The sequence below is a fragment of the Phoxinus phoxinus genome (genome assembly GCF_949152265.1).
Source record: "Phoxinus phoxinus genome assembly, chromosome: 4".
Taxonomy (NCBI): Eukaryota; Metazoa; Chordata; class Actinopteri; order Cypriniformes; family Leuciscidae; genus Phoxinus; species Phoxinus phoxinus.
The window spans coordinates 15,152,703-15,222,061 of NC_136879.1; the positions used below are offsets into that span (position 1 = coordinate 15,152,703).

At 40.5% G+C, this 69,359-nt stretch overlaps 9 protein-coding genes across 15 annotated transcripts; 8 read left to right on the forward strand and 1 right to left on the reverse strand.

The window, feature by feature from the left end:
* Positions 1–3,338: 3,338 nt before the first annotated feature.
* On the forward strand, positions 3,339–5,847 carry LOC306996562 (olfactory receptor 4S2-like; the record flags this gene model as incomplete). The annotated part of the gene is made up of 2 exons (XM_079609175.1): positions 3,339–3,524; positions 4,475–5,847. 2 exons carry the CDS (start codon positions 3,339–3,341, stop codon positions 5,231–5,233), a joined length of 945 nt encoding a protein of 314 aa, XP_079465301.1. The 3' UTR covers positions 5,234–5,847.
* Positions 5,848–11,306: 5,459 nt separating this feature from the next.
* LOC306997469 (uncharacterized protein) lies at positions 11,307–21,611 on the reverse strand (the record flags this gene model as incomplete). Its single annotated transcript, XM_079610773.1, has 4 exons — positions 11,307–11,372; positions 14,205–14,840; positions 14,937–15,082; positions 21,122–21,611. The coding sequence occupies 3 exons, from the start codon at positions 21,609–21,611 to the stop codon at positions 14,208–14,210; spliced, it is 1,269 nt and encodes a 422-aa protein (XP_079466899.1). The 3' UTR covers positions 11,307–11,372; positions 14,205–14,207.
* A 1,480-nt stretch (positions 21,612–23,091) lies between these two features.
* On the forward strand, positions 23,092–24,027 carry LOC306996561 (olfactory receptor 8B3-like; the record flags this gene model as incomplete). The annotated part of the gene is made up of 1 exon (XM_079609174.1): positions 23,092–24,027. One exon carries the CDS (start codon positions 23,092–23,094, stop codon positions 24,025–24,027), a length of 936 nt encoding a protein of 311 aa, XP_079465300.1.
* Positions 24,028–30,550: 6,523 nt separating this feature from the next.
* Positions 30,551–33,218, forward strand: LOC306996558 (zona pellucida sperm-binding protein 4-like). 4 transcript variants are annotated; one of them, XM_079609170.1, is made up of 9 exons: positions 30,559–30,926; positions 31,000–31,159; positions 31,235–31,422; positions 31,496–31,593; positions 31,662–31,819; positions 31,896–32,088; positions 32,153–32,300; positions 32,385–32,457; positions 32,542–33,028. In XM_079609170.1, the coding sequence occupies exons 3-9, from the start codon at positions 31,417–31,419 to the stop codon at positions 32,616–32,618; spliced, it is 753 nt and encodes a 250-aa protein (XP_079465296.1). In that variant the 5' UTR covers positions 30,559–30,926; positions 31,000–31,159; positions 31,235–31,416; the 3' UTR covers positions 32,619–33,028. The 4 variants fall into 4 exon arrangements, with proteins under 4 accessions (XP_079465294.1, XP_079465296.1, XP_079465297.1 ...); XM_079609171.1 differs by having other exon boundaries at positions 31,000–31,132; positions 32,542–32,649; XM_079609168.1 differs by having other exon boundaries at positions 30,551–31,159; positions 32,542–33,218.
* An 8,476-nt stretch (positions 33,219–41,694) lies between these two features.
* LOC306997470 (zona pellucida sperm-binding protein 4-like) lies at positions 41,695–43,798 on the forward strand (the record flags this gene model as incomplete). The annotated part of the gene is made up of 8 exons (XM_079610774.1): positions 41,695–42,280; positions 42,356–42,543; positions 42,623–42,720; positions 42,789–42,946; positions 43,027–43,219; positions 43,284–43,431; positions 43,516–43,588; positions 43,672–43,798. 8 exons carry the CDS (start codon positions 41,695–41,697, stop codon positions 43,746–43,748), a joined length of 1,521 nt encoding a protein of 506 aa, XP_079466900.1. The 3' UTR covers positions 43,749–43,798.
* On the forward strand, positions 41,970–50,372 carry LOC306996555 (zona pellucida sperm-binding protein 4-like). 4 transcript variants are annotated; one of them, XM_079609164.1, is made up of 10 exons: positions 41,970–42,100; positions 47,986–48,148; positions 48,209–48,476; positions 48,552–48,739; positions 48,819–48,916; positions 48,985–49,142; positions 49,223–49,415; positions 49,480–49,627; positions 49,712–49,784; positions 49,869–50,372. In XM_079609164.1, the coding sequence occupies exons 4-10, from the start codon at positions 48,734–48,736 to the stop codon at positions 49,943–49,945; spliced, it is 753 nt and encodes a 250-aa protein (XP_079465290.1). In that variant the 5' UTR covers positions 41,970–42,100; positions 47,986–48,148; positions 48,209–48,476; positions 48,552–48,733; the 3' UTR covers positions 49,946–50,372. The 4 variants fall into 4 exon arrangements, with proteins under 4 accessions (XP_079465290.1, XP_079465287.1, XP_079465289.1 ...); XM_079609163.1 differs by lacking the exons at positions 41,970–42,100; positions 47,986–48,148 and adding an exon at positions 47,777–47,948 and having other exon boundaries at positions 48,186–48,476; XM_079609162.1 differs by lacking the exon at positions 41,970–42,100 and having other exon boundaries at positions 47,778–48,148.
* A 3,534-nt stretch (positions 50,373–53,906) lies between these two features.
* Positions 53,907–56,599, forward strand: LOC306996552 (zona pellucida sperm-binding protein 4-like). Its single transcript, XM_079609158.1, has 8 exons — positions 53,907–54,678; positions 54,754–54,941; positions 55,021–55,118; positions 55,187–55,344; positions 55,425–55,617; positions 55,682–55,829; positions 55,914–55,986; positions 56,071–56,599. Exons 1-8 carry the CDS (start codon positions 54,000–54,002, stop codon positions 56,145–56,147), a joined length of 1,614 nt encoding a protein of 537 aa, XP_079465284.1. The 5' UTR covers positions 53,907–53,999; the 3' UTR covers positions 56,148–56,599.
* Positions 56,600–60,154: 3,555 nt separating this feature from the next.
* LOC306996554 (zona pellucida sperm-binding protein 4-like) lies at positions 60,155–62,764 on the forward strand. Its single transcript, XM_079609160.1, has 8 exons — positions 60,155–60,880; positions 60,956–61,143; positions 61,223–61,320; positions 61,389–61,546; positions 61,627–61,819; positions 61,884–62,031; positions 62,116–62,188; positions 62,273–62,764. The coding sequence occupies exons 1-8, from the start codon at positions 60,202–60,204 to the stop codon at positions 62,347–62,349; spliced, it is 1,614 nt and encodes a 537-aa protein (XP_079465286.1). The 5' UTR covers positions 60,155–60,201; the 3' UTR covers positions 62,350–62,764.
* A 3,544-nt stretch (positions 62,765–66,308) lies between these two features.
* On the forward strand, positions 66,309–68,968 carry LOC306996550 (zona pellucida sperm-binding protein 4-like). The gene is made up of 8 exons (XM_079609156.1): positions 66,309–67,080; positions 67,156–67,343; positions 67,423–67,520; positions 67,589–67,746; positions 67,827–68,019; positions 68,084–68,231; positions 68,316–68,388; positions 68,473–68,968. Exons 1-8 carry the CDS (start codon positions 66,402–66,404, stop codon positions 68,547–68,549), a joined length of 1,614 nt encoding a protein of 537 aa, XP_079465282.1. The 5' UTR covers positions 66,309–66,401; the 3' UTR covers positions 68,550–68,968.
* Positions 68,969–69,359: the final 391 nt, after the last annotated feature.

Here is a 69,359-nt window from a genome sequence, read left to right on the forward strand (position 1 = left end):
TGTAGTTTTGCATTTATTAAAACCATTATATCCATTAACTAACCAAGCTGCATAATCATGAACTAACCATCCTGAAGTGAGGTCTACATGTTGACATTTCTTGGGTCTCTCCATCTTTGACTAATTAGCTAATTCTATTTTGATATCTATAAATCATATTCCGGGGGCTGGATTTATGTAATTTTAGGGTTTGTGATGCCACTAACCCGGGAGGAATGCCGCTCAGTCCCTCTCAGCGTTTGCCGTAGTCCTTAAAGCAATCTCGTTAAATGAAAATCTTCCATGGTTGATCTTTGAGTGTTGTAACTTTGCAGAATGTACTCTAGAATGATTCAAGTTCTGTTATCACATTAACAATTTCCAAAATTAGCAATAAATTCTGTTCCTCCTCATCTATGATTAAATTCCTAAAAATCTGCCAAGATTCTCAGATCACTCCCCCCTATTATCCAACCTAACAAAGCACCTCTATCTAAAGCCTGGTTCAGGGCTCATTTAGTTGCTGTCCTCAAAAGCTGCCGTCTATCCCCTTCTCTCTATACTGGTCATTCCTTCAGAATTGGGACAGCTACTACAGCAGCTGAAAGAGGAATCTCCACGTCGGCCATCAAGATCTTGGGCATATGGTCTTCCTCGGCCTTCGAATCATACATAAGACCAGATTCTAAAACCATTATTCAAGCCCAGCAAGCTCTACAGTAACCATAAGGTAAATACCTCTGCAACTACTGGTGGTGGTGTATAATCTTATTTCCTTCATCCCGTTATTATTCTAGCCAGCACTCCTCAAATGACTATCTAGTCATCTATCATTTATTACCAATGTGGCCTTGTCTCTATGTGGCCGTAGCAGCCGTTGTGCCTTCGTTACATGTTAGTCATTTAATAAAAAAAATTAAAAAGCGACGGCTTATTTCATGCGATATTAATGTTCTATGTGGTCTACTGTGACCGTGTAGCCTTGTGTGGCTGTCCCTTGGTCTTGTGGCCATTAAGTATGGCAGGTTCCGTGTGGCCTAGTGGCTCTGTCTCGTTGGCCTCGTTCAGTGTGGCTTAGCAGCCTTGTGGCCCGGCGGGCCTCGTCTCTGTGTCGGCCTCATGGCCTCGTGGTACAATGTTGCCTTGTCCCATGTTCGGCCTTCAAGGCTGCGGCCCTTATGGCCTTGTTCCGTGTGGCTTAGTGGCCGTTGTCTGTAAGTCTCCTCTAAGTGTGGGATTATGGTTTAGGAACACTTTATGTTCTGTGTGGTCTACGGTGACTGTGTAGCCTAATGTGGCCTCGTCTCGTGGTCTTGTGGCCTTCATGGCATTGTTAGATGTGGCCTAGTGGCCTTGTATTCAAGTATGTCTGTCTATGTGTGGCATTAGTGGCCTTGTGGCCACGTGGGCCTTGTGTACGTGTGGGGCTTGGTGCCTTGTGGCATATGTTTGCCTTGTCCTTTGGTTCAATGTGGCTTAGACGCCGTAGTCTTGCGTGGTTTGTCTATGTGTGGCACTAGTGGCCTGGTCTTGTCCTTAAAAGATGCCAATGGTGGCCAGTCGCCCCCCGGGGCATAGATTTTGTGTGGTCTTTAAGGCCCGTAGCATCTCGATATAGAAAAAAAAAGGGCCCGTTTTCATCTAGCCAAGTGACTTTGTTTCATGTGCAGTCCAGTCTTACCTCGTCTCTTTGTGGCATTAGCGGCCGTTGTGGCTCATAGAGGCCTTGTCTCTGTGGTCTATCTTGGCCGTGTGGCTCTTTAAGGCCTTGTCTCTGTGGTCTATAAAGGCCGTGTGGTCCAATGAGGCCAGAGTCTGTGTCGTTTACGTACGGCCCTAGGCGGCCTGCTATATGTGGTCCAATGTGGCCGTTCTATTATAGCCCAATATCTGTCTGTGTGGTCTAATAAGGCCTGTTTTATTATTTTTGCCAAGGCGGCTGTCTGTGTGGTCCAATGAGGCCTCGTCTATGCAGGCCAAAATCGGCACTGCTGGTCCAATGAGGCCTTGTCTCTGTGTTTTCCTAGGAGTGAAAAAAAAAAAAAACGTAAAAAAAACAACAACATCATACTAGGATTTCATTGTCCTTCTTTTCTAATAAGCTATAGGCACGCTGTATTTTTACATCTTAATCTACCATTTAGTATCTTCCTTCTCTATTTTCAGGAACCCCAGGACTCTAGACCGGTGGGTATACTCGTTACCATCTTTTGGGGGTTGGCGGGCCCCGTCCCAGTGTACTCCACTTGCTTTGGGGGTCGGCTGCGCCCCTGCCTTCATCTTCAGGCAGGAATTGCAGATCCGATACCCTCAGATTATGCACTACGGACGGGGCCTACGCCAAATGACTTTGTATATTATCAGCTTGCTGAGCTGTCAATAAATCTACGATTGTTGAAATAATTCTTTCTGGTAGAAATGAAAGCTTTAGCATAAGTTCTCATGGGAAGACTCAATTACTACGTCAACTTTTGCTTCACTTCTATACAATCATATTCTTATGCTCACTGAATAAAAGCTCGGTACTTACACATGTTTGAGTTCGCAGATACTGAAGCGACGACTACCCCCATCCTCCCCACCACCACCAGGATGGTCCTGTCCATACCTCCCGGGGGGATCGGCTGCGCCCCTGCCTTCATCTTCAGGCAGGAATTGCAGATCTGATACCTTCGGATTATGCACTACGGATGGGGCCTACGCCAAATGACTTTGTATATTATCAGCTTGCTGAGCTGTCAATAAATGTACGATTGTTGAAATAATTCTCCCGAGTCTTTCTGGTAGAACTATAAATTGTTGTTATATAAAAAAAAAAATGAGTGTCATAGATACTTTTGTGTGTGTGTGTGCCCCGTATCACCATCAGAAATATGGTGTGGTAACCCTATATCAACATTCATGTAGTTTGGGACCTAATATTTTGTCAGGAATATGATTGGCAATAGATATGATAGACAATATGATAAAGAGATAATACATGCTATTTTATCTGTGGGCACTGGGCATAGAAGGGCATGGACGGGCAGTTATTTCAACTTAAAAGACGGTAGTCTTCAGAGATCTTGTTCAAACTGTTTTCAGTGTTTGTTACCAAGGCAATTACCAGTATCCACTGTCCATATATAGCAAACCAAATCGAACCTTTGCAAAACACTGCAGGAAGCATGTGAACGGAGAACATGGTAAGATTTCAACTGTTTTGTAACTGAAAAAATTATGCTACTGTTATAGGATTTGATGTTTGCTTGTCGGTGTTTTTCATCTACAGGCTTCCTATCGACAGTGACAATTCAACTTGATACATCCAATTATTTTTCAAATAACAAAATCCACATAATAATTACATATCATTGAAGATGCAGTCACTATTAAAGAATGAGTGCAGTGTTTTGGTATTCACACTCTCTGGTCTGAATGAAACGATGGAAAATAGATATGTCTTGTTTTCTCTTACCGCACTGTACTATCCCCTGATTGTCTTTTGTAATGTAACTATAATTACTACTATTCTCTTGCATAAGAAGCTTCATGAGCCGATGTATGTGTATTCTGTCTCTCTATGTTCAAAAGTATTTGTATTAGTTCGCTGGTGCATTTCTTTATTTTCCCACTAGGGGTCAGTATCTCCGTTAGTGTTTTGGTTACACGCGTGTGAGGAAATGTCCGTAGCTGCTGACATTCTACACTCCTCTCAGACCCCTTATATCTTTGGGAAGCTTTGACATGCCATAATCTGTAAGTAATTCGTGGTCAGTTTTGTTTTTTATATGTGTTGTTACTTTTCTGTAACTTAAGAGGTTATTTTAACTCTTACAAGCAAAACTTTGTTTGCGATCTAAGCCAAGCTAATGTTGCTAGCTTCTGTTTAGTATGGGGTTGCAAGTCGATGATAACGCTGTTTTTCACGCAATCCAGGTTGTAGATACAGGTTGTCTAAAGTAAAAATAAGTAGTTTTTGTTTTCCCTGTGTAGCTTTAAAGAAGGCTTTCTGAATTTATGTTCGGCTAAATCTAACTAAAGAGGAAAGACCTGTTATACTTTTACAGAATAGTGAAGAAACAAATTTACAACTTTCTTATACAGTAGCAGTAAATAAATGTTGGGATTACAGATATGTTGAACAGTGTTTTGAACTGCCTGTAAATATGTGCACTGAAAGCTGCAATTAACTGCAATTAACACCATCCACATGGTGGCAGACTGACACAAACCGTAATGTAAAAAATGTAAACTTGTGATTTCTTATATCTTGAATTCTATCACTTCCAGCATTTAAATTCACAGCAATGTGTCTTGGTTTGTTAAATAATGTATTTTTAATATAGTTTGTTTGTATGTTCACAGTTTTACAAAATCAAAAAGAGAGAGGTCTTCAGTAAAGGCACTAAGAAGAAATATGTGTTCTGTCATTCCTGGAACCACCTTCTCTTACTGAATGTTTAGCTCGCTGCATAGGCTGAGTAGCCGCACACTCAACCGAGGGCAGAAGAATGTGTTTATATGTAATCTGTGTGTAAATGGACTTTTTGGCACTTCTGGATTCTACCCTAAATTTTTGTATGATTTATTATCCCATGATCATGTGATTTCTTATATTGGATGCTTGATTCAGATATTTGTCATTTATTCGTCTATTCTGTGTGACTTTTCAACATTAACAGTGATGGCATTTGACAGGTACGTTGCAATATGTAGACCACTGGAGTATCATTCAATAATGACCAATCAGACAATTCTTAAATGTATCCTTTACTGCTGGCTGGCTCCATTTTTTTCCATGTGTCTTGTAATTAGTTTATTATCTAGACTCACCTTATGTGGCTCTACTATTGAAAAGTTATATTGTGAGATTTGGGCAGTTGCAAAACTTTCTTGTTTTTCTACAATTGTAAATAATGTGTTTGGGTATATTGTTACTCTTACATTTTTTGGACATGCAGTATTGATATTTTGCTCATACATTTACTTGATTAGAAAATGCAGGAAGTCAATAGAGAGCAGACAAAAATTCATGCAAACATGTGTGCCACATCTGTTTTCATTGATCAATGTGACAGCTGCGTTTATGTTTGATATTTTGTATAGTCGCTATGGCTCAAAGAATATGCTTCAAGGTGTGCGTAATTTCATGGCTCTTGAATTCTTACTTGTACCACCTATTTTAAATCCTCTAATTTATGGACTAAATCTGACAATAGTGCGCCAGCAAGTTATGAGACTTCTTTTTTCAAGAAACAAATGTGATGAGTGAATTTATGTGTTACAGAAAGAACCTACAAGTCTAAAGGAAGAATATTTTTTTAGATATTGTAGCAACTCAAAATGTTCTAACAAAGCATAATGTAATAACTGCACATTATGTTATAGGTATCAAGCACCGGCCCGCGGGCGGGCCGAAGGGGCGTGGCTAAACTTTTATTACTTTTTATCGGCTTTGTTTTATAACAAATATTCAATCAACTATCATAAACTATGCATCATTTGAAAGCTAAAACACTCAAGAATCATGTTCTGAGCTTGCTTTTGCAATCAATACACCAGAGAGGAAAGGGTTAAATTAAATGCTGACTGACTGACCTTGTAAACATGAACACAATGAACGGCAATACTTATCTTTGATCGCGTATGGTTCAGATCAGTTCGGACGAATCCAAGAAACACCAGCATACATTTCAATGTAAGGGTCTACTCTTCAAAATGCATCCCACTGTTTAATCCAAAACAACAACAAAATAGGGAAAAAAACTAAATATCCTCCTTTGTTTACATGAGCGTTTTGAGTTAGAGTAATCCATCATGTTCATTTTCAATGAAATATCGATTCCAACGTTCAAAAGCCATATCTCCCCCGTAGTTTGGAATCTTCCGGGTAAATTGAGCCCTCCCTCGTGTCTATCCTTCAATCACAGGCTTTGTTATTGACTAAAACAAAAAGGGAGCATTTTACCGGATGCGCGAACTGTCAATCGCGCTCCTCGGTTTTCAACTGGATAAAAGCCTGGATAAAGCCAGCCAATGTCTAGTCAGCAAAGTTTTGATTGATGGGAGTATTGACCAACCAACATCGATGCAGTGATTGACGAATCTGCTTGCATGAAACGTGTAATACAAGAACAAAGCGCAAACTTTTCATTCACACGTGCGCTTTCGCCATTCCACACGCAAGAGCGCACACACATAGTGCGCCGACACATACACACACATAGCGTTGTTTTACAATGTTTTGCCCACGGAGTTCGAATAAACCATAGACAGTATATAAACACACGGATTTAATCCAAAGCTTATATCTGAACATCTCTACCATTGATCGTCGACTACAGAATACTTTGGTGGTGTTTTGAAGAAGGTGGAGAGGAGAAGCGACGAAGAGCAGCAGAAAGTAATAGGATATCCATTATAATAATCCGTTTACTGTAATTTATTTGAGTAAAAAACACTGTTCTAATTACAAATGTTCTAAAACTATTTTTTATATATATATATATTATACATTAGTTGGAAAACGGTCACTTCTGGAATGTCTAGGCTATACATTTAATGATAGACGTTTTATTTCACTGTTTTTGCTATTAGAATTGATCAAAATAAAGGGTATTTTGTTAAAATGTTAAAATGTTTTGCTGAAATAGTTTTTTATTGTGTGGTTTGATGGGCAAAACAGTCTTGAATTGATATACATGCATGTAGTATGTACTGTTTACTCTTATGTCATTTGGTTATCAGGTGTCTATTGGAGTCTCCAAATAGGTTTTTGGAAAGGACGCCTATACTTTTCATCAATAAAAGCTTACAGAAACTACATTTTTGGGAGTATCAATCTCAAATTTGACTCAAAACATGTCCAGACATTCAATTTTATCTTTATGGTGTTTTCAGGCCTTTGACATAAAAGTCTGATCAATTTTTCCCTAAGTTAAGTTCATTCAAAGAAATCGTAAGTCACTTTCATGTCAATTTACCTTGTTTTACTCTTTTCCTATTCAACTTTGAGTTAAAATTGACTCTTGGGTAACAAAGTTTCAATTGTCTAGTTTAAAAAAAGACAAGAATTATGAATGTGGACCATAGGGTTTAAGAGCTACAGACATTTGTATTTGGGTATGCCGTTTTCAGAAAATTCTCAAAAATAGGGGCGCTTGATAAGGGGTTAAGCCCTGTCTGTGAAACACAACAGTTTAATTAAAAAATGTGTGATGATGATGACATGCTCCATTATTTTGAGTCACTTTAACCCAGAAATACATTAAGATTTATGCACTAAATTAAAAAAGTAAAGTTTCTGCTTTCTATCATCGTAATTCTAAGTGTTTACATTTTTTTTTTATATATAGGCATTTAAATGGTTGTCATAAAAACATGTTTAAATTCCACAAAAATGATAAATGTATTCATAATTTTAGCTATCGTCACATATTGTCACGTACTGCTTTGTCAGTAAACACGACGAAGGAGATTAATTTAAGAAGAATTCAAAAACACACCAAGATATCAGAATAAAAGCTTACAAGAACAGCTGAGATTTATTTAGAGTCAATTTGGAGTCACTTTGGGTGAATAAAGGGCATTACAGACAATACCATTACAGATGAGCTTGCTGATTAGTTCATTCTGAAGTATTTTTTTTCAGTGGCATTGCATAGGTAGCAATTTCACATTAAAGGTGCAAAGGTCTGATTTTATTTTTCTTTCTTTCTTTCATCACAAAACTAAACTGTTTTAATGGGTGTGCAGACTTTTTATAACCACTGTACATGATGGAAAGTTGTACTGTAGTTTTCAACATGCCCTCTAATGAACCTTCAGGCTTTGTTTTGCTCAGCTTGTATTAAAGTCACTGTAACAATGAAAACATAGATGTTATTCATATCTAATTAATAAAAATGAGGCAACAGATTACAAGCAATATTATTAATTAAATTTAACAAATTAGAATTGAGTAATAATTAATCAAATTCATTCCTTAAATGTTAAACATTTAAAATGAGTAAAAATTACAAAATATATGTTATTGCCAACATTGAAGACACCTGATGTTAACAAGCAGAATCACTGAAGGAGAAAACCATAAAGTCACCATTATGGCGATCAGTGTGTGTTTTAGTTGGGCTCTTGACCCTTAAATTATTAACTTTAAGTGTTGTTTGATTGCTGTACATGAGTTATAACAGCCAGATGAATAAATAGAAAAGGTGATATAATGGTGTTGGTTGTGTTTTAACGTAATCATTATTTCAAAATAATTTGACCTGAATCACTGAACTCATATAGAGTTAGGTTTATTTTATTAATTCTAGCTGCATAATATTTGTAGCCTTTTCAATGAAATTCAAATGATCAAATCAATAAAACATTTATTTTTTTTATTTTTTTGTAGGACATACAGACATCAAGATTTAGCGTATGAATCTCAGCAATGGTGACAAACAGATCACATCTGATCATAAGCTCATTATTTATTCATGCAGCAATACATGATGGGAGCCATGAATGAGTTTTGATTGGTGCAACCCAGAATGCACTGCAACATGCTTTATAAATGTCACCATTGTTGAGATTCACAGGCTGATTCTTGATGTCTGTGGGGTTTTTTTTTTTTTGTACAAGAGAAACTTTTTAGAAATTATTTGGATTACATTGTAAAAGTTACAAATATAATGGTGTACAAGGCCAGTACTGCTATAGTTAATAAAGTTAACTCAACTCATAAATTGGACTCTATATGAGTTCAGTGATTCAGGTCAAATGATTGTGATATAATGATTATGTTAAAACACAACCAACACCATCAGATCACCTTTTCTATTTGTTCATCTGGCTGTTATAACTCATGTACAGCAGTCAAACAAAACCTTAAAGTTAACAATTTAAGGGTCAAGAGCCCAACTAAAACACACTTAATTATGGTTTTCTCCTTCAGTGATTCTGCTTGTTAACATCAGGTGTCTTCAATGTTGGCAATAACATATATTTTGTAAATTTTACTCATTTTAAATGGTTAACATTTAAGGAAATAATTTGATTAATTATTACTCAATTCTAATTTGTTCAATTTAATTAATAATATTGCTTGTAGTCTGTTGCCTCATTTTTATTGATTATATAAATAAAATCTATGTTTTAATTTTTACAGTGTAAATAAATGTTTGCTTGTGATCTGTGCTATCTTGACTGAAGCAGATAACGGGATCTCTCTCACCCTCTCTCTGGTGCATGCTGGGAGTGTGTGAGGAGCTTGAGTGTTTGGGAGCGAGTGCGTTATCTATTTTCTTTGTGTTTATTTATGTTTTTCCCCTTGGTAGTTCTTTTCTAGTTTTAGGCAGACGACAGAGCAGGAAAAGGCGCGGTTTTCAAAGCGGTATGGAGTCTGTTCCCGGGTCAGCTCTGTCACTGCATGGTTGCAGGTGTGTGCCAGAGCCTGGAGTGACAGAAGATCTGCTCGTAGTTATCGGGGAGCAGATCGGTTTTGATAACATAGTGTCGGCATCACCTATGAATATAGCAATTGTGGTATTTTTTTAATCTGAACCGCTGGTAAATCAGTTGACTGTGAGCGTGTTATGGGTTAAAGAAACGTTTGTTGTTGCTGTTAGCTCATTATCCGCTCCAGCAACTAAAATCAGTATATCAAATGCGCCTCCGTTTGTGTCGAATTACGCGATTACGAAAGAGTTGCAGGTTCGTTAAGATTAAAATGGTTTTAATCCCCGTAAAAATGATTCCCCTCGGGTGTAAAAATGCTGCACTCAAACATGTACTCTTTTTTAGACGTTAGATCTATATGTTTCTTACTTCACCAACGCGTACTCTTGAAGTTTCCTTCCGTGTGAATCACGGAGAAAACTCGTTTATGGTTTAAGTGAGCACTGAGCGTTTGAAGTGCTTCGAGTGCGGTGATTTGACTTAAAGTTGGTTTTATATTTCAATTCAATTCAATTTAATTCAAATTTAATTGTATAGCGCTTTTCACAATACATATTGTTTCAAAGCAGCTTTACAGAAAATGCATTTCAGAAATGTACATACAAAAATACAGTTAGTTAATCATAAATTTAGGGCATAACATATCGCCGGCGTTGGGTCGTCTCTTCACAGGCGTCGAGTCGTCTCTTCATGTCACGAACCACACACGGGAAGCAGGGGTTAGATCCATTTGCAGTATTTATTGGGTTATCCGTACTCGTAAACAGTCCAGGCAGGGGTCAAAACCAGAGAAGCAATCCAAAAACATAAAACAATACAAAACGGGCAACAAAGCAGAACTCAGAAGTGGTGTGATATATAACAAGGACTCCGTGACACATACTAAAACAGACAGGGTTATATACACAGGGAAATGACAATGCTAATGGGGAATAGGCTGAGTGCAATGATCAGTGATTAGGAAACAGCCGAGTGCAATGAGAAGACAAGGATCGTGGGAAATGTAGTTCACTAGTGTGATGGACACCGTGAGGAAGGAGGACATCTAGTGGTGACCCAAGGAACATAAACCAGACACTGTGACATAACCCCCCCTCTTTGGAGCGGCTACCAGACGCTCCAAGACCCACAAAAAACAAACAAAACAAGAGTCCAGGCGGGAGGTGGAATGGTGGAGGATCAGGGGGAGGGATGGAGGGCCAGGACCATGAAGGGGAACAGGAACAGGGGATGACAATTTAACCGGCGGCCGTGGCGAAGCAGACAGTCCATCGGGCGGCCAGGGCGGAGACGACAGTCCATCGGGCGGCCAGGGCGGAGACGACAGTCCATCGGGCGGCCAGGGCGGAGACGACAGTCCATCGGGCGGCCAGGGCGGAGACGACAGTCCATCGGGCGGGCCAGGGCGGAGACGACAGTCCATCGGGCGGCCAGGGCGGAGACGACAGTCCATCGGGCGGCCAGGGCGGAGACGACAGTCCATCTGGCGGCCAGGGCGGAGAAGACCCCTCGGGCGGCCACGGCGGTGAAGACCCCTCGGGCGGCCACGGCGGTGAAGACCCCTCGGGCGGCCACGGCGGTGAAGACCCCTCGGGCGGCCACGGCGGTGAAGACCCCTCGGGCGGCCACGGCGGTGAAGACCCCTCGGGCGGCCACGGCGGTGAAGACCCCTCGGGCGGCCACGGCGGTGAAGACCCCTCGGGCGGCCACGGCGGTGAAGACCCCTCGGGCGGCCACGGCGGTGAAGACCCCTCGGGCGGCCACGGCGGTGAAGACCCCTCGGGCGGCCACGGAGGTGAAGACCCCTCGGGCGGCCACGGCGGTGAAGTGAAAATGCCTAGACACCGTGAAAACTGAGACCTCTAATGTTAAACCCAGGGAACCACCAGACACTGTGACACTTCACAGGCGTTGGGGCATCTGAAGTCTCCATGAGAGGCTGGATACATAACTGGAGCTGACGAACTCTATTTGAATTATAGAGACAGGCGTCCCGAGATAACAACAAAAAAGGCAGATGGGAAATAATTAGCGTAGCTGCTGTTCATAACATGAATGCATTTGATCTGATTTAACTGTAGTATAAAAGGTATGAGATGCATCATGCGAATGCTTGGCTAAAGAGATGCGTCTTTAATCTAGTTTTTAAACTGGGAGAGCGAGTCTGAGCCTCGGACAATATCAGGAAGGCTATTCCAGAGTTTAGGAGCTAGATGTGAAAACGCCCTCCCTCCTTTAGTGGACTTAGTTATCCTAGGTACGACCAGAAGCCTCGAATTTAGCGATCTTAAAGAGCGCGATGGATTGTAGGGCGATAGAAGATCCCTTAAATACACAGGAGCTAAACCATTTAGGGCTTTATAGGTCAGTAGCAATACTTTGTAATTGATACGGAACTTAATAGGTAACCAGTGTAGAGATGATAAAATTGGTGTTATATGATCATATTTTCTTGACCTAGTAAGAACTCTAGCAGCTGCATTTTGGACTAACTGTAGCTTGTTTACTGAGGATGCAGGACAACCAGCTAATAAAGCATTACAGTAATCTAGTCTCGAGGTCATGAATGCATGAACTAACTTTTCTGCATCAGAAACTGATAGCATGTTACGTAGCTTAGCAATGTTTCTAAGGTGGAAAAAGGCTGTTCTTGTGACATTTGAAATATGATTTTCAAAAGACAAGTTGAGGTCTAGTATAACACCCAGGTCTTTTACTGTAGAGGATAAAGTAACAGGACGTCCTTCTAGATTAAGGTTGTATTGTAAGAGGTTTTGTGGGCAGTTTTTTGGACCAATCAGTAATACCTCCGTTTTATCTGAATTTAATAGAAGAAAATTACACGTCATCCAATATTTTATATCTTTAACACACTCTGTCATTTTAGATAATTTAGTGTTATCATCTGGTCGTGATGAAATATATAATTGAGTGTCATCAGCATAACAGTGGAAACTTATTCCATGTTTCTTATAATATTACCAAGTGGCAGCATATAAATTGAGAATAGCAGAGGGCCTAATACAGATCCTTGCGGAACTCCATAATTTACTGATGTTATCTTTAATTTTCCCCTATTTAAATGGACAAATTGGTAACGGTCTGATAGGTACGATCTAAACCAGCTTAATGCCTGTCCCTGAACACCAGTGTAATTTTGTAGTCGATCTAAGAGTATTTTATGATCTATAGTGTCGAACGCAGCACTAAGATCGAGTAAAACTAGTATTGAGATACAGCCTTGGTCAGAAGCTAAAAGTAAATCATTTGTAATTTTAACGAGTGCAGTTTCTGTGCTATGGTGCGGCCTGAATCCTGACTGAAATTTTTCATAGATATTGTTTTCTTGCAAGAAGGAGCACAATTGAGCGGATACAACTTTTTCTAGTATTTTAGACATAAATGGAAGATTTGAAATGGGTCTGTAATTTGCTAGGTTATTTGGATCTAATTGTGGTTTCTTAATAAGAGGTTTTATAACTGCCAGCTTGAACGTTTTTGGAACGTGACCTAAAGATAGAGACGATTTAATAATATTGAGAAGAGGCTCTTCCACTACAGGTAACACTTCTTTCAGTAGTTTAGTGGGTATTGGATCTAATAAACATGTTGTTGGTTTAGATGCAGTGATAAGTTTATTTAGCTCTTCCTGTCCTATAGTTGTAAAGTGCTGAAGTTGTTGTTGAGGGGCGATAATTAAAGCTGAATCATAAGACGCTGTCAAAGATTGTACATTTACAATTGTGTTTCTGATGCTTTCTATTTTCTCAGTGAAGAAATTCATGAAATCATTACTACTAAGATGTAACGGAATATTTTGGTCAGATGACGTCTGTTTATTTGTTAGTCTAGCCACAGTGTTAAATAAAAACCTTGGATTATTTTGGTTATTTTCTATTAGTTTGCGGAGATGCTCAGCCCTGGCTGCTTTTAGAGCCTTTTTATAACGTGACATACTGTCTTTCCACGCAATTCTAAAGACCTCTAAGTTAGTTTGTTTCCATTTGCGCTCTAAGTTACGAGTTTCTCTCTTGATAACATGCGTAGCACTGTTGTACCATGGTGCTTTAGTTTTCTCTCTAACCTTTTTTAATCTAATTGGTGCAACAATTTCTAATGTACTAGAGAAAATGGTGCTCATACTGCTAGTCATTTCCTCTATTTCACCTGTTAGTTTGGGTTCACTGAGGAGCTGAGATAGATCAGGTAAGCTATTCAAGAATCTATCTATAGTGGTTGGAAGGATTGTTCTGCCTGGTCGATAACGTGGCGCAACATGACACATTTCAGCCGTACGTAGTATGCAAGTTACCATGTAATGATCAGTGACATCATCACTTTGCGGTATAATATCTATATAATATCGGTTGGATCGGTTCCATATGATATAATTAAATCTAGAGTATGATTAAGACGATGAGTGGGACCACTAACGTTTTGCTTGACCCCAAAGGAGTATAGTAAATCTGTGAACGCAGCCCCTAATGCATCATTAGTGTTATCAACGTGTATGTTAAAATCTCCAACAATTATTGCCTTATCAACATTGACTAATAGATCTGAGAGAAAATCTGCAAAATCTTTTAGGAAATCCACATAGGGCCCTGGAGGTCTATATACGGTAGCCAAGGCTAGAGATAATAGGGATTTATTTCTTGCATCTAAAAGCATCACATTTAGCACAAGTACTTCAAACGAATTAAACTTGTGACCTGTTTTCTGAGTAACATTAAGAATATCTCTATAGATTGTTGCAACACCGCCGCCACGACCAATAAGACGGGGCTCATTTGACTTACTAGTCATATGGTGTGTAATGTCTTGGAGATGTTGTCCGACAGAACAGCCGCTCCGATTCTGCTGGGGTGCAGGCCATCAGCACGGTAGAGCCTAGGTCGCTCCCAAAACAGATTCCAATTATTTACAAAGAGCAGTCTCTGTTCATTACACCATGACATTAACCATTCATTTAGTGCAAACAATCTACTGAACCTTTCTTGTCCTTGTCGGTACGTGGGAAGTGGTCCAGACACGACGATCTTTGCTTCAGGCGATGTTCTGCGTACCGTCTCGATCAGGCTCCTGTAGTCCCTCTTCAGAACCTCCGTCTGCCGCAGCCTGATGTCGTTCACCCCCGCGTGCAGCACGACAGCTCCGACGTGCTCGTCACCGTTCAGGATCTCGGGGACCTGCGCAGCGACATCGAGAACACGGACACAAGGAAAGCAGTGAGTGCGCACCATACCTTTACCTGAGGTAGCGCGGACATGCCGGACGATGGAACTGCCGATGATCACAGCGTCGTTGCGTTCCGTCTCGCGAAGGGGGGAGAAGCGCTTCCAGGTGGAGATCTCGAAGACCGGGAGGGGCGGAGAGGTCCTTGCTCTGGTCCTGGCTCGTGTTTTCCGCTGTGGAATCATCCAGGGTCCATGGTGCTTTGTCTGTGCCGGAGTGAATGAAACCAGGGATGTTCGGGTCCTGTGCAGAGAAACATACGGCGTAGAGGAAGACGGAGTTGAAAAGTTACTAACCACTGACTTGTGAGGATCGGCGCGTGATGCTTCAAGCGCTGATCGTCGGTCTCGCAGCTCGGCCTGCCTCCCCAGCAGATCACGGATCTGCTTCTCCACGGACTCCAGCTCCAGCCGCACCGAATGCAGCTCAAACGTGTCCTCACCTGCACTCAGAGGTAGACACACATCCGATATATTCGCCATTATAACAGATGCACAATAAATTAGCAGTGATACTACCAATATCACTACTAATTTATGACTGAAATTGTGGATAGAACCCGTATCCTTTCAGTGATTCGAGTGTAAATAAGACGATCGATAGGCGAGACCACGCGGGCAATGCTAGTGGGTTAACGTTTAAAGATAGTAACGGAAGTTCGGAAAGTTGGATATAACTAGTGATATCAAAGCAATCCGAATGTTTTTTTGTTTTTTTTGTTTTTTTTATAAATAGTATCGGAGATATGTTCAAGCGAGTTCGCGCGGGCTAACGTTAACGTTTAAAGATAGTAACGGAAGTTCGGAAAGTTGGATATAACTAGTAGTATAAAAGCAATCCGATTGTTTTTTATAAATAGTATCGGAGATATGTTCAAGCGAGACCGCGCGGGCAAAGCTAGCGGGCTAAAGTTAACGTTTAAAGATAGTAACGGAAGTTCGGAAAGTTGGATATAACTAGTGATATCAAAGCAATCCGATTGTTTTTTATAAAGAGTAGTATCGGAGATATGTTCAAGCGAGACCGCGCGGGCAAAGCTAGCGGGCTAACGTTAACGTTTAAAGATAGAGGCTATTGACCCTTATATTATTTACTTAAAAAGTGATCTGTTGGTTTTGTTATGACAATCATAATTTGAACTTGATCACTGAACCCTTATTTCTGACTTAGTTTTAAATTGTTTATTACAGCAGAACTGTGATTCTACATAAATATCCAGAATTTTTGATAAATAAACACGAAATAATTTATTTTAAAATTATTTAAAAAAAATAATCTTCATTTTAGGCACACACAGACATCAATATTCAGTCTATGCATCTCAACAATGGTGATGAGCAAAATATTCAATTAGTAAAAGGAAATTACTTAAAAGACAATTCAGATCATAATTTATTAATTCCGCAATGCATGATGGGAGCCATTAATGAGTTGATTGTCGGCAGCCACTGCAACATGCTTTATTATTGTCACCATTGTTGAGATTCACAGGCTGATTATTGATGTCTGTGTTTCTAAATAAAGTGATTTAAAAGTCTCTTGATTCGAACAATGTTTATTAAATATTTTGGATTATATTAAAATTACTGAAAACCATATGCTTTAGAATCAGAGAGCTGCTGTATTAACAAGTTATATGTTATATAGATAACATATCTAAATATGTTTTGTTTATTTCAGATCACAATATGATTATGGCAAAACATAATCGACACCATCAGATCACATTTTCCCTTTGTCCATCTGACTGTTATTAATCAGTAACAGCAGACAAGCAAAATTTAAAGTTAATAATAAAAGGGTCAAGAGCCCAACTAAAGCAAACACTGATCTCCATAATGGTGGCTTACAATTTGAGATTTTCTCCTTCAGTGATTCTGCTTGTTAACATCAGGTGTTCATCACTAATGCTCAATCATAACTCAATTATTAACTTAATTATCTCATTAACTTTAACACTATTGAGTGTTCATTTAACACTCATATTTTAACACTTTACACTCTTGAGTGTGGACTCATATAAACTCCCAGTAGTGTTGATTTAACACTGGAGTGTTTGCTGTGTTTTTGCTGTGCACATACGTGGACAGCACCACAAACATAGTTAAGTTTTCCAAAATAAAGTTGCCAACCAGGGTAAAAATAATTTCAGGTTTGATATTTGCTGCATATTCACCTAGACTGCTTTATTGTAGCTAATTTTGTGTACTGTACATACAGTACGCAAATATTTCAATGTAAAACTTACAGTAATTCACCAAATGGATTTTTTCATGTTCCAAATGTTGTAGTATTCCTAGTGACCAGACTGACTTACTACAGGTGAAATTTTTACAATACTTGCATTACTGTGCATGCAGTATACACATAGCCTAAATTGTGAAAAAAAATACTGTAATTCAGAAAAGGCATTTTTGCACAATACTTGGTTAGACTAGTGGCATTATTTTTTTTTGCTAAAAAGTTTTTTTTTTTTTTTTTAACAGCAAAACATAATATTTCTGTACATTTTCATAACAATAACATTAAACTTAAACGTCATTATTTGTAATATTTTTTCAGGCACATTTATTACACTTCAGAAATCATTTTTCAAAATAGTCCAAGCCTTCCAGGTTCAATGTGAATTATGCCACATGTGGTTTCATATCCAGTGCCTCAAAATGAATCTGCCACCAGAAGAAGAACCATGGATTTGTGGTTTGTGTTTGTAAGCTATTCAGTTAGAGGAGCTCATGCTAAAAGTGTGTTTAAATTGTTAGAAATCTGTATGTATTTTATGAAGCATTTATTTTTTATTTTTTTATATATAATTTAATCATCTAGATCTTAAATATTATTTAACCAAATCCAATCAATCATATTTTAAGAAACATTACTATCAGGTTGATGTGTTTCTCATTACTTTCATTTTGTATTTTTATTTATTTTTATTACTGTAATTTTTTCATAAACATACTTGAACATTTTACCTACAGTATGCAAGTTATTGTCTAAATTTCACCTGTAGTAAGTCTGTCAGGTCGCTAGGAAAGCACTACACCATTTGGGACATGAAAAGATACTTTCGGGGAATTACTGTATTTTTTTAATAAACATATTTGATAATTGTACGTACAGTAAGGGAGGTATTGTCACAATTTCACCTGCAGTAAGTCAGTCCTTTCACTAGAAAAGTACTACAACCTTTGGAATATAATTATTATGATTTTTTTTGCAATTTCATGAACATATGCAATAAAAATATGTAATCATATATGTAATAATATGTTTATTATTTATTACATAAACATATTTGATAATTGTAAAGTAAGGGAGGTATTGTCAAAATTTCACCTGTAGTAAGTCAGTCTGGTCTGTAGGAAAGCACTACAGCCTTTTGAACACGAAAAAATACTTGTGAATTACTGTAATTAAAAAAAAAAACATTGGTCAACTGTACGTACAGTAAGGGAGTTTTTGTAAAACATCTCATCTGTAGTAAGTCAGACTGGTCACTGGGAACATGCTACAACCTTCGGATAGTAAAAAAATCCCTTTGGTGAATTAATGTAATTTTATTCTAAAAGTACTTATGTACATTATGTATAGTGAGGCAGGTTTCCTAAATACAATCATTGTAATGCACTTTTTATTGTTGCTAAAGTACAATCAATAGCATTAGAACACATAATGTAAGAGATATTTGACAAGGGTGTGTGTCATCACCTGCACTTTTTGCTTTGTATACAAATGATTGCAGGATCACACATAATAATAATAGTATTATAAAATATGCTGATGATACTGTCATTTTGAGTCTCTTACACAAAGATATGGACCTATCATCCTAAAACAGCCATGAAAATCATAGGAATAAAACAATATGAACCCATACATACTCTATACAAAGAGGCAATGATGAGAAAAGCAACGAGTATTAGTATTGACTTTGAACATCCTCTTTTTAGCGAATACCAGCCGTTGCCATCGGGAAAGAGACTGAGAATGCCAATTTGTAAAAATAGACTGAAGCTTTCATTTGTTTCGGCCTCGCTAAAATTGTGGAATATGACCCGGAACATTGCATCTAGACTAGAGCACACTAGCAGTAGCACGTTAAGCACTTTACATATCTTGTATTTTATTTTTATAGATTGTTGTGCTGTGTATATATTGTTGTGTTGTGTAGTATTCACTTTGCCCAAGACAAATGTGCCCCACAAATAAAGTTGATCCTTATCCTTATATTTACTGGTACATCTGTAGCTTGCAAAAATGTATTTTTCAGTTTGCACACAATTAAAAAAATGACAACTTTTTAGACGGCCCCTATCTTGTCTACCACACTACATTGGACATTCGGTGAACATTCGCAAGTTTGTATGCCATTAAAACAATACTTGCCCATTTAGATCGATTGTGGAAAATTTTGTAGTTCACTATCCTTGTCCTAAAGATCATGTAGCTGCTTTTATTTTGCAAAAATGTGCTTTATTGCACATGTTATTGAGACAGGTAAAGTTGGTTTTATATTCACACATTCACACTTTTTTGCTTAAAAACTGTCTCAATAACAGTTTGATAAATATGATTGACTAATTTGTCACTCCTTCATCTTGTTCCACACTCCTCTCCTCTGCTCTGCTACAGCATTATGATGTTCAACAGTAACTCCAGTATCAACTCTAGATGTGGATGGCCCAAATCACCACTTACATTGAAAAAGTTTGTTAATTCTGTGATGAAGGCAATAAAAACAAGTAGTTACTGTATGAAGAAATCTCACAACAAAAGAGGTTCCGTCTTAAAAAAGCCATTTCGTCGTGACGTCAAGATGAAACATTAGCTCGTCCACTTATTGCGCATGCAGACACCAGTAGTCCATGAGCCAGGGCCCCAAATTTGGTCCATCTGTATCATCTGGGGGGACAAAGTCTCATAGTGATTTACAGGGAAACTTAAACCTCAAACCAGCAGCTGATTCTTGTGTGGACACTGGACAGCATCATGTCGAGGAGACGCTGTGCTCTACAATGTGACGGTAAAGACTTTTTTTTTTTCACTGCCCAAGGACGAGCATGTGAAGAATCTGTGGTTAAAATTAATCTTTACCATGATACTACAGCAGTATAATCCTAAACTATTCATGTCACCTTTATTTTACTGAAGACTGCTTCTCAAATCTCGGAGTTCAATGCAGGATTTGCAAACCGCTTGCCCTTGAAAGACGGTGTTCAAAATACTAGTTTTGAGTTTTACATTGTGTAGGTCTCCTGCTAACTGGCTAACTCATGTTATCACTGTCTTACTGAAATACTTCTGCTAATCAGTTGTGGGCCACTATTAGATAAAACTCTGTCTATTAATTCAGATCGTCGTTCTCACTAAGTAACTTTGAGGAAAGATTAAGCATGGAGCAAGATTTGTAGCATCAGTCATGCTAGAGCTCGGCTAATGTATACATTGCATACATGCACTGTTATTGATACAGTTTCCAAGTGTTCACTGCACCGCAATATATTAGAAACATACTCTGTAAATAAATTAGTACAAGTAAAATAATCGGTTGATGGACATGCAGATGTTAATGCTGATGGTGAGGAATCGCAACATCTCATAATGTACCTCAAACTGAGTAGTGTATCACTGAAACGTCCTGCTCGAGTCGTCCTTGCGATGGAGGTTCGGGTTGAATAACTAGTTCTTCTAGTGTTTCATCATCGGACTCGCGCTCGGATTAATATGGTCAAATCGTTATTGTTTGTTACGGTGTTTAGTTTACGATGTAGGACGCCTCATGCACGCAGAGCTGTCGTTGTTATGGCAATGGGAGTTTTTGTTTTAGACGCGTGCTGTACGCGGTAAACCTGTCACGACACGCACACAAAGTGGTAAGATCCAAGAGCAGTATTTATTGGGTAATCCGTACTCACAACTAGTCCAGGCAAGGGTCAAATATCCAATAGGGCAATCCAAAGACACAAGAAATGAACAAGAAACGGGCAGCAACAGGAACAGAAGTGTGGGGACATTAAACAACAAGGACTCCGTAACAAACACTAAACAGGCAGGGTATATATATATAACACAAAACTAACAATGATAATGGGGAACAGCTGAGTGCAATGATGATGTGGAACAGCTGAGTGCAATGATACAGTGATGGGTACAGACAAGGATTGTGGGGAATGCAGTTTATAATGTTGATGACACCGTGGTGAAGAGGACCTCTAGTGGTTACCCAGGGACACACAACCAGACACTGTGACATACCTCCCCCTCTACGGAGCGGCAGGCGTGACGTGAAGCTCAGGCTCGGCAGCGGCAGGCGTGACGTGAAGCTCAGGCTCGGCAGCGGCAGGCGTGACGTGAAGTTCAGGCTCGGCAGTGGCAGGCGTGACGTGAATCTCAGGCTCTAGCTCAGCAGTCTCAGCGTAGTGAGATTCTGGCCTGGCGGTCTGGGGAATAGATAGCACTGAGACTTGTGAAAATCTCAGACTATAGGCTGCTCGGACTGATCTCAGTGGCTGATTGGCCAGCTTGGACACCAGTCCATTCCACCCTTGGATGGTTCCAATGGGAGTGATTGTGCTGGCTGATGGTGCGATCTGCAATGGGCCACACTCCGCGGCCGATGGAGACACTGGCTCGGCGGTGGCCATCCTGTCCGGGGACACAGGTGCAGGGTCAGTCCTCCCGTCAGGAGACACAGGCATATTCCACTGGCTACGATGACGAAGATAATCTGTGAACCCCCAAAAGTCCAGAATTTCCAGCCCATTCAATTCCCACTGAGGCAAAGGGTCATCCAGACAGACATTGAATAATTCCTTCAATGCTGCCTCATTGTAGTCCATACCTCTAGAGAGTGTCCAAAAAGTCTGAGCCAGACAATCCACCGTCTGGCCCTGCTGGCGTAGGGCCATCAAATTTTGGACTCGTCCCCTCCTCTCCTTCTCCGTCTTGGGGGAAGAGAAACGAAACCCCATAATGCTGGATCTTTAATGTGACGGAGTCCTTCTGTCACGACACGCACACAAAGTGGTAAGATCCAAGAGCAGTATTTATTGGGTAATCCGTACTGACAACTAGTCCAGGCAAGGGTCAAATATCCAATAGGGCAATCCAAAGACACAAGACATGAACAAGAAACGGGCAGCAACAGGAACAGACGTGTGGGGACATTAAACAACAAGGACTCCGTAACAAACACTAAACAGGCAGGGAATATATATAACACAAAACTAACAATGATAATGGGGAACAGCTGAGTGCAATGATGATGTGGAACAGCTGAGTGCAATGATACAGTGATGGGTACAGACAAGGATTGTGGGGAATGCAGTTTATAATGTGGATGACACCGTGGTGAAGAGGACCTCTAGTGGTTACCCAGGGACACACAACCAGACACTGTGAAAAAAACAATCACAACAGACTGAGCTGTCTGGCCAATCAGAGCAGAGTAGTTCGCGGAAAGGAGGGATTTAGAGAGATTGATTCTTTTAGCGAGTTGTTTGAGAATCATTGAAAATGTGGTGATGTGCAAATGTACAGGTGCTGGTTATAAAATTAGAATATCATCAAAAAGTTGATTTATTTCAAGAATTCAACTTAACAGGTTAAACTAATATATTATATAGACTCATTACGCAAAGTGAGATATTTCAAGCCTTTATTTGTTAGAATGTTGATGATTATGGCTTACAGCTTATGAAACCCACAAAATCAAAATACCAGAAAATTAGAATATTACATGAAATTACACAGTAATTACCATGGTCATTGAACCAGGTTTTGGTTATTTTGGCAGTGTGGGCAGGTGCAAATCCTGCTGGAAAATGAAGGAAGCATGAAGTGCTCTGCAAATGTCATAAAGGCTTGAAATATCTCACTTTGCATGTCATGAATATAATATATTTGTTTGCCCTGTTAAGTTGAATCATTGAAATAAATCAACTTTTTGATGATATTCAAATTTTATTACCTGCACCTGTATATTCCACATTCATGTAGTTTGGAACCTAATATTTTGTCAGGAATATGATTGGCAATAGATATGATAGACAATATGATAAAGAGATAATACATGCTATTTTATCTGTGGGCACTGGGCATAGAAGGGCATGGACGGGCAGTTATTTCAACTTAAAAGACGGTAGTCTTCAGAGATCTTGTTCAAACTGTTTTCAGTGTTTGTTACCAAGGCAATTACCAGTGTCCACTGTCCATATATAGCAAACCAAATCGAACCTTTGCAAAACACTGCAGGAAGCATGTGAACGGAGAACATGGTAAGATTTCAACTGTTTTGTAACTGAAAAAAATTATGCTACTGTTATAGGATTTGATGTTTGCTTGTCGGTGTTTTTCATCTACAGGCTTCCTATCGACAGTGACAATTCAACTTGATACATCCAATTATTTTTTAAATAACAAAATCCACATAATAATTACATATCATTGAAGATGCAGTCACTATTAAAGAATGAGTCCAGTGTTTTGGTATTCACACTCTCTGGTCTGAATGAAACGATGGAAAATAGATATGTCTTGTTTTCTCTTACCGCACTGTACTATCCCCTGATTGTCTTTTGTAATGTAACTATAATTACTACTATTCTCTTGCATAAGAAGCTTCATGAGCCGATGTATGTGTTTATATGTAATCTGTGTGTAAATGGACTTTTTGGCACTTCTGGATTCTACCCTAAATTCTTGTATGATTTATTATCCCATGATCATGTGATTTCTTATATTGGATGCTTGATTCAGATATTTGTCATTTATTCGTCTATTCTGTGTGACTTTTCAACATTAACAGTGATGGCATATGACAGGTACGTAGCAATATGTAGACCACTGGAGTATCATTCAATAATGACCAATCAGACAATTCTTAAATGTATCCTTTACTGCTGGCTGGCTCCATTTTTTTCCATGTGTCTTGTAATTAGTTTATTATCTAGACTCACCTTATGTGGCTTTACTATTGAAAAGTTATATTGTGAGATTTGGGCAGTTGCAAAACTTTCTTGTTTTTCTACAATTGTAAATAATGTGTTTGGGTATATTGTTATTCTTACATTTTTTGGACATGCAGTATTGATATTTTGCTCATACATTTACTTGATTAGAAAATGCAGGAAGTCAATAGAGGGCAGACACAAATTCATGCAAACATGTGTGCCACATCTGTTTTCATTGATCAATGTGACAGCTGCATTTATGTTTGATGTGCTGTATAGTCGCTATGGCTCAAAGAATATGCTTCAAGGTGTGCGTAATTTCATGGCTCTTGAATTCTTACTTGTACCACCTATTTTAAATCCTCTAATTTATGGACTAAATCTGACAATAGTGCGCCAGCAAGTTATGAGACTGTTTTTCAAGAAACAAATGTGATGAGTGAATATTTATGTTACAGAAAGAACTAAAAAGTCTAAAGGAAGAATATTTTTTTAGATGTTGTAGCAACTCAACATGTACTAACAAAGCATAATGTAATAACTGCACATTATATTTATTAAGCCTTGTCTGTGAAACACAACAGTTTCTTTAACGCGCAAAGTTTCACACTAAGCGTTTCCCAATGATATACTGACTGTAAAGTTGGCTTGATGTTGGACATTCGCGCATTTAGGGACCTTCTCTAAAGTTACATACAACATTAGTATACACATTTCTAACTTCAATAGCATTGGAAGAGAATGACTTGCAGTCATAAAAACAACTGTAAGTGTTCATGTAGTCAAGCCAGCTTTATAGCCAGTATATAACTGGGAAACGCTTAGCTTGAAATTTTGCTTGCGCGTTAAGTTCACATCTGAGTCTGCTGTAGCCATATAGTACAGCCTTCTCAATAAGGTGCGAATTTGGTCTTTTATATCACTGTATTAGTCCATTAAGATACTTTAAGCGTTTTATATGTCCAGCAATCCTGAATTATTGAGGGAAACCCAGAGGCCTGCAACAGATCGCCGCGATATAAAGTTAAGAAAACTAAACAACCAAGATAAATATATGTCTACCTCAAATGTAACATTTGTTCTGTACATCAGCATCGGGGGAATAACATTATAATCTCGTTCACGGTAGAAAAAGATGCATGTAGGCTACACAGGGACCGTGAAGACACTAAATTAAACATAAAAGCAGCCCTCACAATAATCACAAATAAACTTGCATTTCTATAAATCAGTTTTTATGAATGAATGGTTTGCTCTAACTGTTGCTCTGATCTTCGTCAACAACACGCGCTTGCACCCCCTGCTGGTGAAGTCAACTAACAGCAGATGGAGATTATGCTCGGTAATCTACTGCTTTTCCTGGATGTCAATGTTGAATTTACTGTCGAATTTGAACCACTGAATTTGTGGAAACAAATTTGTAAAACGAAATAAAGTGGACCGAAAATTGCCTGTTGAATATTATAGGTTGTATTTTTAAACAGTTTGAAATGTTTTGAATTTAAATATTCACAGTTTAAATATACAATTTGCCCCCCCACCACAAATTGCTTTCTAATCGGAGGGAAACACTGAAAGTAAATGGTGCCATTGAAGAAAATAAGTCCGTCTGTGCAGTTTCCCTCCAGCCTAATAATAGCATGTCAAGTACCTTGACACAACTCCAACATCACCATCTTTGACCCTCATCATGTGATGCAATACAAAGTAATTGTCATCAATGTAACTGTTAATGTGTTTTCTTCTTTCATTTCAGGGCTCCAACCTAGATTCTAGATCTCCAAGGTCAGGGCATGCAAGAGGTCATAGACCTTTGTCAAGTGGCAGGGGAATAACATTTCTAAGAAGTTTATTTTCATTTCTGTTTTAAATGTTCATGCAAATGTTTTATATTTCATTTTTTATTGTTCAGTGTTTTATGTTATTTCAATATTGCCATACTGTTTTTATTGCTCTTTAGAACGTGGTAATAAGTGTCAGTTATTTGCACGGCTTCAAAGTAGTTCAATTTTTTTACCGTATTGTATCAATTTGCATTATTGTTCCATCATAGAAACCAGTCATGCGGAACTAGTGAATGAACTAGTAACAGTTTGCTCTGTAACTTTACAAAACTCGTGGCCACATTACAATCTAGAACGTGCGTTAACTTTGGATAGTCTAATGGCGTATTGTCCAATGTCCATTATCCCTTACTTATGTTGTACCTGTTATGTCATTTCTGTTCACCAAATGTTTTAAATAAATAACTTTTAACAATTTTTTTATTGTCTGCAGTTGATTGCAATATTTTAGAATATGGGTGATTCTTTTGATGGATAATATTTAATCACAGTGATACAGTATTTAAATTGTACAGTAAGAAACTGAATTTACAGTGATTAACTTTTACCTACTGTTAATAGTACTGTATTGCATGCAATACATAAGTGCTTAACTGTTTTTTTGTACAGTAAATAAACAGCACTGTAAATGCAATTGAAATCACAGTATTAAATTATTTTTTTCTTCTACAGTAAAACAATCAATACTGTAAATACAACTCAAATCACAGTGTTTAACTGTTTTTTATTTTACAGTGAATAAACAAAACACTGTAACTGGAAATACAGTACCCTTACTGTAAAACGTATTCACAGTAACTTACTGGCAACAATTAGCCAGTAAGTTACTGTAAATACAACTAAAATCACAGTATTTAATTGTTTTTGATGTCACAGTGTGTACAGAAAATACTGTAAATTGAATGACAGTACCTTTACTGTAAGAAGTATTCACAGTAACTTACTGGCTAATTGTTGCCATTAAGTTACTGTAAAATTTACGGTAATTTTTTTACAGTGTAGGCTTCAAATCAGCCCGCAATGAGTAAACCGTGCCCAAAACTTCCAAAGCACTCACACACACTGCTGAACGCAGTGCTGAAGTGGCAACTAGCCTCTCCCTATGGAGGATCCCTTTACCACTCTACAGATAAAGCATTGTGGAAAATTTGCGTATCTCCCCCGTAGTGATAAAATAAAATAAAATACAATTCTGTATCAAATTTATAGGCAGGACAAGTAGTTTAAGGCTTGGTTTGTAGAGAATTACAAACATGTGCACATATATTTCAACGCACATAACTATAGAATTAATTCTTGATGCGCACGTGAGCGCCATCAGTGTTTATCACAGGTTTGCATTTAAAGTCTGTGTAGAGAGAACGGAGTCGTCTTAGCGGCCCCTAATTTAATAACAAATTATCCTTTTGACGGAAGTGAATCAATCAAAACTAACTTTAGCTGGAAAATAACATTATTCAAGAACCGCTATAAAGCCAAAACAATCTGTTACCTTAAATTATACGTTTATCTCTGTAAAGCATCTTTGAAACAATCTACATTGTTAAAAGCGCTATATAAATGAAGATGACTTGACTTGACTTGACACACTAGTGAAATCCACTGCAAGAAAACCTCTTTCTTTTCCGGCTCCTGAAGAAAAGAAAAGAAAATCAATTGATAACAGAATATAAACGTAGTCTATAAGAAAACAGTGTTAACGGTTAGTGTTGCCAGCGATGAGCAATTAACACAAAATAAACACACAGAAACAGCGTATTGTCGCCTACCGACAGTAGAGGCAAAAAAAAAACAAATCAATTCTCCAAATCTAAATATAAGCCACATATTGAAATGAGAAAACAACCAACAAAAGTAAAAGAAACGAACGCAAAACAAACGTAAGCAAAACAATCGAAAGCAAAACATAACAAACGTAAGCAAAACAAACGAAAGCAAAACAAAACAAACGAAAGCAAAGCAAACCGTAAGCAAAACAAAACGTAAGCAAAACAAACCGTAAGCAAAACAAAACGTAAGCAAAACAAACCATAAGCAAAACAAAACGTAAGCAAAACAAAACGTAAGCAAAACAGCAGCATCGCTAAAAATACACAAGAAACAAGATTAAAAGAACATACTTTTACTTTAAAGTGGACATAAAGGCATGAGTGGGTTTACATACCGATCAGCAGGACTTCTGTTCAAATATCAAATATTAAATAATATTTTTTCCTACACAAACACATCAATTCACCTCAGTAGGCATTTATATACCCCCGCAGAGCCATGTGGATTACTTTTATGATGGATGGAAGCACTTTGATGGACTTAGTAAATCATGGGGTAATTTTCATTTTAGGGTGAACAAACCCTTTAAAACTCATCTTTGATTTTTAAGGGCTAGGGTTAGGTTGGTTGGTTGGTTATTTTTACAGATAGAACGTGACAGATGCATAAATAGATTTTTAAATGCCAGTCACAGTTTTTATTATATTTCTTACTGTAGTATTGTAATATCATGGATGAAAAAATAATAATACAGACATAACTAAAATGCGGGACACACCAATTTCGGGACTGTCGCCCTAAGTTGTCATTTGCCCACGAAAAACGCAACGAAAAAACATTTCTGTTTTACTACGTCGTTGTTGTGTAAACATACATTGAATACACAGGCCTTTTGCCAGGAAAACCCCAAGAAAATAATCAGAATAGCCAAACCATCTAATAGCCTATACCATTTAGTTAATGAAGGATAAAACAAAGGCTGACTTCAGAATGACAGAAGTTGTACTAGCATACTATTTTGTAGTGTTGGGTCCGAGTCCACCTTTGTCGAGTCCGAGTCGAGTCCAAGTCCTTAACAACCGAGTACAAGTCCAAGTCCGAGTCCAAAGAGGGTCGAGTCAGACTTGAGTCCGAGTCCTTAACATCCGAGTCCGAGTCGAGTCCGGCCGAGTCCACAAAGATTTAAATTATTTGAAATTGACCTTTCACAAAGACCCGCCCCTCTTGGTTACTGTTGCTACGTCTGACAAGCCATTCCTCTCTCACTCCACATGTTCTCGGTCGGAGCAAAGAGGACACTAACAATGTGCCAACAGACAAGACAGAGCAGGGTTCTTTTGGTTTGAAATAAAGTCTCAGCTTTCCATTTTTTTAATTTTTATGAAATTCAAACGATAAATACTGTTTTGTGGTGCTTTAATGTGTAGGCCTCAGTTCAAGCAGCACGTGAACTGATAATCTCTTCTAGTTATAGCACAAATTTCTAAAAAAGAAATCAATACACACTATTTTTCAAGTTCAAGTCCACTGCCTTTAATCTACTAACTGATTTGGTTTGTTTGTCGAACAAAAATGGCGTGTATCTGCATTATAATTGGTCAGATCACCTGTCAATCAAATCCCGGCGAAAGGTCTCAACACTGAGCTCTTAAATTAATATTTTAAACCTTACAAAATGATTGCAATGTATAGTTACAGTCATACGTTTACCTATTGTACATCTTTTAGAATCTGCAAGGTAATGCTTAATAATGCAACACGATGCATTAAGAGCCAGGGGTAAACTTTTGAGCAAGATGATGATGTTTACATTTTTCTTATTGTGTTGTACATGCTAATATCTTATTTAGCCTCTGAAGGGTTGGACTAAATTAATGAATGCATTTTTAAACAAATAAGACCAATTTACACCAATGATCCAGTTCAAAAGTTTACACCTCTTGGCTCTTAACGGATGCTTCCTTCTTGTGCATCACTAAATGTTTGCAGGGTTTGTAAAAGTTGTGTATGAGTCCCTCAGTTGTCACCAGTGTGAAAGTATGGATCTTACAATCATAGTCACTGCTAGTAAGGAGTCAAATATGCAGAAGATGCTGGAAAAGCAAAGAATGTGCAGGAGCTGGATGATTTTTCCTCAACCATTAAAAAAAAAGAAAAGAAAAAAAAGTTGTTGATCATTCAGGTAATGACACAATATTAAAATCGAGCCTATGTAATTTGTCTTTATTTTGTGTTTGTATTTTATTTAGGCTATTAAACATCTGTTATGTGAAAAAGCTTTTTCAGGGCAGTACTAAATAGAAACAATGTGTATGATCCGTCTTATTAAAAAACATATAAAAATAAAATTTTGGAGATTCTGCAAGGAGTATGTAAACTTATGACTAAAGTATAAATGCAACAAAAATGATAACATTATCAGACGCCAAAATGTTGCTATGGTTATCACGTTCTTATGTTGCTATGTGTCAAATCATCGCAATTTCATGACTCAAAGGACAAAAATTAAGTGGATTCAATCCCACATTTAAATGCAGTTATCACTCTTTATAATTTACAGTGTGAACGTAACCACTGGTCCTCTAAAAGTATGAAAAACAAAACTATTTAGATTGTCAACAGCGCTCCCTTTAAGCCATCACTTACCTTGTTCGGCACTCTCCCTAAAACTCTCGTCATAAACACTGACTGAAGTTGTCCGCACTGCACAGTGAATATCTTATTTATATTGCGTCTAGAGAGACTTTGTTGTTTATGAGGGGATTTGCGAAAGGATAAAGCTCGTGCTGATTCTAAACATACATTTTGAGCGAATTATTCGCATGCGGATTCTAAAACGCCTCTGATTTGCCACTGTGTTTATGCACTTAACTGTGATTGGCTACAATGCTCAACGCTGAAACAACGTTGTTTCGTTTCGTTTTTGAATTAAAATTTTTTACAAAATTTCGTTTTGTGTCATCCAGTGCCCGGACTCGACTGGACTCGGACATTTTTCCGAGTCTAAAATGTCCCGAGTCCGTGTCAAGTCCGAGTACAAATTCATTCGAGTGCGTGACAAGTCCGAGTCCATTCAAAATTGGACTCGAGACCGGACTCGAGTCCGAGTCCGAGTTCGAGTACCCCAACTCTACTATTTTGAATTCAGCTCAATATGTGCTTTTGTGTGTTCAAAAAGTGTGGAAAGAATAAAAACAATAATAATAATTGTAAGAACCAATAGAATCACACACTTGCATAGACTCCCACTCATGCAAGTCTGGAGAATCATGACTGTTAATGAAGAGGGAGGGATTATCATTAATTGACCAAAGTCTGTATGGTACAAAAATACCAAAGGGCAGCATCTCAGCAGTGTGACTAGCTGTTGAACAATGGCAAAAAGTTGGTGTGCTCGTCAGTCTCTGGCACTTTGTGTTTGTTTTTTTGCGTTCAGTCATGCTGTTCCACAGTGGAGTAATCTGACCCAGAATCCTCAAACTCTGATGTTCCAGCAAACTGACCAGCGGTTTCAACAGCAAGCTAGTCAACAGTTTCCTCAGGCGGTTCAACGGCAAGCTAGTCAACAGTTTCCTCAGTCAGTTCAACAGCAAGCTAGTCAACAGTTTCCTCGGCCAGTTCAACAGCAAGCTAGTCAACAGTTTCCTCAGTCAGTTCAACCGCAAGCTAGTCAACGGTTTCCTCGGCCAGGTCAACAGCAAGCTAGTCAGCAGTTTCCTCAGTCAGTTCAACAGCAAGCTAATCAGCAGTTTCCTCAGTCAGTTCAACTGCAAGCTAATCAGCAGTTTTCTCAGTTTCAGCCTAAGCAGCCAGTGGCACAGGCAGAGCCTCTTGACAAATGTGCTGTAGCTGATTATGAGCAGATCCAATGTGGACCACCTGGTATCAGTGGTGCTGAGTGTGCAGCTATCAACTGCTGTTTTAATGGTCAGCAATGCTACTATGGGAAGGCTGGTAAGATTGAGTCAATGCAAAGTCTTCATGTTAAACTGATTTTCAGCAATAACCTGCTCTTGTAACTCATTCCAGTGACTGTCCAGTGTATAAGAGATGGTCAGTTTGTGGTAGTGGTGGCTAGAGATGTTACGCTGCCTCGACTGAGCCTGGATTCTGTCCGTCTCTTGGGTGGAAGTGACCCATCTTGCAGTCCTGTGGGATCCACACCTTTCTTTGCTATATACCAGTTCCCTGTCACTGCATGTGGCACAAGCATGATTGTGAGTAGCTGCTTGTGTTTTTTTTCTGTGTGGCTTAGGATGGACTGGATGCCAACAGTGTTACTATTTGCAGGAGGACAGTGGATATGTGGTGTATGAAAACCGAATGATCTCCTCGTATGAAGTGGGTATTGGACCACTTGGTTCCATCACAAGGGACAGCCATTTTGAGTAGGTGACCTATGCTTTATCATAATTGTTAATCATTGACAACTGCTACAAGCTCATGGTTTGTCCAGGCTTCTCTTCCAGTGTAGGTACTCTGCTACTTCTGTGGAAGCTCTGGTTGTTGAGGTCAACAGTGTTCCTCCACCTCCACCAGTAGCTGCTCCTGGACCCCTCAGGGTTGAGCTTAGACTGGCAAATGGGCAATGTGTCACTAAAGGCTGTGCAGAAGGTAAGTTTTTATCCCCAGTATAACGAACACCTCTCAAACTCCAGGTTGCAGCAGTTTAGTTTAACACTATCCTCAGGGGATGAGGCGCACACATCCTACTACAGTGGTGCTGATTATCCAATTACAAAAGTCCTGCGAGAACCTGTGTATGTTGAGGTGCGCATTTTGGAGAGGACCGACCCCAACATTGTCCTGATGCTGGGACATTGCTGGGCGACACAAACCCCCAGTCCACTCAGTCTACCCCAATGGGACCTTCTGGTTGATGGGTGAGTAAGGCCAGTCTTTATCCATGTGCTGTAAGGCTTTTCTGACTGCCTCTTTGCCTTTCAGATGCCCTTACCAGGATGATCGTTACCTGACCACATTGGTTCCAATGGCTGGATCTTCTGGTCTTCAGTTCCCAACCCACTACAAGCGCTTTGTTGTGAAGATGTTCACATTTGTAGATCCAGCATCACTGGCTCCTCTGCAGGAAACCGTATGCTCCGCAGCCTTACCTCAAGCCTTAATATTACTTATTTTTATAGTGAATTATATGGCTTAACCCTTTCCCCTCTGTTAGATCTTCATCCACTGTAGTACAGCGGTGTGCCATCCCTATTCTGGCTCCTGTGAGCAAAGCTGCACTAGGAAAAGTGAGTGCTTGCTGTAAATTGACTGCAGGCACAACATTTATTTAAATGCCTCATGCTTCTATCACTTTTTTTTGTTTGTTTTAGGAAGAGATGCGCACATCAAGACCATCTCTAGTGGGCAAACTGTGGTGTCTAGTGGAGAAGTTATCCTGGTCATGTGAATTTAGTTTTTTAATAAACTTCCTGAAACTCAACATTAGTTTCTCTCTGGTATTGATTTGTGACTGGAGTTGGATGTTTCGTGATTGTTCTCAGTTTGATTTATAGGGCTGCACTACTAAACCCTTTATTTTGTGCAATGAGGTTTTAGACTTAAGTTAAATGGTTTGGGTAGAAGCTTGGCCCATTTAGTTCAACTATTTGCTAAGCTCTAGTTGCTAACTTGGGGCCCCTCAAATTAAGGCTTGTGTAACTTCTGATTGTGGCTTTACGTTTGACTTTATGGCTGGACTAACATAACTGCATGTATTGATACTCAAGCATGCCCAATCCCCTGTAAGGTCACTTTGTTTTTTCTTCTTCTTCAGTCACGCAAGTATAGCATTATCTGGAATAAAATGTATCAACCTGTACTTTTCCTTTTATCCCAAGTTTATTACAGCACTTTTTTTTTCAGGATAGTCCTAGTAATGTTTGAGAAGTAGACTGGTTTAAGCATTATTCCCTAACTATTATATCCACCCTAGGATGCTGTCCAAGGCCTTGTTTACACCTAGTACTAAGCATTTAAAAAAAAAAAACGATCACCAGTTAACTGGTGACTCAAAAAATGGGCGTTTTTTTTTGTTTGAGCTTGTCTATTTTTGATCTCTTCCAGAGGTAGTTAAACATATTTAACCAGATTACTTTCATAGAGTAGATCAGGGATGGGCAACTTCAGTCCTGGAGGGCCACTGTCCTGCAGAGTTTAGCTCCAACCCTAATTAAACACACATGAACAAGCTAATCAATGTTTTCAGGATTACTAGAAAAGAGTTTTTGTCAGGGTTGAAGCTAAACTCTGTAGGACAATGGCCCTCCAGGACCGAAATTGAACATCCCTGGAGTAGATGCTCATGTGTTTGAACATCTGCAAACTTAGACCCTCTCCTTTAAGAGATCAGGACAGAAGTGGACAAATGAGACCAATTAAAACACCAGGTGTAAAAAGGAATTTCTACTTGTGATACGATCAACCAAAATGCACCTTAATACCAGGTGTGAACAGGACTTGAAAGCATTGCATATGTGCCCATGCAAGAATTGCCCTTATGAGTTCTTGAAGAGTGTGCACTTTCACATGACTAGTTATTTGGTCTTAAAGTCTCTCTGTGGTTAATTTTATCCCTTACAGGGATAGTTCACCCAATTATGAAATTTACCCTATGATTTACTCACCCTCAAAGCATCCTAAGCAGAGGTGGGTAGAGTATCCAAAAACTGTACTCAAGTAAAAGTACAAGTACTTCTAGAAATATTTACTCAAAGTAAAAGTAAAAGTAACAATCTTAATAGTTACTTGAGTAAGAGTAAAAAAGTATCCAATGAGAAAACTACTCAAGTAGTTAGTTACTAGTTACTTCGGATCATAGGCCGATATATATGATATATATATAAACATGATATTATTTAGATATTTTTTATTTAAATGACTATTATTATCATAATTAGTATCCAATGAGAAAAGTATCCAATGAGAAAACTACTCAAGTAGTTATTTACTAGTTACTTCGGATCATAGGCCGATATGATATATATATAAAACATGATATTATTTAGATATTTTTTATTTAAATGACTATTATTATCATAATTAGATAGGCTATCTTTGCCACAAAAACAGAAGAGACAAGCATTATTTCTGCCATCTGTAGCCCGAAAATCATTGCCTGTCCTTTGGTTTGTATAATAGTAACTTATACAACTACAGTTGGATTATTAGACAATGTCGAAATATAGTGAATCTGCAGAGTTTTGCATTTAAAGGCATGTAAAGGGAAACATTGACACAGAGAAGAAAGAGTTAAAACTCTTCACATGTGCTCGCGCTGACCGCTACTGAACATCTGAACACAAACGACGATCAAACGCACATCGACGGATCTTCTTCTGTCTGTTCTCCAAAATGTAATCAAATGTATATTTCTGCAAGCATGTTTAAACTGGTCAACAGTGTCTAAGGCAGGCAAAGGCATTCGTTTTCAAGTTGAGTTGGCACGCGACTGCGCAATACACACACATTACCGCGGGATGGCGGGTGTTCATTTCATATGTGGACAATGGTAGCTTATAAAGTAATGTATATGTCCAAAAAAAACAGGGAATGTCATACTTTGAAGTAGTGCTATCATATCGTAATAATCTGTTTGGTTGTATAATGTATTACCTGAATGAAATTAAATCGAATATCGTCCTGTGGAACGATATTCGTTCCACAGGATATATCGTCCTCAGCATACGAAGATAATAGAGATCTTCATCGCTGGCAAAAATTATGCATTTGCAAATTTGCGTTCACTTGACTGTACTGTAGGTCCACAGCCACTTCATCCAACGCTCTTGATGTTCTTAAATCTTCCTGTTACGACTTCACGAGTGTGAATTGAAAGCGCTTCAGACGATTCAGTGCGTGCAGGAAACTGAACAGATCATACAAACTGATTCGCGAACCGATTTAGACTGATCTGCCCACTTGTTTGATGAAGTCTTTGAACAGAATCGACTCAAAAGAGTGATTCATTTGTGAATTGAGCATCGCTCATGCCCAGAAAAAAGATACAGCGCGCTTGGAATAAACTACGCATTTAACAACACGTATTGCATTAAAATAAAGTAACGAGAGGAACATCGCTCAACGTAACGAAGTAAAAGTACCGTTTTTTTATTAGAAATGTACTCGAGTAAAAGTAAAAAGTACCCACATTTAAATCTACTCTTAAAAGTACAATTTTTCCCAAAAAATACTCAAGTAAATGTAACGAAGTAAATGTACTTCGTTACTACCCACCTCTGATCCTAAGTGTATGTGACCTTCTTTCAGACGAACACAATCTGAGTTATATTAAATGTCCCGGCTCTTCCAAACTTTAGTCAGTTTAAATTTTAGTGTTTATTTAAAAAAAAAAATTATTACACGAACACATAAATTCACTTCAGAAGGCTTTCATATACCCCCACAAAGCTGTGTGGATTACTTTTATGATGGATGGAAGCACTTTGATGGGCTTAGTAAATCATGGGGTCATTTTTATTTTTGGGTGAACAAACCCTTTAAATGTCAAGTCTTTTATTGTCAGATGCACAGAACAACACACGGTTAACTGGCATTTAAATTATTTTGACAAGACACCGCATAGTAACCTGACATTACGTAACATAATATACTAGGTGCAAACAGTTAACTAAAGTGACACTGTATAAATGACTAAAGAAACGTGAAGAGAGATGGTCATTGTCCATTTAGGAGCCTGATGGCCCTTGGGGAAAAAACTGTTATCCAGTCTTTGTGTGCGGGCCCGGATGATTCGGTATCGCCTACCTGAAGGCAGCAGGGTAAAAAGACTGAAGGATGTATGGTAACAGTCTCTTAGAATCCTGCCCGCTTTCTTGAGGCATCGTGTGTGGTAGATGTCCTGTAGGGCTGGGAGCTTCCTGCCGATGATGAACTCTGCAGACCTAACCACACTGCGTAGGATTTTTCTATCCCTGTCAATGCAGCTCCCATACCAGTCAGTGTGCTCTCAATTGTACATCTATAGAAGTTAGTGAGGATGACTGGGTCCATGCCAAACTTCTTCAGTCTCCTCAAGAAGAATAGGCGTTTCCGGGCCGCTTTGACCACCTTGTCCGTGTGAGCAGACCAGGTAAGGTCATTGCTGATGTTGACCCCGAGTAACTTAAAACAGCTGACCTTTTCCACTATATATCCATTGATGTGCAGGGGTACATGCTCCTCCCTATGTCTCCTCCTAAAGTCCACAATCATCTCCTTAGTTTTGCTGACATTGAGAGAGAGGTTGTTGTTATGGCACCATGTCAGCAGAGTGTCGACCTCCTCTCTGTAGGCTGACTCATCTCCGTCAGAAATGCAGCCCACAATGGTTGTGTCATCAGCAAACTTCACAATGAGGTTGGAACTGTGGTTTACTTCGCAGTCATGTGTGAACAGGGAGAACAATAGAGGGCTGAGCACACAGCCCTGGGGCGTGCCTGTGTTGGTGATTAGTGTGGATGAGGTGCAGTCACCGATTATCACCACCTGTGGCCTCCCCGTCAGGAAGTTGTGGATCCACTTACATAGGGAGATGTTTAGTCCCAGATCCACGAGCTTGGAGACGAGTCTGGAGGGGATGATGGTGCTGAATGCAGAGCTGTAATCAATGAACAGCATTCTCACCTACGGATTCCCATTGTCCAGGTGGGAGAGAGCGGTGTGCATGGTCAGGGCGATAGCATCAACTGTAGACCTATTGCACCGATATGCAAACTGCATAGGGTCCAGGGTGGGGGGCAACGAGGAGCAGATTAATGGTTTGACCAGCCGATCAAAACACTTCATGGTGATAGAGGTCAGTGCTATCGGCCGATAGTCCTTCATGTTGGTTGCTTCTTAGGAATGATGTCCTCAATGCAGTGATGGATAAAGCTGGAAACAGTATCTGTATATTCGTTAATGTTCCCATCTGCTGCCTCTCTAAACATCAGCCAGTCAGTGGTCTCAAAACAATCCTGGAGAATCGCAACACTCTCATCACTCCATTTTTAAACACATTTTTAAAACTCATCTTTGATTTCCAAAATTACATATTTTAAAAAACAAACCTTGGAAAAGTTATTCACGCCTTAAAATTGCTTGAATGTAACTACACTGTTGCCTCATTTAGTATACGTGGTTCTACGAATATGCAACAATTAGCCCCGCCTCCATTCACTCACACCAGTTCAGAAATCCACAAGTTGACGTGTTTTAACAGTTTAGAGAAATAATGTTTTTGAACGCTTTCATTGTGAAATCTATTATTTGCATTTGTCCCAATGGAGACAATGGTGATGGCAGCAGGTAAAATAGTTTCATAATATGTTTAGTTGAAGAGAAAAACTTTGGATGGAGCCCATCCTCATCTGACAAGACAATAAATGTGCATTTCAATAAATTTGGGATATATTATCGCCTTATAATTTCAGGGCTAGGGTTAGGTTGGTTGGTTATTTTTACAGCTAGAACATGACGGCTGCACAAATAGATTTTTAAATGCCAGTCACAGTTTTTATTATATGTCTTACTGTAGTATTGTAATTTCAGGGATGAAATAATAATAATGTATTGAGGGACGCACCAATTTCAGGGCTGTCACCCTAAGTTGTCGTCTGCCCAGGAAAACTCAAAGAAAAAACTTTTCCATTTTTAGTACGTCGTTGTTGTGTAAACATACCCTAAATACACAGGCCTTTTGCCATGAAAACCGCAAGATGTAAAAAAAAAACATATATAATCCAGAATAGCCAAAACATCAAATAGCCTATCAAATTAAGCTAATGAAGGAGAAAACAAAGGTTGACTTCAGAATGAAAGAAATTGTACTAGCATACTATTCAGAATTCAGCTCAATATGTGCTTTTGTGTTTGTTCAAAAAGTGTGGAAAGGTTACAAAAATTATAATAATTGTAAGAACCAATAGAATCACGCATTGCATAGACTCCCACGCATACAAGTCTGGAGAATCATGACTGTTAATGAAGAGGGATGGATTATCATTAATTAGCCAAAGTCTGTATGGTACAAAAATACCAAAGGGCAGCATCTCAGCAGTGTGACTAGCTGTTGAACAATGGCAGGAAGTTGGTGTGCTCTTCAGTCTCTGGCACTTTGTATTTGGCTCCTTGCGTTCAGTCATGCTGTTCCACAGTGGAGTAATCTGCCCCAGAATCAAGGTCAAGGTATCTTTATTCGTCTCCCTAAGGAGAAATTTGGTTCGGATAAAAAGAGATTGCTACAAAGAAAATTACAACAAAGACAAACACAAGTACAGAGTTAAAACAGATAAGAGACGATGATACATAAAACATAAGACTGCTCAGAGAGCTGTGCAAAACTGCAAGTCACCATTTTTTTTTTTTAAAACTGCTTGTGCAAAGTAGCAACATATCATGTCCATAGCATTAAAACAGTACATGGTCTCATGCACAGGGTTGATCATTTAGGAGCTTAATTGCAAGAGGAACAAATGAGCGCTTATACCTATTATATTTGCACAGAGGGACCCTGTATCTTTTTCCTGAGTTCAATAGGTCAAACTCAGAAAACAACACATGGGAGTTATCCGATACAATGTTCTTAGCCTGATTGAATATGGCCTGTTCGAAAAACTCCTGTGGGTTAAGGGGTGCTGGTGTACCCATGATTTTGCCTGCCGTCCTAACCAGATAAAAAATTTGCGCTTTTGTTTTAACTGTCAGATTTCCGAACCAGCTTGTGATACCGTACCGAAGAATGGACTCTATTGTAGCTCTATAGAAGATTAACATAATATTTTTACAGACCCCAAATACTCTGTCTGCGCAAGAAATATAGGCGCTGATGTGTTCTTGAACAGATATCTGCAACATGTGTGCGCCAGCTCAAATCATTGTCAATCGACACTCCTAGATATTTAAAGGATGTCACCTGCTTGATGTCATGACCATGAATGACCACCGGGCTCTGGTCTCCAGCTGATCTGGGGTCTACCAGCATTTCCACAGTTTTTATTGTGTTAATATGAAGTTGATGTGAGTCGCACCAGTCGACAAACTTGTCAGTAGCAACTTGGTGGATATTTATGTTATTTCCTTTAGTGAGAATTTTACTATATATTGATTTGGCTCAGAGGTGATACAATCATTGGTATATAATGTAAACAAAAGTGGTGAACTAACACACCATTGGGGGGCGCCAGTGCTACACACTGCTGAATCAGACAGTGATGAGTTAAACTTGACCTGCTGGGGCCTGTCTGACAGAAAAGAGTGGTACCATCTAATTAAAAAAGGGTTTACTTTTAACTGAGCTAATTTCTTAAGAATGATATCTGGCTGGATTGAATTAAAAGCGGAGCTAAAATCAACAAAAAGAAGTCTAGCGTATGCAATGGGACTTTCAAGGTGCTTCAAGGTCAGATGCATTATTGTTGAAATAGCATCACTTGTACCACGTTTTTTTGTATAAGCAAATTGGTATTTATCTAAATTTTCATCCACATCTTTGTGGAGTTTCTCTATCATAAGCCTCTCAAAGGTTTTAAAAACATTCGAAGTAATGGCCACTGGCCGATAGTCATTATTCTCCTGAGGGCATGCCTTTTTAGGTATTGGAATAATAAAAGATTTTTTCCAGAGTTTTGGTACTGTACATGTATCTATCGAGAGCTGAAATAATTTATGCCAGGCTGGTGACAGTTCATCCGCAAACGTTTTTAAAAGAAAGGCAGACAGGTTGTCAGGGCCTGTTGCTTTGGTTGTTTGAATGTTTTTAAACACTTTAGTAACAATATGTGGCTCAATTACAATTCTATCTAAGTCAGCATTACAAAATACATTCTCTAGCACTGCAGCACATTCATTAGTTTTATCTGAATTAAAACGCATATAAAAATTGTTCAATTCATTTGCTTTTGCAATTTCATTCTGAGCAAACAAAGGCTTCTTATTAGTGTCCATATTAGTCATTTTCTTAATAGAGTCCCAGAGAGTCTTTGTGTTTGAAACTGACAACTCCTGTTCAGCCCGCTCCTTAAACTGCTGCCGAGATGCTCTTATTTGCAGATTAAGGTCTTTTTGTGCAGCTCGGACTGCTACTTTATTCCCAGTTCTAAAAGCTATATTCTTCCTGTTAATACAGTCCTTAATGCCCTTTGTGATATAGGGTTTATTATTAGGATATCGTTTAATCATTTTCTGTGGTATAACAGAGTCAATACAGAAAGAAATATAGGCTGAAATTGATTCAGTAGCACTGTCAATGTCCGCATCCTTAAAGAATATATTCCAGTCAGTGCAGAGAAAGCATCCCTTCAGCTCCTCCGTTTTATCACTGGACCATACTTTCACAGACTGGATTTCTGGTTTACTAGACTTAAAAACAGAACGATATGTGGGAAGCAGCTGGATTACGTTGTGATCAGAATTATTAAGGGGGGGCCTGGCTCTGGCAGTATATGCGTCTTTTATATTGCCATAGCATTTGTCAAGTATATTGTTGTTTCTAGTGTTACAGTCAACATATTGATGAAATCCAGGTAAGGTTTTATCCAAGCTGCAATGATTAAAATCGCCAAGTATCAGCATAGGTGCGTCAGGTTTATTCTGTAGATGGCGATGAACACAGTCTACGATTGTTTTAGCTGCCATGCTGGCATTCCCACTTGGTGGAACGTACACAACACACACAAAAATGTTTGTGAATTCTCTAGGCAGATAATGTGGCCGCATGGTAACACATAGTAGCTCCAGGTGGGGGTTGCATATTTTGTCTCTCACTGTAAAGTTGCGACACCAGCTGTCCTTGATGTACATGCACAACCCACCCCCCCGTGTCTTGCCCGAGTTTGCATCTCTGTCTAGCCGTAAGTGGGAGAAACCTTTAATTTGAATAAAGTTGTCTGGGACTTCATCGCTAAACCAGGTTTCTGTAAAAGCCATTAAGCCAGACTCACGGTACTCGTAGCAGGCTCCAACCTGTTGACGCAGATCATCCAGTTTGTTTTTTAAGGAACGTGGATTGCAGAGGAGCATTGGTGGAAGCGGTAGCTTGGCAGCTCTACGAATGCGCTGTCTAAGGCCGCCTCTCCTACCCCGTTTTCTGGCCTTCCTGCCTCGACGGAGGCCCGGTCCATAGTGTTGTTGTAACTCCCCAGGCACCTCGTGCAGCAGATCAGGCGACGGTTGCACTCCGCTGTCCCGCAGTCCCAGCAGATCGGTCCGGCTGTACATTAGGAGGCCGCTGCCGCTGGTTAACCCATCAGCGGAGCTCTGAACGATTTGGCCAAACAGGATAAGCCATGCTAGTGATAGTGGTGCCATTCTCCTCCAATTCGCTTCGCACACACGTAGCATACAGTTCACAATAAAAATGTTATCCAACAGATTTGCGCAGTGAGTCCGATAGTGCAAAATACAAGAGAGGGGCGTAACAAACTCCATTACAAACAAACAAACAAAAATGCAGCAAGAGCTCTCCTCCATGTCGCCAGCAGAGCAGCGCCAACTCTCTTTTCAACGGTATGAATCCTCAAACTCTGATGTTCCAGCAAACTGACCAGCGGTTTCAACAGCAAGCAAGTCAACAGTTTCCTCAGTCAGTTCAACAGCAAGCTAGTCAACAATTTCCTCGGCCAGTTCAACAACAATCTAGTCAACAGTTTCCTCAGTCAGTTCAACAGCAATCTAGTCAACAATTTCCTCGGCCAGTTCAACAACAAACTAGTCAACAGTTTCCTCAGTCAGTTCAACAGCAAGCTAGTCAACAGTTTCTTCGGCCAGTTCAACAGCAAGCTAGTCAACAGTTTCCTCGGCCAGTTCAACCGCAAGCTAATCAGCAGTTTCAACAGCAAGCTAGTCAACAGTTTCCTCAGTCAGTTCAACAGCAAGCTAGTCAACAGTTTCCTCAGTCAGTTCAACCGCAAGCTAGTCAGCAGTTTTCTCAGCAGTTTCAGCCTAAGCAGCCAGTGGCACAGGCAGAGCCCCTTGACAAATGTGCTGTAGCTGATTATGAGCAGATTCAATGTGGACCACCTGGTATCAGTGGTGCTGAGTGTGCAGCTATCAACTGCTGCTTTAACGGACAGCAGTGTTACTATGGGAAGGCTGGTAAGATTGAGTCAATGCAAAGTGTTCATGTTAAACTGATTTTCAGCAATAACCTGCTCTTGTAACTCATTCCAGTGACTGTCCAGTGTATAAGAGATGGTCAGTTTGTGGTAGTGGTGGCTAGAGATGTTACGCTGCCTCGACTGAGCCTGGATTCTGTCCGTCTCTTGGGTGGAAGTGACCCATCTTGCAGTCCTGTGGGATCCACACCTTTCTTTGCTATATACCAGTTCCCTGTCACTGCATGTGGCACAAGCATGATTGTGAGTAGCTGCTTGTGTTTTTTTTCTTCTTCTGTGTGGCTTAGGATGGACTGGATGCCAACAGTGTTACTATTTGCAGGAGGACAGTGGATATGTGGTGTATGAAAACCGAATGATCTCCTCGTATGAAGTGGGTATTGGACCACTTGGTTCCATCACAAGGGACAGCCATTTTGAGTAGGTGACCTATGCTGTATCATAAATGTTAATCATTGACAACTGCTACAAGCTCATGGTTTGTCCAGGCTTCTCTTCCAGTGTAGGTACTCTGCTACTTCTGTGGAAGCTCTGGTTGTTGAGGTCAACAGTGTTCCTCCACCTCCACCAGTAGCTGCTCCTGGACCCCTCAGGGTTGAGCTTAGACTGGCAAATGGTCAATGTGTCACTAAAGGCTGTGCAGAAGGTAAGTGTTTGTCCCAAGTGTGCCTAAAGCCTCACAAACTCCAGGTTGCAGCAGTTTCTAGTTAAACACTCTATCCTCAGGGGACGAGGCGTACACATCCTACTACAGTGGTGCTGATTATCCAATTACAAAAGTCCTGCGAGAACCTGTGTATGTTGAGGTGCGCATATTGGAGAGGACCGACCCCAACATTGTCCTGATGCTGGGACATTGCTGGGCGACACAAACCCCCAGTCCACTCAGTCTACCCCAATGGGACCTTCTGGTTGATGGGTGAGTAAGGCCAGTCTTTATCCATGTGCTGTAAGGCTTTTCTGACTGCCTCTTTGCCTTTCAGATGCCCTTACCAGGATGATCGTTACCTGACCACATTGGTTCCAATGGCTGGATCTTCTGGTCTTCAGTTCCCAACCCACTACAAGCGCTTTGTTGTGAAGATGTTCACATTTGTAGATCCAGCATCACTGGCTCCTCTGCAGGAAACCGTATGCTCCGCAGCCTTACCTCAAGCCTTAATATTACTTATTTTTATAGTGAATTATATGGCTTAACCCTTTCCCCTCTGTTAGATCTTCATCCACTGTAGTACAGCGGTGTGCCATCCCTCTTCTGGCTCCTGTGAGCAAAGCTGCACTAGGAAAAGTGAGTGCTTGCTGTAAATTGACTTCAGGCACAACATTTATTTAAATGCCTCATGCTTCTATCACTTTTTTTGTTTGTTTTAGGAAGAGATGCGCACATCAAGACCATCTCTAGTGGGCAAACTGTGGTGTCTAGTGGAGAAGTTATCCTGGTCATGTGAATTTAGTTTTTTAATAAACTTCCTGAAACTCAACATTAGTTTCTCTCTGGTATTGATTTCTGACTGGAGTTGGATGTTTCGTGATTGTTCTCAGTTTGATTTATAGGGCTGCACTACTAAACCCTTTATTTTGTGCAATGAGGTTTTAGACTTAAGTTAAATGGTTTGGGTAGAAGCTTGGCCCATTTAGTTCAACTATTTGCTAAGCTCTAGTTGCTAACTTGGGGCCCCTCAAATTAAGGCTTGTGTAACTTCTGATTGTGGCTTTACGTTTGACTTTATGGCTGGACTAACATAACTGCATGTATTGATACTCAAGCATGCCCAATCCCCTGTAAGGTCACTTTTTTTTTTTTTTTCTTCTTTAGTCATGCAAGTAAAGCATTATCTGGAATAAAATGTGTATCAACCTGTACTTTACTTTTATCCCAAGTTTATTACAGCACTTTTTTTTCAGGATAGTTCTAGTAATGTTTGAGAAGTAGACTGGTTTAAGCATTATTCCCTAACTATTATATCCACCCTAGGATGCTGTCCAAGGCCTTGTTTACACCTAGTACTAAGCATTTAAAAAAAAAACGATCACCAGTTAACTGGTGACTCAAAAAATGGGCGTTTTTTTTTGTTTGAGCTTGTCTATTTTTGATCTCTTCCAGAGGTAGTTAAACATATTTAACCAGATTACTTTCATAGAGTAGATCAGGGATGGGCAACTTCAGTCCTGGAGGGCCACTGTCCTGCAGAGTTTAGCTCCAACCCTAATTAAACACACCTGAACAAGCTAATCAATGTTTTCAGGATTACTAGAAAAGAGTTTTTGTCAGGGTTGAAGCTAAACTCTGTAGGACAGTGGCCCTCCAGGACCGAAATTGAACATCCCTGGAGTAGATGCTCATGTGTTTGAACATCTGCAAACTTAGACCCTCTCCTTTAAGAGATCAGGACAGAAGCGGACAAATGAGACCAATTAAAACACCAGGTGTAAAAAGGAATTTCTACTTGTGATACGATCAACCAAAATGCACCTTAATACCAGGTGTGAACAGGACTTGAAAGCATTGCATATGTGCCCATGCAAGAATTGCCCTTATGAGTTCTTGAAGAGTGTGCACTTTCACATGACTAGTTATTTGGTCTTAAAGTCTCTCTGTGGTTAATTTTATCCCTTACAGGGATAGTTCACCCAATTATGAAATTTACCCTATGATTTACTCACCCTCAAATCATCCTAAGTGTATGTGACCTTCTTTCAGACGAACACAATCTGAGTTATATTAAATGTCCCGGCTCTTCCAAGCTTTAGTCAGTTTAAATTTTAGTCAATAGTGTTTATATATAAAAAAAAATTATTACACGAACACATAAATTCACCTCAGAAGGCTTTCATATACCCCCACAAAGCCGTGTGGATTACTTTTATGATGGATGGAAGCACTTTGATGGGCTTAGTAAATCATGGGGTCATTTTTATTTTTGGGTGAACAAACCCTTTAAATGTCAAGTCTTTTATTGTCAGATGCACAGAACAACACACGGTTAACTGGCATTTAAATTATTTTGACAAGACACCGCATAGTAACCTGACATTACGTAACATAATATACTAGGTGCAAACAGTTAACTAAAGTGACACTGTATAAATGACTAAAGAAAAGTGAAGAGAGATGGTCATTGTCCATTTAGGAGCCTGATGGCCCTTGGGGAAAAAACTGTTATCCAGTCTTTGTGTGCGGGCCCGGATGATTCGGTATCGCCTACCTGAAGGCAGCAGGGTAAAAAGACTGAAGGATGGATGGTAACAGTCTCTTAGAATCCTGCCCGCTTTCTTGAGGCATCGTGTGTGGTAGATGTCCTGTAGGGCTGGGAGCTTCCTGCCGATGATGAACTCTGCAGACCTAACCACACTGCGTAGGATTTTTCTATCCCTGTCAATGCAGCTCCCATACCAGTCAGTGTGCTCTCAATTGTACATCTATAGAAGTTAGTGAGGATGACTGGGTCCATGCCAAACTTCTTCAGTCTCGTCAAGAAGAATAGGCGTTTCTTGGCCGCTTTGACCACCTTGTCCGTGTGAGCAGACCAGGTAAGGTCATTGCTGATGTTGACCACGAGTAACCTAAAACAGCTGACCTTTTCCACTATATATCCATTGATGTGCAGGGGTACATGCTCCTCCCTATGTCTCCTCCTAAAGTCCACAATCATCTCCTTAGTTTTGCTGACATTGAGAGAGAGGTTGTTGTTATGGCACCATGTCAGCAGAGTGTCGACCTTCTCTCTGTAGGCTGACTCATCTCCGTCAGAAATGCAGCCCACAATGGTTGTGTCATCAGCAAACTTCACAATGAGGTTGGAACTGTGGTTTACTTCGCAGTCATGTGTGAACAGGGAGAACAATAGAGGGCTGAGCACACAGCCCTGGGGCGTGCCTGTGTTGGTGATTAGTGTGGATGAGGTGCAGTCACCGATTATCACCACCTGTGGCCTCCCCGTCAGGAAGTTGTGGATCCACTTACATAGGGAGATGTTTAGTCCCAGATCCACGAGCTTGGAGACGAGTCTGGAGGGGATGATGGTGCTGAATGCAGAGCAGTAATCAATGAACAGCATTCTCACCTACGTATTCCCATTGTCCAGGTGGGAGAGAGCGGTGTGCATGGTCAGGGCGATAGCATCAACTGTAGACCTATTGCACCGATATGCAAACTGCATAGGGTCCAGGGTGGGGGGCAACGAGGAGCAGATTAATGGTTTGACCAGCCGATCAAAACACTTCATTGTGATAGAGGTCAGTGCTATCGGCCGATAGTCCTTCATGTTGGTTGCTTCTTAGGAACGATGTCCTCAATGCAGTGATGGATAAAGCTGGAAACAGTATCTGTATATTCGTTAATGTTCCCATCTGCTGCCTCTCTAAACATCAGCCAGTCAGTGGTCTCAAAACAATCCTGGAGAATCGCAACACTCTCATCACTCCATTTTTAAACACATTTTTAAAACTCATCTTTGATTTCCAAAATTACATATTTTAAAAAACAAACCTTGGAAAAGTTATTCACGCCTTAAAATTGCTTGAATGTAACTACACTGTTGCCTCATTTAGTATACGTGGTTCTACGAATATGCAACAATTAGCCCCGCCTCCATTCACTCACACCAGTTCAGAAATCCACAAGTTGACGTGTTTTAACAGTTTAGAGAAATAATGTTTTTGAACGCTTTCATTGTGAAATCTATTATTTGCATTTGTCCCAATGGAGACAATGGTGATGGCAGCAGGTAAAATAGTTTCATAATATGTTTAGTTGAAGAGAAAAACTTTGGATGGAGCCCATCCTCATCTGACAAGACAATAAATGTGCATTTCAATAAATTTGGGATATATTATCGCCTTATAATTTCAGGGCTAGGGTTAGGTTGGTTGGTTATTTTTACAGCTAGAACATGACGGCTGCACAAATAGATTTTTAAATGCCAGTCACAGTTTTTATTATATGTCTTACTGTAGTATTGTAATTTCAGGGATGAAATAATAATAATGTATTGAGGGACGCACCAATTTCAGGGCTGTCACCCTAAGTTGTCGTCTGCCCAGGAAAACTCAAAGAAAAAACTTTTCCATTTTTAGTACGTCGTTGTTGTGTAAACATACCCTAAATACACAGGCCTTTTGCCATGAAAACCGCAAGATGTAAAAAAAAAACATATATAATCCAGAATAGCCAAAACATCAAATAGCCTATCAAATTAAGCTAATGAAGGAGAAAACAAAGGTTGACTTCAGAATGAAAGAAATTGTACTAGCATACTATTCAGAATTCAGCTCAATATGTGCTTTTGTGTTTGTTCAAAAAGTGTGGAAAGAATACAAAAATTATAATAATTGTAAGAACCAATAGAATCACGCATTGCATAGACTCCCACTCATACAAGTCTGGAGAATCATGACTGTTAATGAAGAGGGATGGATTATCATTAATTAGCCAAAGTCTGTATGGTACAAAAATACCAAAGGGCAGCATCTCAGCAGTGTGACTAGCTGTTGAACAATGGCAGGAAGTTGGTGTGCTCTTCAGTCTCTGGCACTTTGTATTTGGCTCCTTGCGTTCAGTCATGCTGTTCCACAGTGGAGTAATCTGCCCCAGAATCCTCAAACTCTGATGTTCCAGCAAACTGACCAGCGGTTTCAACAGCAAGCAAGTCAACAGTTTCCTCAGTCAGTTCAACAGCAAGCTAGTCAACAATTTCCTCGGCCAGTTCAACAACAATCTAGTCAACAGTTTCCTCAGTCAGTTCAACAGCAATCTAGTCAACAATTTCCTCGGCCAGTTCAACAACAAACTAGTCAACAGTTTCCTCAGTCAGTTCAACAGCAAGCTAGTCAACAGTTTCTTCGGCCAGTTCAACAGCAAGCTAGTCAACAGTTTCCTCGGCCAGTTCAACCGCAAGCTAATCAGCAGTTTCAACAGCAAGCTAGTCAACAGTTTCCTCAGTCAGTTCAACAGCAAGCTAGTCAACAGTTTCCTCAGTCAGTTCAACCGCAAGCTAGTCAGCAGTTTTCTCAGCAGTTTCAGCCTAAGCAGCCAGTGGCACAGGCAGAGCCCCTTGACAAATGTGCTGTAGCTGATTATGAGCAGATTCAATGTGGACCACCTGGTATCAGTGGTGCTGAGTGTGCAGCTATCAACTGCTGCTTTAACGGACAGCAGTGTTACTATGGGAAGGCTGGTAAGATTGAGTCAATGCAAAGTGTTCATGTTAAACTGATTTTCAGCAATAACCTGCTCTTGTAACTCATTCCAGTGACTGTCCAGTGTATAAGAGATGGTCAGTTTGTGGTAGTGGTGGCTAGAGATGTTACGCTGCCTCGACTGAGCCTGGATTCTGTCCGTCTCCTGGGTGGAAGTGACCCATCTTGCAGTCCTGTGGGATCCACACCTTTCTTTGCTATATACCAGTTCCCTGTCACTGCATGTGGCACAAGCATGATTGTGAGTAGCTGCTTGTGTTTTTTTTCTTCTTCTGTGTGGCTTAGGATGGACTGGATGCCAACAGTGTTACTATTTGCAGGAGGACAGTGGATATGTGGTGTATGAAAACCGAATGATCTCCTCGTATGAAGTGGGTATTGGACCACTTGGTTCCATCACAAGGGACAGCCATTTTGAGTAGGTGACCTATGCTGTATCATAAATGTTAATCATTGACAACTGCTACAAGCTCATGGTTTGTCCAGGCTTCTCTTCCAGTGTAGGTACTCTGCTACTTCTGTGGAAGCTCTGGTTGTTGAGGTCAACAGTGTTCCTCCACCTCCACCAGTAGCTGCTCCTGGACCCCTCAGGGTTGAGCTTAGACTGGCAAATGGTCAATGTGTCACTAAAGGCTGTGCAGAAGGTAAGTGTTTGTCCCAAGTGTGCCTAAAGCCTCACAAACTCCAGGTTGCAGCAGTTTCTAGTTAAACACTCTATCCTCAGGGGACGAGGCGTACACATCCTACTACAGTGGTGCTGATTATCCAATTACAAAAGTCCTGCGAGAACCTGTGTATGTTGAGGTGCGCATATTGGAGAGGACCGACCCCAACATTGTCCTGATGCTGGGACATTGCTGGGCGACACAAACCCCCAGTCCACTCAGTCTACCCCAATGGGACCTTCTGGTTGATGGGTGAGTAAGGCCAGTCTTTATCCATGTGCTGTAAGGCTTTTCTGACTGCCTCTTTGCCTTTCAGATGCCCTTACCAGGATGATCGTTACCTGACCACATTGGTTCCAATGGCTGGATCTTCTGGTCTTCAGTTCCCAACCCACTACAAGCGCTTTGTTGTGAAGATGTTCACATTTGTAGATCCAGCATCACTGGCTCCTCTGCAGGAAACCGTATGCTCCGCAGCCTTACCTCAAGCCTTAATATTACTTATTTTTATAGTGAATTATATGGCTTAACCCTTTCCCCTCTGTTAGATCTTCATCCACTGTAGTACAGCGGTGTGCCATCCCTCTTCTGGCTCCTGTGAGCAAAGCTGCACTAGGAAAAGTGAGTGCTTGCTGTAAATTGACTTCAGGCACAACATTTATTTAAATGCCTCATGCTTCTATCACTTTTTTTTGTTTGTTTTAGGAAGAGATGCGCACATCAAGACCATCTCTAGTGGGCAAACTGTGGTGTCTAGTGGAGAAGTTATCCTGGTCATGTGAATTTAGTTTTTTAATAAACCTCCTGAAACTCAACATTAGTTTCTCTCTGGTATTGATTTCTGACTGGAGTTGGATGTTTCGTGATTGTTCTCAGTTTGATTTATAGGGCTGCACTACTAAACCCTTTATTTTGTGCAATGAGGTTTTAGACTTAAGTTAAATGGTTTGGGTAGAAGCTTGGCCCATTTAGTTCAACTATTTGCTAAGCTCTAGTTGCTAACTTGGGGCCCCTCAAATTAAGGCTTGTGTAACTTCTGATTGTGGCTTTACGTTTGACTTTATGGCTGGACTAACATAACTGCATGTATTGATACTCAAGCATGCCCAATCCCCTGTAAGGTCACTTTTTTTTTTTTTTTTTCTTCTTTAGTCATGCAAGTAAAGCATTATCTGGAATAAAATGTGTATCAACCTGTACTTTACTTTTATCCCAAGTTTATTACAGCACTTTTTTTTCAGGATAGTTCTAGTAATGTTTGAGAAGTAGACTGGTTTAAGCATTATTCCCTAACTATTATATCCACCCTAGGATGCTGTCCAAGGCCTTGTTTACACCTAGTACTAAGCATTTAAAAAAAAAACGATCACCAGTTAACTGGTGACTCAAAAAATGGGCGTTTTTTTTTTTGTTTGAGCTTGTCTATTTTTGATCTCTTCCAGAGGTAGTTAAACATATTTAACCAGATTACTTTCATAGAGTAGATCAGGGATGGGCAACTTCAGTCCTGGAGGGCCACTGTCCTGCAGAGTTTAGCTCCAACCCTAATTAAACACACCTGAACAAGCTAATCAATGTTTTCAGGATTACTAGAAAAGAGTTTTTGTCAGGGTTGAAGCTAAACTCTGTAGGACAGTGGCCCTCCAGGACCGAAATTGAACATCCCTGGAGTAGATGCTCATGTGTTTGAACATCTGCAAACTTAGACCCTCTCCTTTAAGAGATCAGGACAGAAGTGGACAAATGAGACCAATTAAAACACCAGGTGTAAAAAGGAATTTCTACTTGTGATACGATCAACCAAAATGCACCTTAATACCAGGTGTGAACAGGACTTGAAAGCATTGCATATGTGCCCATGCAAGAATTGCCCTTATGAGTTCTTGAAGAGTGTGCACTTTCACATGACTAGTTATTTGGTCTTAAAGTCTCTCTGTGGTTAATTTTATCCCTTACAGGGATAGTTCACCCAATTATGAAATTTACCCTATGATTTACTCACCCTCAAATCATCCTAAGTGTATGTGACCTTCTTTCAGACGAACACAATCTGAGTTATATTAAATGTCCCGGCTCTTCCAAGCTTTAGTCAGTTTAAATTTTAGTCAATAGTGTTTATATATATAAAAAAATTATTACACGAACACATAAATTCACCTCAGAAGGCTTTCATATACCCCCACAAAGCCGTGTGGATTACTTTTATGATGGATGGAAGCACTTTGATGGGCTTAGTAAATCATGGGGTCATTTTTATTTTTGGGTGAACAAACCCTTTAAATGTCAAGTCTTTTATTGTCAGATGCACAGAACAACACACGGTTAACTGGCATTTAAATTATTTTGACAAGACACCGCATAGTAACCTGACATTACATAACATAATATACTAGGTGCAAACAGTTAACTAAAGTGACACTGTATAAATGACTAAAGAAAAGTGAAGAGAGATGGTCATTGTCCATTTAGGAGCCTGATGGCCCTTGGGGAAAAAACTGTTATCCAGTCTTTGTGTGCGGGCCCGGATGATTCGGTATCGCCTACCTGAAGGCAGCAGGGTAAAAAGACTGAAGGATGGATGGTAACAGTCTCTTAGAATCCTGCCCGCTTTCTTGAGGCATCGTGTGTGGTAGATGTCCTGTAGGGCTGGGAGCTTCCTGCCGATGATGAACTCTGCAGACCTAACCACACTGCGTAGGATTTTTCTATCCCTGTCAATGCAGCTCCCATACCAGTCAGTGTGCTCTCAATTGTACATCTATAGAAGTTAGTGAGGATGACTGGGTCCATGCCAAACTTCTTCAGTCTCGTCAAGAAGAATAGGCGTTTCTTGGCCGCTTTGACCACCTTGTCCGTGTGAGCAGACCAGGTAAGGTCATTGCTGATGTTGACCACGAGTAACCTAAAACAGCTGACCTTTTCCACTATATATCCATTGATGTGCAGGGGTACATGCTCCTCCCTATGTCTCCTCCTAAAGTCCACAATCATCTCCTTAGTTTTGCTGACATTGAGAGAGAGGTTGTTGTTATGGCACCATGTCAGCAGAGTGTCGACCTTCTCTCTGTAGGCTGACTCATCTCCGTCAGAAATGCAGCCCACAATGGTTGTGTCATCAGCAAACTTCACAATGAGGTTGGAACTGTGGTTTACTTCGCAGTCATGTGTGAACAGGGAGAACAATAGAGGGCTGAGCACACAGCCCTGGGGCGTGCCTGTGTTGGTGATTAGTGTGGATGAGGTGCAGTCACCGATTATCACCACCTGTGGCCTCCCCGTCAGGAAGTTGTGGATCCACTTACATAGGGAGATGTTTAGTCCCAGATCCACGAGCTTGGAGACGAGTCTGGAGGGGATGATGGTGCTGAATGCAGAGCAGTAATCAATGAACAGCATTCTCACCTACGTATTCCCATTGTCCAGGTGGGAGAGAGCGGTGTGCATGGTCAGGGCGATAGCATCAACTGTAGACCTATTGCACCGATATGCAAACTGCATAGGGTCCAGGGTGGGGGGCAACGAGGAGCAGATTAATGGTTTGACCAGCCGATCAAAACACTTCATTGTGATAGAGGTCAGTGCTATCGGCCGATAGTCCTTCATGTTGGTTGCTTCTTAGGAACGATGTCCTCAATGCAGTGATGGATAAAGCTGGAAACAGTATCTGTATATTCGTTAATGTTCCCATCTGCTGCCTCTCTAAACATCAGCCAGTCAGTGGTCTCAAAACAATCCTGGAGAATCGCAACACTCTCATCACTCCATTTTTAAACACATTTTTAAAACTCATCTTTGATTTCCAAAATTACATATTTTAAAAAACAAACCTTGGAAAAGTTATTCACGCCTTAAAATTGCTTGAATGTAACTACACTGTTGCCTCATTTAGTATACGTGGTTCTACGAATATGCAACAATTAGCCCCGCCTCCATTCACTCACACCAGTTCAGAAATCCACAAGTTGACGTGTTTTAACAGTTTAGAGAAATAATGTTTTTGAACGCTTTCATTGTGAAATCTATTATTTGCATTTGTCCCAATGGAGACAATGGTGATGGCAGCAGGTAAAATAGTTTCATAATATGTTTAGTTGAAGAGAAAAACTTTGGATGGAGCCCATCCTCATCTGACAAGACAATAAATGTGCATTTCAATAAATTTGGGATATATTATCGCCTTATAATTTCAGGGCTAGGGTTAGGTTGGTTGGTTATTTTTACAGCTAGAACATGACGGCTGCACAAATAGATTTTTAAATGCCAGTCACAGTTTTTATTATATGTCTTACTGTAGTATTGTAATTTCAGGGATGAAATAATAATAATGTATTGAGGGACGCACCAATTTCAGGGCTGTCACCCTAAGTTGTCGTCTGCCCAGGAAAACTCAAAGAAAAAACTTTTCCATTTTTAGTACGTCGTTGTTGTGTAAACATACCCTAAATACACAGGCCTTTTGCCATGAAAACCGCAAGATGTAAAAAAAAAAACATATATAATCCAGAATAGCCAAAACATCAAATAGCCTATCAAATTAAGCTAATGAAGGAGAAAACAAAGGTTGACTTCAGAATGAAAGAAATTGTACTAGCATACTATTCAGAATTCAGCTCAATATGTGCTTTTGTGTTTGTTCAAAAAGTGTGGAAAGAATACAAAAATTATAATAATTGTATGAACCAATAGAATCACGCATTGCATAGACTCCCACTCATACAAGTCTGGAGAATCATGACTGTTAATGAAGAGGGATGGATTATCATTAATTAGCCAAAGTCTGTATGGTACAAAAATACCAAAGGGCAGCATCTCAGCAGTGTGACTAGCTGTTGAACAATGGCAGGAAGTTGGTGTGCTCTTCAGTCTCTGGCACTTTGTATTTGGCTCCTTGCGTTCAGTCATGCTGTTCCACAGTGGAGTAATCTGCCCCAGAATCCTCAAACTCTGATGTTCCAGCAAACTGACCAGCGGTTTCAACAGCAAGCAAGTCAACAGTTTCCTCAGTCAGTTCAACAGCAAGCTAGTCAACAATTTCCTCGGCCAGTTCAACAACAATCTAGTCAACAGTTTCCTCAGTCAGTTCAACAGCAATCTAGTCAACAATTTCCTCGGCCAGTTCAACAACAAACTAGTCAACAGTTTCCTCAGTCAGTTCAACAGCAAGCTAGTCAACAGTTTCTTCGGCCAGTTCAACAGCAAGCTAGTCAACAGTTTCCTCGGCCAGTTCAACCGCAAGCTAATCAGCAGTTTCAACAGCAAGCTAGTCAACAGTTTCCTCAGTCAGTTCAACAGCAAGCTAGTCAACAGTTTCCTCAGTCAGTTCAACCGCAAGCTAGTCAGCAGTTTTCTCAGCAGTTTCAGCCTAAGCAGCCAGTGGCACAGGCAGAGCCCCTTGACAAATGTGCTGTAGCTGATTATGAGCAGATTCAATGTGGACCACCTGGTATCAGTGGTGCTGAGTGTGCAGCTATCAACTGCTGCTTTAACGGACAGCAGTGTTACTATGGGAAGGCTGGTAAGATTGAGTCAATGCAAAGTGTTCATGTTAAACTGATTTTCAGCAATAACCTGCTCTTGTAACTCATTCCAGTGACTGTCCAGTGTATAAGAGATGGTCAGTTTGTGGTAGTGGTGGCTAGAGATGTTACGCTGCCTCGACTGAGCCTGGATTCTGTCCGTCTCCTGGGTGGAAGTGACCCATCTTGCAGTCCTGTGGGATCCACACCTTTCTTTGCTATATACCAGTTCCCTGTCACTGCATGTGGCACAAGCATGATTGTGAGTAGCTGCTTGTGTTTTTTTTCTTCTTCTGTGTGGCTTAGGATGGACTGGATGCCAACAGTGTTACTATTTGCAGGAGGACAGTGGATATGTGGTGTATGAAAACCGAATGATCTCCTCGTATGAAGTGGGTATTGGACCACTTGGTTCCATCACAAGGGACAGCCATTTTGAGTAGGTGACCTATGCTGTATCATAAATGTTAATCATTGACAACTGCTACAAGCTCATGGTTTGTCCAGGCTTCTCTTCCAGTGTAGGTACTCTGCTACTTCTGTGGAAGCTCTGGTTGTTGAGGTCAACAGTGTTCCTCCACCTCCACCAGTAGCTGCTCCTGGACCCCTCAGGGTTGAGCTTAGACTGGCAAATGGTCAATGTGTCACTAAAGGCTGTGCAGAAGGTAAGTGTTTGTCCCAAGTGTGCCTAAAGCCTCACAAACTCCAGGTTGCAGCAGTTTCTAGTTAAACACTCTATCCTCAGGGGACGAGGCGTACACATCCTACTACAGTGGTGCTGATTATCCAATTACAAAAGTCCTGCGAGAACCTGTGTATGTTGAGGTGCGCATATTGGAGAGGACCGACCCCAACATTGTCCTGATGCTGGGACATTGCTGGGCGACACAAACCCCCAGTCCACTCAGTCTACCCCAATGGGACCTTCTGGTTGATGGGTGAGTAAGGCCAGTCTTTATCCATGTGCTGTAAGGCTTTTCTGACTGCCTCTTTGCCTTTCAGATGCCCTTACCAGGATGATCGTTACCTGACCACATTGGTTCCAATGGCTGGATCTTCTGGTCTTCAGTTCCCAACCCACTACAAGCGCTTTGTTGTGAAGATGTTCACATTTGTAGATCCAGCATCACTGGCTCCTCTGCAGGAAACCGTATGCTCCGCAGCCTTACCTCAAGCCTTAATATTACTTATTTTTATAGTGAATTATATGGCTTAACCCTTTCCCCTCTGTTAGATCTTCATCCACTGTAGTACAGCGGTGTGCCATCCCTCTTCTGGCTCCTGTGAGCAAAGCTGCACTAGGAAAAGTGAGTGCTTGCTGTAAATTGACTTCAGGCACAACATTTATTTAAATGCCTCATGCTTCTATCACTTTTTTTTGTTTGTTTTAGGAAGAGATGCGCACATCAAGACCATCTCTAGTGGGCAAACTGTGGTGTCTAGTGGAGAAGTTATCCTGGTCATGTGAATTTAGTTTTTTAATAAACTTCCTGAAACTCAACATTAGTTTCTCTCTGGTATTGATTTCTGACTGGAGTTGGATGTTTCGTGATTGTTCTCAGTTTGATTTATAGGGCTGCACTACTAAACCCTTTATTTTGTGCAATGAGGTTTTAGACTTAAGTTAAATGGTTTGGGTAGAAGCTTGGCCCATTTAGTTCAACTATTTGCTAAGCTCTAGTTGCTAACTTGGGGCCCCTCAAATTAAGGCTTGTGTAACTTCTGATTGTGGCTTTACGTTTGACTTTATGGCTGGACTAACATAACTGCATGTATTGATACTCAAGCATGCCCAATCCCCTGTAAGGTCACTTTTTTTTTTTTTTTTTTCTTCTTTAGTCATGCAAGTAAAGCATTATCTGGAATAAAATGTGTATCAACCTGTACTTTACTTTTATCCCAAGTTTATTACAGCACTTTTTTTTCAGGATAGTTCTAGTAATGTTTGAGAAGTAGACTGGTTTAAGCATTATTCCCTAACTATTATATCCACCCTAGGATGCTGTCCAAGGCCTTGTTTACACCTAGTACTAAGCATTTAAAAAAAAAACGATCACCAGTTAACTGGTGACTCAAAAAATGGGCGTTTTTTTTTTGTTTGAGCTTGTCTATTTTTGATCTCTTCCAGAGGTAGTTAAACATATTTAACCAGATTACTTTCATAGAGTAGATCAGGGATGGGCAACTTCAGTCCTGGAGGGCCACTGTCCTGCAGAGTTTAGCTCCAACCCTAATTAAACACACCTGAACAAGCTAATCAATGTTTTCAGGATTACTAGAAAAGAGTTTTTGTCAGGGTTGAAGCTAAACTCTGTAGGACAGTGGCCCTCCAGGACCGAAATTGAACATCCCTGGAGTAGATGCTCATGTGTTTGAACATCTGCAAACTTAGACCCTCTCCTTTAAGAGATCAGGACAGAAGTGGACAAATGAGACCAATTAAAACACCAGGTGTAAAAGGGAATTTCTACTTGTGATACGATCAACCAAAATGCACCTTAATACCAGGTGTGAACAGGACTTGAAAGCATTGCATATGTGCCCATGCAAGAATTGCCCTTATGAGTTCTTGAAGAGTGTGCACTTTCACATGACTAGTTATTTGGTCTTAAAGTCTCTCTGTGGTTAATTTTATCCCTTACAGGGATAGTTCACCCAATTATGAAATTTACCCTATGATTTACTCACCCTCAAATCATCCTAAGTGTATGTGACCTTCTTTCAGACGAACACAATCTGAGTTATATTAAATGTCCCGGCTCTTCCAAGCTTTAGTCAGTTTAAATTTTAGTCAATCGTGTAATAATTTTTTTTTATATATAAACACTAACACATAAATTCACCTCAGAAGGCTTTCATATACCCCCACAAAGCCGTGTGGATTACTTTTATGATGGATGGAAGCACTTTGATGGGCTTAGTAAATCATGGGGTCATTTTTATTTTTGGGTGAACAAACCCTTTAAATGTCAAGTCTTTTATTGTCAGATGCACAGAACAACACACGGTTAACTGGCATTTAAATTATTTTGACAAGACACCGCATAGTAACCTGACATTACGTAACATAATATACTAGGTGCAAACAGTTAACTAAAGTGACACTGTATAAATGACTAAAGAAAAGTGAAGAGAGATGGTCATTGTCCATTTAGGAGCCTGATGGCCCTTGGGGAAAAAACTGTTATCCAGTCTTTGTGTGCGGGCCCGGATGATTCGGTATCGCCTACCTGAAGGCAGCAGGGTAAAAAGACTGAAGGATGGATGGTAACAGTCTCTTAGAATCCTGCCCGCTTTCTTGAGGCATCGTGTGTGGTAGATGTCCTGTAGGGCTGGGAGCTTCCTGCCGATGATGAACTCTGCAGACCTAACCACACTGCGTAGGATTTTTCTATCCCTGTCAATGCAGCTCCCATACCAGTCAGTGTGCTCTCAATTGTACATCTATAGAAGTTAGTGAGGATGACTGGGTCCATGCCAAACTTCTTCAGTCTCGTCAAGAAGAATAGGCGTTTCTTGGCCGCTTTGACCACCTTGTCCGTGTGAGCAGACCAGGTAAGGTCATTGCTGATGTTGACCACGAGTAACCTAAAACAGCTGACCTTTTCCACTATATATCCATTGATGTGCAGGGGTACATGCTCCTCCCTATGTCTCCTCCTAAAGTCCACAATCATCTCCTTAGTTTTGCTGACATTGAGAGAGAGGTTGTTGTTATGGCACCATGTCAGCAGAGTGTCGACCTTCTCTCTGTAGGCTGACTCATCTCCGTCAGAAATGCAGCCCACAATGGTTGTGTCATCAGCAAACTTCACAATGAGGTTGGAACTGTGGTTTACTTCGCAGTCATGTGTGAACAGGGAGAACAATAGAGGGCTGAGCACACAGCCCTGGGGCGTGCCTGTGTTGGTGATTAGTGTGGATGAGGTGCAGTCACCGATTATCACCACCTGTGGCCTCCCCGTCAGGAAGTTGTGGATCCACTTACATAGGGAGATGTTTAGTCCCAGATCCACGAGCTTGGAGACGAGTCTGGAGGGGATGATGGTGCTGAATGCAGAGCAGTAATCAATGAACAGCATTCTCACCTACGTATTCCCATTGTCCAGGTGGGAGAGAGCGGTGTGCATGGTCAGGGCGATAGCATCAACTGTAGACCTATTGCACCGATATGCAAACTGCATAGGGTCCAGGGTGGGGGGCAACGAGGAGCAGATTAATGGTTTGACCAGCCGATCAAAACACTTCATTGTGATAGAGGTCAGTGCTATCGGCCGATAGTCCTTCATGTTGGTTGCTTCTTAGGAACGATGTCCTCAATGCAGTGATGGATAAAGCTGGAAACAGTATCTGTATATTCGTTAATGTTCCCATCTGCTGCCTCTCTAAACATCAGCCAGTCAGTGGTCTCAAAACAATCCTGGAGAATCGCAACACTCTCATCACTCCATTTTTAAACACATTTTTAAAACTCATCTTTGATTTCCAAAATTACATATTTTAAAAAACAAACCTTGGAAAAGTTATTCACGCCTTAAAATTGCTTGAATGTAACTACACTGTTGCCTCATTTAGTATACGTGGTTCTACGAATATGCAACAATTAGCCCCGCCTCCATTCACTCACACCAGTTCAGAAATCCACAAGTTGACGTGTTTTAACAGTTTAGAGAAATAATGTTTTTGAACGCTTTCATTGTGAAATCTATTATTTGCATTTGTCCCAATGGAGACAATGGTGATGGCAGCAGGTAAAATAGTTTCATAATATGTTTAGTTGAAGAGAAAAACTTTGGATGGAGCCCATCCTCATCTGACAAGACAATACATGTGCATTTCAATAAATTTGGGATATATTATCGCCTTATAATTTCAGGGCTAGGGTTAGGTTGGTTGGTTATTTTTACAGCTAGAACATGACGGCTGCACAAATAGATTTTTAAATGCCAGTCACAGTTTTTATTATATGTCTTACTGTAGTATTGTAATTTCAGGGATGAAATAATAATAATGTATTGAGGGACGCACCAATTTCAGGGCTGTCACCCTAAGTTGTCGTCTGCCCAGGAAAACTCAAAGAAAAAACTTTTCCATTTTTAGTACGTCGTTGTTGTGTAAACATACCCTAAATACACAGGCCTTTTGCCATGAAAACCGCAAGATGTAAAAAAAAAAACATATATAATCCAGAATAGCCAAAACATCAAATAGCCTATCAAATTAAGCTAATGAAGGAGAAAACAAAGGTTGACTTCAGAATGAAAGAAATTGTACTAGCATACTATTCAGAATTCAGCTCAATATGTGCTTTTGTGTTTGTTCAAAAAGTGTGGAAAGAATACAAAAATTATAATAATTGTATGAACCAATAGAATCACGCATTGCATAGACTCCCACTCATACAAGTCTGGAGAATCATGACTGTTAATGAAGAGGGATGGATTATCATTAATTAGCCAAAGTCTGTATGGTACAAAAATACCAAAGGGCAGCATCTCAGCAGTGTGACTAGCTGTTGAACAATGGCAGGAAGTTGGTGTGCTCTTCAGTCTCTGGCACTTTGTATTTGGCTCCTTGCGTTCAGTCATGCTGTTCCACAGTGGAGTAATCTGCCCCAGAATCCTCAAACTCTGATGTTCCAGCAAACTGACCAGCGGTTTCAACAGCAAGCAAGTCAACAGTTTCCTCAGTCAGTTCAACAGCAAGCTAGTCAACAATTTCCTCGGCCAGTTCAACAACAATCTAGTCAACAGTTTCCTCAGTCAGTTCAACAGCAATCTAGTCAACAATTTCCTCGGCCAGTTCAACAACAAACTAGTCAACAGTTTCCTCAGTCAGTTCAACAGCAAGCTAGTCAACAGTTTCTTCGGCCAGTTCAACAGCAAGCTAGTCAACAGTTTCCTCGGCCAGTTCAACCGCAAGCTAATCAGCAGTTTCAACAGCAAGCTAGTCAACAGTTTCCTCAGTCAGTTCAACAGCAAGCTAGTCAACAGTTTCCTCAGTCAGTTCAACCGCAAGCTAGTCAGCAGTTTTCTCAGCAGTTTCAGCCTAAGCAGCCAGTGGCACAGGCAGAGCCCCTTGACAAATGTGCTGTAGCTGATTATGAGCAGATTCAATGTGGACCACCTGGTATCAGTGGTGCTGAGTGTGCAGCTATCAACTGCTGCTTTAACGGACAGCAGTGTTACTATGGGAAGGCTGGTAAGATTGAGTCAATGCAAAGTGTTCATGTTAAACTGATTTTCAGCAATAACCTGCTCTTGTAACTCATTCCAGTGACTGTCCAGTGTATAAGAGATGGTCAGTTTGTGGTAGTGGTGGCTAGAGATGTTACGCTGCCTCGACTGAGCCTGGATTCTGTCCGTCTCTTGGGTGGAAGTGACCCATCTTGCAGTCCTGTGGGATCCACACCTTTCTTTGCTATATACCAGTTCCCTGTCACTGCATGTGGCACAAGCATGATTGTGAGTAGCTGCTTGTGTTTTTTTTCTTCTTCTGTGTGGCTTAGGATGGACTGGATGCCAACAGTGTTACTATTTGCAGGAGGACAGTGGATATGTGGTGTATGAAAACCGAATGATCTCCTCGTATGAAGTGGGTATTGGACCACTTGGTTCCATCACAAGGGACAGCCATTTTGAGTAGGTGACCTATGCTGTATCATAAATGTTAATCATTGACAACTGCTACAAGCTCATGGTTTGTCCAGGCTTCTCTTCCAGTGTAGGTACTCTGCTACTTCTGTGGAAGCTCTGGTTGTTGAGGTCAACAGTGTTCCTCCACCTCCACCAGTAGCTGCTCCTGGACCCCTCAGGGTTGAGCTTAGACTGGCAAATGGTCAATGTGTCACTAAAGGCTGTGCAGAAGGTAAGTGTTTGTCCCAAGTGTGCCTAAAGCCTCACAAACTCCAGGTTGCAGCAGTTTCTAGTTAAACACTCTATCCTCAGGGGACGAGGCGTACACATCCTACTACAGTGGTGCTGATTATCCAATTACAAAAGTCCTGCGAGAACCTGTGTATGTTGAGGTGCGCATATTGGAGAGGACCGACCCCAACATTGTCCTGATGCTGGGACATTGCTGGGCGACACAAACCCCCAGTCCACTCAGTCTACCCCAATGGGACCTTCTGGTTGATGGGTGAGTAAGGCCAGTCTTTATCCATGTGCTGTAAGGCTTTTCTGACTGCCTCTTTGCCTTTCAGATGCCCTTACCAGGATGATCGTTACCTGACCACATTGGTTCCAATGGCTGGATCTTCTGGTCTTCAGTTCCCAACCCACTACAAGCGCTTTGTTGTGAAGATGTTCACATTTGTAGATCCAGCATCACTGGCTCCTCTGCAGGAAACCGTATGCTCCGCAGCCTTACCTCAAGCCTTAATATTACTTATTTTTATAGTGAATTATATGGCTTAACCCTTTCCCCTCTGTTAGATCTTCATCCACTGTAGTACAGCGGTGTGCCATCCCTCTTCTGGCTCCTGTGAGCAAAGCTGCACTAGGAAAAGTGAGTGCTTGCTGTAAATTGACTTCAGGCACAACATTTATTTAAATGCCTCATGCTTCTATCACTTTTTTTTGTTTGTTTTAGGAAGAGATGCGCACATCAAGACCATCTCTAGTGGGCAAACTGTGGTGTCTAGTGGAGAAGTTATCCTGGTCATGTGAATTTAGTTTTTTAATAAACTTCCTGAAACTCAACATTAGTTTCTCTCTGGTATTGATTTCTGACTGGAGTTGGATGTTTCGTGATTGTTCTCAGTTTGATTTATAGGGCTGCACTACTAAACCCTTTATTTTGTGCAATGAGGTTTTAGACTTAAGTTAAATGGTTTGGGTAGAAGCTTGGCCCATTTAGTTCAACTATTTGCTAAGCTCTAGTTGCTAACTTGGGGCCCCTCAAATTAAGGCTTGTGTAACTTCTGATTGTGGCTTTACGTTTGACTTTATGGCTGGACTAACATAACTGCATGTATTGATACTCAAGCATGCCCAATCCCCTGTAAGGTCACTTTTTTTTTTTTTTTTCTTCTTTAGTCATGCAAGTAAAGCATTATCTGGAATAAAATGTGTATCAACCTGTACTTTACTTTTATCCCAAGTTTATTACAGCACTTTTTTTTCAGGATAGTTCTAGTAATGTTTGAGAAGTAGACTGGTTTAAGCATTATTCCCTAACTATTATATCCACCCTAGGATGCTGTCCAAGGCCTTGTTTACACCTAGTACTAAGCATTTAAAAAAAAAACGATCACCAGTTAACTGGTGACTCAAAAAATGGGCGTTTTTTTTTTGTTTGACCTTGTCTATTTTTGATCTCTTCCAGAGGTAGTTAAACATATTTAACCAGATTACTTTCATAGAGTAGATCAGGGATGGGCAACTTCAGTCCTGGAGGGCCACTGTCCTGCAGAGTTTAGCTCCAACCCTAATTAAACACACCTGAACAAGCTAATCAATGTTTTCAGGATTACTAGAAAAGAGTTTTTGTCAGGGTTGAAGCTAAACTCTGTAGGACAGTGGCCCTCCAGGACCGAAATTGAACATCCCTGGAGTAGATGCTCATGTGTTTGAACATCTGCAAACTTAGACCCTCTCCTTTAAGAGATCAGGACAGAAGTGGACAAATGAGACCAATTAAAACACCAGGTGTAAAAAGGAATTTCTACTTGTGATACGATCAACCAAAATGCACCTTAATACCAGGTGTGAACAGGACTTGAAAGCATTGCATATGTGCCCATGCAAGAATTGCCCTTATGAGTTCTTGAAGAGTGTGCACTTTCACATGACTAGTTATTTGGTCTTAAAGTCTCTCTGTGGTTAATTTTATCCCTTACAGGGATAGTTCACCCAATTATGAAATTTACCCTATGATTTACTCACCCTCAAATCATCCTAAGTGTATGTGACCTTCTTTCAGACGAACACAATCTGAGTTATATTAAATGTCCCGGCTCTTCCAAGCTTTAGTCAGTTTAAATTTTAGTCAATAGTGTTTATATATAAAAAAAAATTATTACACGAACACATAAATTCACCTCAGAAGGCTTTCATATACCCCCACAAAGCCGTGTGGATTACTTTTATGATGGATGGAAGCACTTTGATGGGCTTAGTAAATCATGGGGTCATTTTTATTTTTGGGTGAACAAACCCTTTAAATGTCAAGTCTTTTATTGTCAGATGCACAGAACAACACACGGTTAACTGGCATTTAAATTATTTTGACAAGACACCGCATAGTAACCTGACATTACGTAACATAATATACTAGGTGCAAACAGTTAACTAAAGTGACACTGTATAAATGACTAAAGAAAAGTGAAGAGAGATGGTCATTGTCCATTTAGGAGCCTGATGGCCCTTGGGGAAAAAACTGTTATCCAGTCTTTGTGTGCGGGCCCGGATGATTCGGTATCGCCTACCTGAAGGCAGCAGGGTAAAAAGACTGAAGGATGGATGGTAACAGTCTCTTAGAATCCTGCCCGCTTTCTTGAGGCATCGTGTGTGGTAGATGTCCTGTAGGGCTGGGAGCTTCCTGCCGATGATGAACTCTGCAGACCTAACCACACTGCGTAGGATTTTTCTATCCCTGTCAATGCAGCTCCCATACCAGTCAGTGTGCTCTCAATTGTACATCTATAGAAGTTAGTGAGGATGACTGGGTCCATGCCAAACTTCTTCAGTCTCGTCAAGAAGAATAGGCGTTTCTTGGCCGCTTTGACCACCTTGTCCGTGTGAGCAGACCAGGTAAGGTCATTGCTGATGTTGACCACGAGTAACCTAAAACAGCTGACCTTTTCCACTATATATCCATTGATGTGCAGGGGTACATGCTCCTCCCTATGTCTCCTCCTAAAGTCCACAATCATCTCCTTAGTTTTGCTGACATTGAGAGAGAGGTTGTTGTTATGGCACCATGTCAGCAGAGTGTCGACCTTCTCTCTGTAGGCTGACTCATCTCCGTCAGAAATGCAGCCCACAATGGTTGTGTCATCAGCAAACTTCACAATGAGGTTGGAACTGTGGTTTACTTCGCAGTCATGTGTGAACAGGGAGAACAATAGAGGGCTGAGCACACAGCCCTGGGGCGTGCCTGTGTTGGTGATTAGTGTGGATGAGGTGCAGTCACCGATTATCACCACCTGTGGCCTCCCCGTCAGGAAGTTGTGGATCCACTTACATAGGGAGATGTTTAGTCCCAGATCCACGAGCTTGGAGACGAGTCTGGAGGGGATGATGGTGCTGAATGCAGAGCAGTAATCAATGAACAGCATTCTCACCTACGTATTCCCATTGTCCAGGTGGGAGAGAGCGGTGTGCATGGTCAGGGCGATAGCATCAACTGTAGACCTATTGCACCGATATGCAAACTGCATAGGGTCCAGGGTGGGGGGCAACGAGGAGCAGATTAATGGTTTGACCAGCCGATCAAAACACTTCATTGTGATAGAGGTCAGTGCTATCGGCCGATAGTCCTTCATGTTGGTTGCTTCTTAGGAACGATGTCCTCAATGCAGTGATGGATAAAGCTGGAAACAGTATCTGTATATTCGTTAATGTTCCCATCTGCTGCCTCTCTAAACATCAGCCAGTCAGTGGTCTCAAAACAATCCTGGAGAATCGCAACACTCTCATCACTCCATTTTTAAACACATTTTTAAAACTCATCTTTGATTTCCAAAATTACATATTTTAAAAAACAAACCTTGGAAAAGTTATTCACGCCTTAAAATTGCTTGAATGTAACTACACTGTTGCCTCATTTAGTATACGTGGTTCTACGAATATGCAACAATTAGCCCCGCCTCCATTCACTCACACCAGTTCAGAAATCCACAAGTTGACGTGTTTTAACAGTTTAGAGAAATAATGTTTTTGAACGCTTTCATTGTGAAATCTATTATTTGCATTTGTCCCAATGGAGACAATGGTGATGGCAGCAGGTAAAATAGTTTCATAATATGTTTAGTTGAAGAGAAAAACTTTGGATGGAGCCCATCCTCATCTGACAAGACAATACATGTGCATTTCAATAAATTTGGGATATATTATCGCCTTATAATTTCAGGGCTAGGGTTAGGTTGGTTGGTTATTTTTACAGCTAGAACATGACGGCTGCACAAATAGATTTTTAAATGCCAGTCACAGTTTTTATTATATGTCTTACTGTAGTATTGTAATTTCAGGGATGAAATAATAATAATGTATTGAGGGACGCACCAATTTCAGGGCTGTCACCCTAAGTTGTCGTCTGCCCAGGAAAACTCAAAGAAAAAACTTTTCCATTTTTAGTACGTCGTTGTTGTGTAAACATACCCTAAATACACAGGCCTTTTGCCATGAAAACCGCAAGATGTAAAAAAAAAAACATATATAATCCAGAATAGCCAAAACATCAAATAGCCTATCAAATTAAGCTAATGAAGGAGAAAACAAAGGTTGACTTCAGAATGAAAGAAATTGTACTAGCATACTATTCAGAATTCAGCTCAATATGTGCTTTTGTGTTTGTTCAAAAAGTGTGGAAAGAATACAAAAATTATAATAATTGTATGAACCAATAGAATCACGCATTGCATAGACTCCCACTCATACAAGTCTGGAGAATCATGACTGTTAATGAAGAGGGATGGATTATCATTAATTAGCCAAAGTCTGTATGGTACAAAAATACCAAAGGGCAGCATCTCAGCAGTGTGACTAGCTGTTGAACAATGGCAGGAAGTTGGTGTGCTCTTCAGTCTCTGGCACTTTGTATTTGGCTCCTTGCGTTCAGTCATGCTGTTCCACAGTGGAGTAATCTGCCCCAGAATCCTCAAACTCTGATGTTCCAGCAAACTGACCAGCGGTTTCAACAGCAAGCAAGTCAACAGTTTCCTCAGTCAGTTCAACAGCAAGCTAGTCAACAATTTCCTCGGCCAGTTCAACAACAATCTAGTCAACAGTTTCCTCAGTCAGTTCAACAGCAATCTAGTCAACAATTTCCTCGGCCAGTTCAACAACAAACTAGTCAACAGTTTCCTCAGTCAGTTCAACAGCAAGCTAGTCAACAGTTTCTTCGGCCAGTTCAACAGCAAGCTAGTCAACAGTTTCCTCGGCCAGTTCAACCGCAAGCTAATCAGCAGTTTCAACAGCAAGCTAGTCAACAGTTTCCTCAGTCAGTTCAACAGCAAGCTAGTCAACAGTTTCCTCAGTCAGTTCAACCGCAAGCTAGTCAGCAGTTTTCTCAGCAGTTTCAGCCTAAGCAGCCAGTGGCACAGGCAGAGCCCCTTGACAAATGTGCTGTAGCTGATTATGAGCAGATTCAATGTGGACCACCTGGTATCAGTGGTGCTGAGTGTGCAGCTATCAACTGCTGCTTTAACGGACAGCAGTGTTACTATGGGAAGGCTGGTAAGATTGAGTCAATGCAAAGTGTTCATGTTAAACTGATTTTCAGCAATAACCTGCTCTTGTAACTCATTCCAGTGACTGTCCAGTGTATAAGAGATGGTCAGTTTGTGGTAGTGGTGGCTAGAGATGTTACGCTGCCTCGACTGAGCCTGGATTCTGTCCGTCTCCTGGGTGGAAGTGACCCATCTTGCAGTCCTGTGGGATCCACACCTTTCTTTGCTATATACCAGTTCCCTGTCACTGCATGTGGCACAAGCATGATTGTGAGTAGCTGCTTGTGTTTTTTTTCTTCTTCTGTGTGGCTTAGGATGGACTGGATGCCAACAGTGTTACTATTTGCAGGAGGACAGTGGATATGTGGTGTATGAAAACCGAATGATCTCCTCGTATGAAGTGGGTATTGGACCACTTGGTTCCATCACAAGGGACAGCCATTTTGAGTAGGTGACCTATGCTGTATCATAAATGTTAATCATTGACAACTGCTACAAGCTCATGGTTTGTCCAGGCTTCTCTTCCAGTGTAGGTACTCTGCTACTTCTGTGGAAGCTCTGGTTGTTGAGGTCAACAGTGTTCCTCCACCTCCACCAGTAGCTGCTCCTGGACCCCTCAGGGTTGAGCTTAGACTGGCAAATGGTCAATGTGTCACTAAAGGCTGTGCAGAAGGTAAGTGTTTGTCCCAAGTGTGCCTAAAGCCTCACAAACTCCAGGTTGCAGCAGTTTCTAGTTAAACACTCTATCCTCAGGGGACGAGGCGTACACATCCTACTACAGTGGTGCTGATTATCCAATTACAAAAGTCCTGCGAGAACCTGTGTATGTTGAGGTGCGCATATTGGAGAGGACCGACCCCAACATTGTCCTGATGCTGGGACATTGCTGGGCGACACAAACCCCCAGTCCACTCAGTCTACCCCAATGGGACCTTCTGGTTGATGGGTGAGTAAGGCCAGTCTTTATCCATGTGCTGTAAGGCTTTTCTGACTGCCTCTTTGCCTTTCAGATGCCCTTACCAGGATGATCGTTACCTGACCACATTGGTTCCAATGGCTGGATCTTCTGGTCTTCAGTTCCCAACCCACTACAAGCGCTTTGTTGTGAAGATGTTCACATTTGTAGATCCAGCATCACTGGCTCCTCTGCAGGAAACCGTATGCTCCGCAGCCTTACCTCAAGCCTTAATATTACTTATTTTTATAGTGAATTATATGGCTTAACCCTTTCCCCTCTGTTAGATCTTCATCCACTGTAGTACAGCGGTGTGCCATCCCTCTTCTGGCTCCTGTGAGCAAAGCTGCACTAGGAAAAGTGAGTGCTTGCTGTAAATTGACTTCAGGCACAACATTTATTTAAATGCCTCATGCTTCTATCACTTTTTTTTGTTTGTTTTAGGAAGAGATGCGCACATCAAGACCATCTCTAGTGGGCAAACTGTGGTGTCTAGTGGAGAAGTTATCCTGGTCATGTGAATTTAGTTTTTTAATAAACTTCCTGAAACTCAACATTAGTTTCTCTCTGGTATTGATTTCTGACTGGAGTTGGATGTTTCGTGATTGTTCTCAGTTTGATTTATAGGGCTGCACTACTAAACCCTTTATTTTGTGCAATGAGGTTTTAGACTTAAGTTAAATGGTTTGGGTAGAAGCTTGGCCCATTTAGTTCAACTATTTGCTAAGCTCTAGTTGCTAACTTGGGGCCCCTCAAATTAAGGCTTGTGTAACTTCTGATTGTGGCTTTACGTTTGACTTTATGGCTGGACTAACATAACTGCATGTATTGATACTCAAGCATGCCCAATCCCCTGTAAGGTCACTTTTTTTTTTTTTTTTTTTCTTTAGTCATGCAAGTAAAGCATTATCTGGAATAAAATGTGTATCAACCTGTACTTTACTTTTATCCCAAGTTTATTACAGCACTTTTTTTTCAGGATAGTTCTAGTAATGTTTGAGAAGTAGACTGGTTTAAGCATTATTCCCTAACTATTATATCCACCCTAGGATGCTGTCCAAGGCCTTGTTTACACCTAGTACTAAGCATTTAAAAAAAAAACGATCACCAGTTAACTGGTGACTCAAAAAATGGGCGTTTTTTTTTTGTTTGACCTTGTCGATTTTTGATCTCTTCCAGAGGTAGTTAAACATATTTAACCAGATTACTTTCATAGAGTAGATCAGGGATGGGCAACTTCAGTCCTGGAGGGCCACTGTCCTGCAGAGTTTAGCTCCAACCCTAATTAAACACACCTGAACAAGCTAATCAATGTTTTCAGGATTACTAGA

Coding starts and splice junctions, on each gene's coding strand:
- LOC306996558 (XM_079609168.1), top strand. CDS start 30,580: ATGGCAAAAAGTTGGTGTGCTCGTCAGTCTCTGGCACTTTGTGTTTGT. Junction 31,820..31,895: donor CACTAAAGGCTGTGCAGAAG/GTAAGTTTTTAT, acceptor CACTATCCTCAG/GGGATGAGGCGCACACATCC. Junction 32,458..32,541: donor GCAAAGCTGCACTAGGAAAA/GTGAGTGCTTGC, acceptor TGTTTGTTTTAG/GAAGAGATGCGCACATCAAG.
- LOC306996555 (XM_079609161.1), top strand. CDS start 47,798: ATGGCAGGAAGTTGGTGTGCTCTTCAGTCTCTGGCACTTTGTATTTGG. Junction 49,416..49,479: donor TGGGACCTTCTGGTTGATGG/GTGAGTAAGGCC, acceptor TTTGCCTTTCAG/ATGCCCTTACCAGGATGATC. Junction 49,785..49,868: donor GCAAAGCTGCACTAGGAAAA/GTGAGTGCTTGC, acceptor TGTTTGTTTTAG/GAAGAGATGCGCACATCAAG.
- LOC306996552 (XM_079609158.1), top strand. CDS start 54,000: ATGGCAGGAAGTTGGTGTGCTCTTCAGTCTCTGGCACTTTGTATTTGG. Junction 54,942..55,020: donor CATGTGGCACAAGCATGATT/GTGAGTAGCTGC, acceptor TACTATTTGCAG/GAGGACAGTGGATATGTGGT. Junction 55,618..55,681: donor TGGGACCTTCTGGTTGATGG/GTGAGTAAGGCC, acceptor TTTGCCTTTCAG/ATGCCCTTACCAGGATGATC.
- LOC306996554 (XM_079609160.1), top strand. CDS start 60,202: ATGGCAGGAAGTTGGTGTGCTCTTCAGTCTCTGGCACTTTGTATTTGG. Junction 61,321..61,388: donor ACAAGGGACAGCCATTTTGA/GTAGGTGACCTA, acceptor TGGTTTGTCCAG/GCTTCTCTTCCAGTGTAGGT. Junction 62,032..62,115: donor TGGCTCCTCTGCAGGAAACC/GTATGCTCCGCA, acceptor CCCCTCTGTTAG/ATCTTCATCCACTGTAGTAC.
- LOC306996550 (XM_079609156.1), top strand. CDS start 66,402: ATGGCAGGAAGTTGGTGTGCTCTTCAGTCTCTGGCACTTTGTATTTGG. Junction 67,344..67,422: donor CATGTGGCACAAGCATGATT/GTGAGTAGCTGC, acceptor TACTATTTGCAG/GAGGACAGTGGATATGTGGT. Junction 67,521..67,588: donor ACAAGGGACAGCCATTTTGA/GTAGGTGACCTA, acceptor TGGTTTGTCCAG/GCTTCTCTTCCAGTGTAGGT.